Source organism: Carica papaya, chromosome 3 (genome assembly GCF_054855325.1).
Source record: "Carica papaya isolate Zhongbai chromosome 3, ASM5485532v1, whole genome shotgun sequence".
NCBI classification, from domain to species: Eukaryota; Viridiplantae; Streptophyta; class Magnoliopsida; order Brassicales; family Caricaceae; genus Carica; species Carica papaya.
In genome coordinates this window covers 8189910-8254568 of record NC_142311.1, presented here as the reverse complement: position 1 = coordinate 8254568, position 64659 = coordinate 8189910, and the positions used below count along the sequence as shown (strand labels likewise).

At 35.5% G+C, this 64659-nt stretch overlaps 6 protein-coding genes across 15 annotated transcripts; 4 read left to right on the top strand and 2 right to left on the bottom strand.

The window, feature by feature from the left end:
- The first annotated feature begins 7752 nt into the window (after window positions 1-7752).
- LOC110811930 (protein kinase and Mad3-BUB1-I domain-containing protein) lies at window positions 7753-15058 on the top strand. 3 transcript variants are annotated; one of them, XM_022038558.2, is made up of 14 exons: window positions 7753-7911; window positions 7989-8136; window positions 8661-8818; window positions 8918-9008; window positions 9609-9719; window positions 9822-9909; window positions 10113-10216; window positions 10304-10375; window positions 10469-10558; window positions 10676-10833; window positions 13961-14015; window positions 14091-14225; window positions 14316-14437; window positions 14635-15058. In XM_022038558.2, the coding sequence occupies exons 1-14, from the start codon at window positions 7844-7846 to the stop codon at window positions 14822-14824; spliced, it is 1590 nt and encodes a 529-aa protein (XP_021894250.1). In that variant the 5' UTR covers window positions 7753-7843; the 3' UTR covers window positions 14825-15058. The 3 variants fall into 3 exon arrangements, with proteins under 3 accessions (XP_021894250.1, XP_021894249.1, XP_088071593.1); XM_022038557.2 differs by having other exon boundaries at window positions 9606-9719; XM_088215467.1 differs by lacking the exons at window positions 7753-7911; window positions 7989-8136 and having other exon boundaries at window positions 8667-8795; window positions 9606-9719.
- A 983-nt stretch (window positions 15059-16041) lies between these two features.
- On the top strand, window positions 16042-19428 carry AAC3 (ADP/ATP carrier 3). The gene is made up of 4 exons (XM_022038598.2): window positions 16042-16164; window positions 17512-18004; window positions 18204-18575; window positions 18855-19428. The coding sequence occupies exons 2-4, from the start codon at window positions 17534-17536 to the stop codon at window positions 19149-19151; spliced, it is 1140 nt and encodes a 379-aa protein (XP_021894290.1). The 5' UTR covers window positions 16042-16164; window positions 17512-17533; the 3' UTR covers window positions 19152-19428.
- Window positions 19429-19583: 155 nt separating this feature from the next.
- On the top strand, window positions 19584-22310 carry LOC110811967 (Leucine-rich repeat (LRR) family protein). The gene is made up of 2 exons (XM_022038600.2): window positions 19584-20225; window positions 20993-22310. The coding sequence occupies exons 1-2, from the start codon at window positions 20216-20218 to the stop codon at window positions 22186-22188; spliced, it is 1206 nt and encodes a 401-aa protein (XP_021894292.1). The 5' UTR covers window positions 19584-20215; the 3' UTR covers window positions 22189-22310.
- A 1207-nt stretch (window positions 22311-23517) lies between these two features.
- Window positions 23518-39032, bottom strand: LOC110811966 (RING/U-box superfamily protein). Its single transcript, XM_022038599.2, has 15 exons — window positions 38388-39032; window positions 37152-37224; window positions 34431-34558; window positions 33576-33691; window positions 32199-32259; window positions 31450-31516; window positions 31294-31371; window positions 29410-29567; window positions 29244-29303; window positions 29057-29150; window positions 26092-26259; window positions 25414-25742; window positions 24274-24390; window positions 24040-24201; window positions 23518-23711 (listed from the first exon to the last, which is right to left on the bottom strand). The coding sequence occupies exons 1-14, from the start codon at window positions 38565-38567 to the stop codon at window positions 24100-24102; spliced, it is 1731 nt and encodes a 576-aa protein (XP_021894291.2). The 5' UTR covers window positions 38568-39032; the 3' UTR covers window positions 23518-23711; window positions 24040-24099.
- An 834-nt stretch (window positions 39033-39866) lies between these two features.
- On the top strand, window positions 39867-47819 carry LOC110811982 (Prefoldin chaperone subunit family protein). 3 transcript variants are annotated; one of them, XM_088215465.1, is made up of 10 exons: window positions 39867-40174; window positions 40275-40334; window positions 40958-41125; window positions 42632-42698; window positions 43681-43961; window positions 45048-45081; window positions 46456-46631; window positions 46974-47015; window positions 47112-47192; window positions 47283-47819. In XM_088215465.1, the coding sequence occupies exons 1-10, from the start codon at window positions 39962-39964 to the stop codon at window positions 47337-47339; spliced, it is 1179 nt and encodes a 392-aa protein (XP_088071591.1). In that variant the 5' UTR covers window positions 39867-39961; the 3' UTR covers window positions 47340-47819. The 3 variants fall into 3 exon arrangements, with proteins under 3 accessions (XP_088071591.1, XP_088071592.1, XP_088071590.1); XM_088215464.1 differs by having other exon boundaries at window positions 39868-40174; window positions 46390-46631; XM_088215466.1 differs by lacking the exon at window positions 40958-41125 and having other exon boundaries at window positions 46390-46631.
- A 341-nt stretch (window positions 47820-48160) lies between these two features.
- On the bottom strand, window positions 48161-59438 carry SWI2 (switch 2). Of its 6 annotated transcripts, none has more exons than XM_088215463.1 (9): window positions 58754-58892; window positions 58637-58683; window positions 57779-57885; window positions 56256-57183; window positions 54311-54558; window positions 53386-53512; window positions 49674-49949; window positions 49307-49562; window positions 48161-48747 (listed from the first exon to the last, which is right to left on the bottom strand). In XM_088215463.1, coding segments are annotated over exons 3-9 (2163 nt in total). In that variant the 5' UTR covers window positions 57781-57885; window positions 58637-58683; window positions 58754-58892; the 3' UTR covers window positions 48161-48421. The 6 variants fall into 6 exon arrangements, 2 of the variants coding, with proteins under 2 accessions (XP_088071589.1, XP_088071588.1); XR_015817692.1 differs by lacking the exon at window positions 58637-58683 and adding an exon at window positions 48998-49123 and having other exon boundaries at window positions 48564-48747; window positions 58754-59436; XR_015817693.1 differs by lacking the exons at window positions 48161-48747; window positions 58637-58683 and adding exons at window positions 48767-48907; window positions 48998-49123 and having other exon boundaries at window positions 58754-59436.
- Between the last annotated feature and the right edge of the window lie 5221 nt (window positions 59439-64659).

Here is a 64659-nt window from a genome sequence, read left to right as displayed (position 1 = left end):
TCACCCAGAGCAAACACTCTATCCTGGAATCTGAGCAACCCATTGGTAGAGACTCAGAATTCTGAGTTAACTCCCTGTTCTGCATCTTTCTTGAGGGCTGCTAGGGTGAGATCGACGGGTTGAGCTTCCTTTATTCCCTGGATTAACTTAGGCTTAACAATTAGGTGGCCCAAACATGTGACTCTCTTCAGGTCCTGAAGCCGTACCTGTTGTGCGGCCCCTATCTGCCTCCATTCTGAAACCATCAAATGGGCTAATATACCTGCATTTTTCCTACGGAACGCATCGGCTGCCACGTTATCCTTACCTGAGTAATACAAGATATCGTAATCATAGTCCTTGAGAAGTTCTATCCACATTTTCTGACACATATTGAGATTTGAGTGAATATGTGTTTCAAACTCTTGTGATCGGTATAGATCTGAAAGGTCTCCCCATAGAAATAATGACACAAAGTCTTCAAGGCATGGATGATTATGACAAGCTCTAAATTATAGGTGGGATAATTTTCTCATGAATCTTTAACTGTCTGAACCCATCGGGTATGACCTTCCCATCCTGCATCAAAACACAATCTAAACTAAGTAGGAGGCATCACTGTAAACTGTATATCAACTCGATCCGCTCGGTAAGGCCAACACAGGTACAGTAGTCAGTCGCTTCTTTAGTTCTGAAAAAATTCTTTCACAGTCTTCGTCCCACTTAAACTTGACATTCTTCTTTGTAAGCCGAGTTAAATGAGCAGGTAGACTCGAAAATCATTCCACAAATCTGCGGTAATACCCTGTCATTCCTAGAAAGCTACGGATCTCCTTAACCGATGTCAAGTTTTTCTATTCAAGCACTGCTTCATCTTTTTCGGGATTCACTGACACTCCATTTTTTAATATGATGTGTCCTACAAAGGCAGTCTGCTTAAGTCAGAACTCACACTTACTCATCTTTACATACAATTTCTTTTCCCTGAGAACCTACAAAACTTGAGTCAGATGGTGAACGTGTTTCTCTCTACTCTTTGAATAGACCAAGATATTATCGATGAACATAATGACAAATTGATTTAGGAATTGTCTGAAAACTCTGTTCATCAAGTCCATAAAGATTACTTGAGCGTTAGTTTATCCAAATGGCATGACTAAGAACTCATAGTGTTCGTACATGGTTCGAAATACTGTTTTGAAAATGTTTTCTGCCCTAATTTTTACCTGATAGTAACTTGAACGCAGATCTATCTTGGAGAAGATCTGGGCACCCTGCAACTGATCAAAGAGGTCATCGATCCTGGGGAGGGGATATTTGTTCTTGATCGTGACCCTGTTCAGACCTCTATAATCAATACATAACCTCAACGTCTCATCTCGCCTTCTTATAAATATGACTCCGGCACCCCAAGGGGACACGCTATGTCAGATGAATCCATTATCCTGTAAGTCTGTGATCTGTTTCCTCAGTTCCTCCATCTCAACGTGGCTTATGCGGTATAGGCTAGGTGTCTGGCTGAAGGTTTATGGTGAATTCGACTTCCCTGTCCACTGGCAGTCTGGGTAGTTCATCCGGAAATACACCTAGAAAGTCTCAGACTACCAGAATCTCTTGGATACAAATTTTTTTCTTGGGTCTACCTAGTTAGAGAAAACAGCTAGGTTAAAGTACTTGATAATAAGAAAATTTATCATGAGGAAAACAGATGTTAAAAAGTTTTATTAATTTGTAAATGACTCCTGCCCATTAAGAATATTACACTATATTACCGACACAGAAATGAAGGTTAGTAGAAAAAAAAACAACTAATAAAATACTAAATTAAGCAAATTCATTTATAAATAATAAAATCATTTACTGTTCACTTACCGCAATAAGATTTATAGAAAAAAATCTATAGAAAACAATAACATTATATATATATATATCATGATTATGATATAATTAACAACAAGTATAGCAACAAGCAATTCACCTTTAGCTTTAATCAGATAGGATAGGGGTTCCACTTCTTTATGGTTTGGGAAGTTTTCTTTCAGGAAAAAGAAAGCCCACTTCTTAGGATAGGAAGGGCTTCTTACTTTCGAGTTGTTTTCGGGGGAGGCAACTCTTGTTCTTCTTTCCTAGGGTACGTCCAAAGGGAGACATAACACATATTATACTTTCACATTCAAATCATTAAACAATAATTGCCCATTTTTCCACCAGCCTACTAGTATCCATGGGGGTTCATAGGGATGCCCCCGCTACGCGTGAACTTGTTTCTTTAACATTCTCAATTACGGGCTGTCTCCATATCTCATCCGGTATGAGTGCCAAATTACCAAACCTCAATACTCCGTCCGATATGAGGGTGAAGCGGGCCGTTCCCATACCTTGTCTGGTATGAGCACCAAGTTACCAAGTTTTCATACCACATCCAGTACGAGACACGTTCACAGTAGGGTTCCTTGTGTACCTGGTCCGTCCACTATCTATCAATATGTCTAGTAAGACTGCCATTTCATTCAGTCACTTAATCACACAAGTTTTTCGTTACCTTTAACATCCATTTTTCTAATTCAACCGTAAACACGTAAAATAACAATGCATGCATTCAAAGCTATAAAATAAATCAATAAGGCACTATCATGCATTTAAACTGTAAAAACAATCAATAAAAATCAATAAAGAATAGTTTCCGGTTCTGGCTCCATTAACAATCCATAATTAATCATGAATATTTTTTAATTATATAAAATATCGTATTTATTGTTAATTAGACTTCAATTTTATAACAGAGAATAGGGAGAAAGATTCTTACTCAATTTGATGCCTGAACGAATAAACTGTTGACTGCGCCCCACTGGCAATCCCCGGGTTCCCTGAATTTTTTTTTGGGAATCAAAACGTGCTATAAGTACTACAAATGTCCCCAAAAAAAATCCTAAATCAGTCTCCAGGCCCATTTTGGAAAATTTCAGAATTTTGGCACGGCGGCTCCACCGTGCTCCGGTAGTCCGCCTCGGATCGACTGTTTTCGACCGGATTGGACCGATTTCACATCAATCTCTATAAGAAAATATGTTAAGGGGCCTCGGTTGATGGAAAAAATATAAAAAATCAAAACTCACTGACGATGGGGCTCTCCGGTGCGGCAGATCCTCCGGCTCACGTTGTGGTTGGTTGTTCTGCTTCGGTCAACCTGTAGAAGGAAACAGTGATCACAACGGTGGAAAAATTATACAGAACAAGAATCAGGAAGGGCCTCATCGGAGTTGTTTTGTGGAATTTTCTGCAGCAACGGCACTGGGTTTTGCCCACATTTTACAGCAAATCGACTGGTCCTTTTGCTCCGATTTGGCCATGAGTGTGTTTAAAATTTAATTTTGAGTGAAGGAGAAAATTTTTACCTCTTTTGGCAGTTGAAAAGGGCTCCGGCGCGGTGGCGGGAGGCGACGGTCTCCTTCCTGACAGCTGGGTCTTCTTCTCCTGTGAGGGGGTCTGGTGGCTAGGGCTAGCATTTGGTGTGGATGGGGGTTATTTATATCTGTTCGCTTTTGATCTGGATCGTCCACCGCGTTTGATTTGGACCGTCTGATTGCGATTAAATAGGGAGTGAAGATGGACCGTTCATCGCGATCCGATCTAAACTATTCATCACGATCTAATTTGGACTGTCCAATTACGTTCAAATCTGACTGTCCGTTCGTGTTTAGGAAGGGAACGCATCTGGGTCATTTGCGCATGCAAGAACGGATCTGAGCCGTTCGATCGCAGGCGTGCTTATCGCCCGTGTGGCACCGCGTTAGCGTTCGCTGCCACGCGGCACGTCTTGATTCATCGGGGTTGCTGACCAGACATCCTACGTGGTGAAACTTCTCTAAATTACATTTTGGCCTCCGATTTCTGATTTTTCTTTCAAAAATACCCATAAAACCCAAATTTTCACCTATTTTCTTCAAAATTATTTTCAATTTAATCCTCCATCAATTTTACTTTATTTTTACTCTAAATTAAAATTTAAAAAATTAAGAAATTATATTTATAATTAATTCCTTAATTACATTAAAAATTAATTTAAGATATTACATAAATGATCATTCTTTTAATAATTTTCAAATATAGATTAAACATTGATCAAAGATTATAACTTGAAGTTTTAAAATTAATCAATTTTAATAAAATGGTGACTTCAGAAAAATATTATGGTTTGTTTTATTATTTACTTTTAATAAACTTAGAAATTGTAAAAAAATTATTTAATTGTAAATAATATAAAAATCACGACTACGGAGTAAAAATATAAAGATCTTGCATCAGAAGTGCGATTTATATATGTATATGTATATGTATATGTATACGTATATTATTAATTAATAATGGTGAGAGGAGACTGGAAATAACATATAATGTAATACCTGAGTCTAGAAATTAGTATGTGATCAATTTTAATATTTTAAAATATATAAAAATTTATTTTTATATTAGTTTATTTTAATTTTTATTGAAATTATTGGAAAAAAATATGTTATGGATGAAATCGAAACTAATTTTGAAAAAAAAAATGAAAATTTGAGTTCGGATGGTGTTTTTAAAAGAAAAATTAGAAATAGAGGGTTAAAGTGGAAATAGAAAAAATTGTACCACGTATAACCACCTAGTCAGCAGTTCCGACGATCCAGAGCACACCGCGTGATGAGGCACGCTGACGTCGGTGCCACACCGGCGATCCGCGTACCCGTGATTGGACGGTCCAAGATCGATCTCGCGTACGTGGATGACCCAGCTTTATTCCCCCTTTAAGTGCGATCGAACGGCCGAGATCAAATTACGATGGATAGTACAGATTTATTTTTTCCTTAAACGCAATCGGACGGTCGAGATCAAATCGCAATGGACGGTCCAAATTTATTTTTTCTTTATACATGATCGGATGAACGAGATTGATCGCTATGGATGGCCCAAATCAACGTGAGATTGATATAAATACCTTGCACCACACGGGAACCCAAACCCTAGTCGTTAGCTCTCGCTGGATAAGAAAACCCAAACGCTGGAGAAAGAGGGTGACTACCGATCATCGCCGCACTAGAGCCACCATCGACAGCCAAAAAAGGTAAAAAATTTTCTTACCCACTCGAAATTTGATTCCGAGTACCCCTGTGGCCAAATCAAAGTAAAAAGGTCAGCGGGTGAGCTGAAAACCGTGGATGAAGCCTGACGGAGCTGCCACGGCCAAAATTCCAAAACTCCTCCGATGAGCCTCTTCCTGATTCTCGTTTCACGTGATTTTTTAATTATTGTGTTCACCGTCCTTTTATGTGTAGGTTATCCAAAGAAAGAACCTCAGCCGCAAAGGAGAACTAGCGGAGTCGTCGCACCCGGAGGTTTTCTTATCAGTAGGTTCGTTTTTTGTGATTTTCTGGCCAACTGAGGCCCTAACATGTTTTTTTGTAGAGATACGGCCAAAACTGGCCAAAGTCGGTCAAAACCGACTAAGCCGAGGTGAACTGCTGCCGTGGACAGCAGAGTCGGCGTTGGAACACAGCGACGGCCCCGTGTCAGTACTCCAAAATTGGCTGGAATGAGTTTTGAACATCGATTTTGAATTTTTAGGTACGTGACAAGTATTTTGGATTCCACATAAAAAATTTAAAAAATCCAGTATCCGTTAAGAAGCGTAGTAAACAGCGCGATATCCCGAAATACTGATTCGGGTAAGGATTCCTCAACCTATTTTCCGTTACGGTAAATTAAGGCTTAATAATCGATAATTGTGTATTTTTATGAAAATTTAAGAACCCTAAAAATACTAGTGGAGCTGCAACCGGTTAGTTCACGGTTATTTTAATTTCTTATTTATTTTCTTGTACTGCTCTATTGACTCATTATTATATGGTGCATGTTCTAAATTTATATTTTCTATAGCCTTGTCGATTGATTTGGTTTATTTGGCTATATACTATCAGTATAAATGTAGTTTAATTGATATGTGAATATAAAATGAGCTATTGGTTTTGTTGTTATGTTGATGAAAATCTATATGTAAAAGATTTACTGAATACCCGGGAAAGGGTGGACGAGTCCGATACATAGGGAACCTTATTGTGAACGTTACCTCAGTCGGATGGGGTTGGGAAGTCTTTTACCAATAAAGTTTATGAGATATGATTCACCCTAATACCGGATGGGATATCGAGGTGGTGGAATGTTTGACGCTCATTACTGGACGGGGTATGAAGACGACCGATTAATTATTTAATTTGATATTGGGTTCATAAGTAGGGAGATATCCTTATGGACCTCCGGGGATATCGGCAAGCGAGTAAAAATAGAAAATGATCGTATATTGTTATCTTATAAATGAAAATAAAAAGTGTATGAATATGAGTGTTTATAGGTTGTTTTTGAAAAACTCGTTACGTAAGTGTGAAATAAATAACTTTCTTTATATTTAATATATGTATATCAATTTAATGGCTCTCATAGTTATTTTTCTGATTTTTACTAATATTCAGTTTTTCGTATATGTGATTAATGTGATATTTTTACTGGGTTAGTTTAGTTTATCTTTTCATTAACTATTTCAAATCAAGATGATCAATATTTAGATATTGATTAACAAAAGGGTTGTGAGTAGTACACCATCTAGACTTCTAAGATATTTATTTATTCATTTTGCTTTAATTACTATTTGTCTTTTAAAATGAATATTCTCATAACCCTATTGGGTATTACAGACTATTATGTAAGTAATATAATACTCAACTCTATTATTCGCTTTCGTATTTAATTTATGACTTTATTTTCACTTAAGTTTTGAATTTCTACATATAATATTAAATTAGTAGATAAATAGTAATTTATCACATTTTGAAGACTTTCATTAAAAATAACACACCACAATGCAGAGTCATGTTTGAATTGGCAAACTTCTATAAAAATATAAACTAAATGACTTAGGAATTATTTATGCAAAGAATTCACTTTTTTAAATTGAATTATTACATATTGTAAAATTTATTTACATTTTAAGTTTATCATTATCTTATGTTTTATATATGAAATTATACACATATAGTTGACATTTAGTTTCTAAGATAATAAATTGTGCATATTTAAATATTTAGTTTACAAATTTATTAAATAAGTCAAACAAATAATTTAAAATATAAAATTTAAGACATCAGGTTCACCAAATAAATTTGAAATTTGCAATTTGTACTACTAATAATATGTGAAAATTAGACATTTAATTAAACAATTAGTTTTGAGATACTACCTCTATATTTAATTTTACAATAAACATCATATATTATTTTACAAAATTTGCATGAAAATAATAAGACTAATAGCGTTATGCATACCTAAAATAACTAATATTTATATACAATAAAGATAAAAATAATAGATTTATTAATTAATTATGAAATGTGTGTTTTCATTATATTTAATTAAAATTTAGATTTCAATAAGCCTTTTAAATTATTAATTAATATTAAAATAATGTAGTTTATATATAATTATTTTTAAATATTATATATAAATGAATTAATATAATATAAAAATAAAAATGTGATGAATTATATATAATTAAAATTATAATTTTTATTTCTAAATAATTAGTCCTACTTCAGACTACTGTAGATTCATTTTCTTTTTTGGTCTTCTCAAATTTCTTTTGTAATTTTTGAATAAAAAATTGAATTAAAAATTCGGGATAATTCCATCATCTTACGATATTTTTGGCCCATTTAGAGGGAAGAAGAAGGCCCATGGCTGCCCTTTGTAACAATTCGGGAATTTGATTTTGAATAACTCCGCGCTTATTCTGCACTTTTTTCTCTCTTTCTGTCTCTCTCTCCTTTGCACGGAGGAAATGGCCGTGATTTATCCTGAAGCAGAAGAGTCTGTGTCTCCTCACGACGCCCTCTTGCCATGGCTCCTGTACTCCCTCTCTCTCGACATACATACGTGTGCTTATGTGGGAATGAATTTACCAGTGAATTTATTTTGAAATGCAGGAAGATTAAGGAGGCACTCGATGATTGGTACTCAGGAAATGGCTCTGGTGCAGATCTGGATAAGCTTCTGGGGGACTGCATATCGACATTCAAGCACAAAGCTCAGTACCAAAACGACATCAGATTCCTCAAGATTTGGTTTCTCTACGTAAAACACATGCCCTTTATTCTTTATCGCGTTGACAAATTCTCTCCGTACAATTACTTTTGGGTTTCGTTGGAGTGATTATATGGTGGAAAGTGAGATGAGAGTTAACTAATTATGTCGATCAAATGCTTTATACTTTGGTTTCTTGAACTATCCAGCTGGTTGATTTGGCATTTTTTTGTGGGGTATTTTCTTTTCCTCGGTTCAGATGTTTCTATAAGTTAATTTGCTTGTGGCTTTTAGTATCAGGAGTTGCTGAAGACATAAACATACGTGTTTATAGATATTTAGATTTCATGTTCAATTTTGCTATTGAAGGTTTTCTTTTTCATTTTTTCTTTTTGCTTTTTCTTACGGGTTAGGAGAAGGGTATTTGGGTTCAATCTGTTTAATGGTTGCCAACTTGGCCATTAATTTTGATTGGAGATTGAGAGTGTTTCCAGTATAATTGGCCGGTTTCCTCCATGAGTTTTGGATATTTTCGGTGTAATTTTTTTACGAGTTTGAACTGTTTGATTCTTCAGCTGGAGGGTAGTAAAGATTTTGAGAAGGTTTTTAGAGAAATGGAGGAGAGCAAAATATGTGTTGGCCATTCTTTGCTATATGAATGGTATGCAGTGTTTCTTGAAGCAAAAGGGAAGTGGCAAGAGGCACATATGGTATACCAAATTGGCATTTCAAGGTCTCTTATGTGTATACTTGTTTTATAATTAACCCCAAATTTCAGTGTTTTTTTCGTGGCTTTGATGATGTTATTAACGTTACATTATTGGAAATATAGGAAAGCCAAACCACTTGAGAGATTAAAAGGAGCGGAGTCCTTATTTCTAAATAGGATGTCTGAAAGGGTCAATGCTTCCTCTCTCCAGAAGGTATGTATGTAAACCAGGTACAGAAACTAGTAAGTTTCACACGTTTGCTTTGATTTTGCTCCAGTGAAGGATGATCAATAAGTCACCTTGAAGGGTGGAACCCAATTGTTCTCTTCAAAAGTTCACCAAGTTTTAAGAAAATATCAAAAATTTGTAGTGGAATCCAACATTGTGGTACGCTAAGCTGTGGCAAAGTTGTGCTGGTGAAAGGGGATTTCTCAGTTATCTTTCAGTTAGTTTTCTAATAAGAACTTTATTAGTCGCCACTATAAGTTTAAATTTCTGATGCTTGATGGTCCGCTCCTAATTTATTAGTTTTTCTGCATGACATTATAGGATCACTATCATGCACTTATTTTAAGTTTTAATATCCTCATGTAGAGTGTCATTCTCTTATGGATATGTCTAACGAGTGTTACAGTGGAATTCTTTAATGAATAATCTAACACCTAAATGTCTGGCCGATTATGTTTTATGCTTTACTTTTTTTCTTTAACCTTGAGGCATTTTTTTATCTTGTTTCCTTAATGCTTGGGTTTGCTGAAGTTTTGTATGCACTAGTAAAGAGAAGAATGATCTCTCTGTATTCCTCAATAGCAGATGGATGGCAGAGGATCTCTTGAGTATGTAGAAAATCATATTAATCCATGGTCCTCCTCCACCATAACCAACTTAATGAAGAAGATAAATCCTGAAATTATGAAATATAAGGTATGGCAATTCATTCATTTGATTTGCATTTTTTTCATTGACATAGTCTGATAATTTTTTATAGATTTATTTTTTCTTCAATTTATTTGAAATTCTTCTCAGGGATACCAATCAAGTAATAAAGCTTATCCTGGGAAGGTGTGCTTATCTTCATTGCAGAAGTCCTCCAGAAATAAGATAATTGAAATCGGTATCTTGCTTAAGTAGTTTCACTCTAGTTATATGAATCTGCATAGAATTGCTGTTTTTTTGAGTTTTATATTATTAGACATGCGTCTTTCTTAAATTTGTTTGGAGAAACAAACATGCATTTGTAGAGATCAGGGGAAAGATGGGGCAAATACAGGAAATTGACTTTTTATCACTTCTACTTTCCTTGTTGCGATACTTGAGGGGGAAAGAAATACCAGATCAAGGGTTGTGCTGGTCAGGGTGGTTTTGCTCAAGTATTTAAGGCACATGAGAATAGTAATCCTGATGACGTCGTAGCATTGAAGGTAAAACTGCCCTTGCTATTCCCACTGTGCATACAAGATTGAATCTGCATCTTGTTAGGTATCATAAATCCTCGAATTGCGTGACAGATACAAAAGCCTCCTTTCCCATGGGAATTCTACTTATATCGTCAACTTGATCAGCGCATTTCAGATAAACAAGTATTCTTTCTGTCTGCTTTTTTTTAGTCACTATCATGCATTTCCTGGTCTGTAAACACTACTTATTTTATTTCCAATATCTTATCTTATCAGAGGTCAATCTTCGGTTTTGCTCACCGAATGCATCTATATACCGATTATAGTATACTGGTTTGTGGCTATCTATCTCATGGAACTCTCCAGGTAGATTCATCATATTTCCTGTCTGCTTTTATTCAAGAAAATCTTCTGCTGAAGATTGCAGAAGGGTGAACCACCTAAGCCTTCTCTAATGCTTATGGTTGCTCTCAAAAATTGCAGGATGTTATAAATTCATACGTGGTGATCGGCAAATCAATGGAAGAAGTACTATGTATTTACTACACCATAGAGATGCTCTACATGTTGGAAACTTTGCATAGTGTTGGCATCATTCATGGTGATTTCAAGCCTGATAATCTTCTTGTTCAGTATTCTAGGTAACCTTCTTTTCCATCTTGAATTATGATTATCATGTCATATTTTGTTGATCTTTCTCAAACTAGAAATTTTAACTAACCTGGTAGTGTTGTGATAGTTGCCATTAATATTTTGGTCATCAAGTTCATTCGTGGTTCTTACTGGTGAAATGAGATCCTTTTTAAAGGAGGCATTGGTTTGTCATTCCTTTTTATCCGTATGTTGTTAAATACTTGGTAATAGTAGACACTTATCGATATTGGATAAAGAGTTATTTAAAAAAAAAAAGAAATTGATATTGGACAAAGGAGGTTAAAACAAAAACTTAGAGAAAATTTATTAAGAATCAATATTGGAGGGCTCCAATTTCAATATGCAAAGGAACATATCAATATTGGAATAATAATCATCGACAATCTACTTAATAACCCATTAGGTACCTTACTTATACGCATCAAATATATCAAAAATAGGGAATATAGAAAACTTAACAAATAAGAAAATAATTTTACTAGAAAGAACTAGAGAAATAGGAAATCTAAGGAATATGAAAATAAATATTTTTATTTTCCTCTATTGTAAAAATAAACTTAGAAAAGGAAATCAAACCTTCCTACTCCTTTTAGTTAATTTCCTAAAATAATTTCCTTTATTGGTTCTGTCACATATACCCTTTACAAAAAATGCATTCTCTAGGAGTTTCATGTTCTGTATCATTCTCTCTTATTTGGTGAAAACTCAACCTCGAGTTTTGAAATGTTGAATAAAAAAGAATATCAAATTTGAAACTTGTCTTCTTAATAATTGAAGCTTGCAACACTTGAAATTGTAACAAGAAAACATGAATGCTTCTGAAATCAAGGATTCTAAAGACATAAGAAACCAAATAGGAATGACAAAATTCATAAAAAGAAAAACAACCTAACTTCCTTGTTGTTGTTAAAAGCAAAAGACTGTGGAGTGGTAGCTTCAGGTGGAACTTATTTCTTCTTAAAGAGAATACTGTTTGTTTTTAGCCTTAAAAATATTATTATTTACAACTAAATCAAATGATATGTTGTTACAAAACTCAACTTGATCAGCAGGAATAACCACTTTATTCACAATTTTTTCTACTATCTCAATACCTCACTTGAATGCATATGTTAATATCATTAGTTCATTTTTTATCATTAAGTTGCAACACTTCCATAAGATTTTACTTAATCACTAATTCGCACCTTCTTATCATTTTCTTGTTCTTCATATTCTATTAAAGTTTCAAATATGTTAGTCTCTTGTATTTTAAAGATTCAAGATTTTTCCTATGTCGTTTCATCTTCATTTCATGCATATCAATCTCAGTACTTTAATCTTGGATAGCTACTTGAACGTAATAAAAAAGTATCACATCACTCTTGTGACTTCTTTGTCTCTTGCAGAGGAAATACTTACTTTCACTATTTTAGCTATAGGAAAATGATAATGAATTTTCATTTTCAATAGCTGTCTATAAAGAATATCCTTAAAGAGCTCTTGAGTCCAAAGAGCATCTTCATAAAATTTATGAGTTATACATGCTTGTTACTTTGAATTTCAACAAATTTTAATTTTCTCCACTATCCATATTTATTAGGAAGTTCATAGATATCATTTTGTTGATGATTTTTGTACCTATACCATCTACTTGATAGAATGTAACTAAAAAAACTCTACTCATGTTTTAAGTCTATCAATATTCCTCTACCACTAAATACACTTTGTCTAATATTAACTTGTAAACGTGAATAAAGAACAAAAATCTAAGCCAATTAACCTCGAAAAATAAAAAAGAACATCTAACAACCTGAAAAATCGTTTTGAAAATATCAGAAAAAGGTTTGGAAGTGGTTGAACCAGAGAAGGTGAACTGACTTGGATCAAACCGGTTTAAACTGGTCAATAGAATGCCTCAGATTTTAATAACCAAAGCAATATATCAATATCTAGATGATAAGAATAATCAATAATCTACTTAATAATTAAGTTAGGTATTTTGCTTATAGGCACCAAATACATAAAAAAGTAGACAATCTATAAAACCTAACAAATAAAAAATAAGTTAAATAGAAAGAACCAGAGAAACAAAAAATCTATGGAATAGTAAAATAAATCTTCCTATTTTCCTATATTGTAAGACTTTCCAAAATTTAGAAAGAAAATTAATTTTCCTATTCCTTTTAGTTAATTTTCCAAAACATTTGTGTTCCTTTATTGCTTATGTCTCATATACCTTATTATTAAAAGATAGGCACTTTGGGAGCTTCCTGTTTTGCATCACCTCTACTTGAAAAATACATAAAAAACATTGGCCCTTACTAAAGATGTATCATTAACAAAAGCTGCTCTTACTTTCTATTTTTAAGTTTCTCTTACTCTCATCCTAACTGCAATTTGGTTTTGTTTAAACTGTTAATAACATGCAATGGTACTCTGGGCCAAAAAAATCAAAAATTTAGGAAGCATCCTATCAACATAGCACCAGCCTACTAAAATTTGCCATTCAACATGATCATGACCCTAAGTCAACTTCAGTATTAGTTGTAACATAGATCAATCACCAAAACGTGTTGGTTATGATACTTCTGATATTATTAAGCTACTAATATATTCCACTATCTTCTCTATTGCAGTAGCAATTAGGGACATGAGATATTATGTAGGGGCTGGAGTTTTGCGAAACTAAAACCCTGATAATAGTAAATCTGCTGTTAAAACAGCATTTTGTTGAATCTTTTAGTGGCTTTTTGTGCGTGAAACGGGCTTGCTGTAGAATTCATTTTGTTACTGAACTGTTTATCTTCTATTTTTATCAAAATCCTTCAAAATTTTATAAACTTGCTACAGTGTGTAACTAGACATTCAAGGGAACAATAAATATCTGCTTTGGGATCTAACTGCTTTCATGACAGTTAATCTTTGTCATTTAAAGATCTTTTTTGAATTCATAATTGCAAATCGAGAGCATAATTTGTGCCTCAGTGAAGCTAGCTGCATTTTCTGTGTATAGCCTCCATCCTGATTGCAACAGACACTAACAATGAGTGTTTTTTTAGTTCTCCTTCATGTCATGCTGCAAATGATGCAGATAACTTGAAGCTGATGCTTATAAACCTGAAACTTTTCCAGGGAGGACCTTACAGAGGATGACTTCTATGATCGAAGTGGACCTTGGCGTGACCAGGTTAACTTTGCTAGCACCAGAGACTAACTTTAATTGAATTTTAGATTGCGCCTATTGTTAGATTCTCTTCTACAGGGTCTTTGCCTTGTTGACTTTGGGAGAGGAATAGATCTGCGTCTTTTTCCTGACAATGTGGAATTTAAGGGCGACTGTCGGACATCTAGCTTTCGGTGTGTTGAAATGCAGGAGAATAGACTGTGGAAATTTCAGGCAAGCTTTATTTAGATTATAACACGCAGCTAGAAGCTCACTGCTACAATTGAGACTGGACTGGTTAATCCTTCTGGTACTTTATGACAGGTGGATGCATATTGCCTCTGTGGTGTTGTCCATATGATGCTTCACAACTCCTATATGGAGGTTGTAAAGAAAGCATCATCCAGTGGCGACTACATTTATAAACCTAGATCATCTCTTAGACGGTATTTCTTTTTTCTTTGTTCTATATGTTAAACTCCAAATAGTATAATGATTTCTATGATACTGCTACTTCAGAAACATTAGAAAAAGAAGATCATACACATTAGAGGAGAATTTGTTTCTCTTTTTTGACAGTTTATATTTTCGGTTTGTTCTTTTGTTTTTTTTTACTTCATTTTGCTCTCACAATTACTATCAGATACTGGAATGTCGACTTGTGGGAAAATCTCTTCACAAAGCTGCTTAACAGTAGCCATGGAAATGATGACACAAAATTGCTGCGGAGTTTGAGGGAGTCCTTTCAGTGGTACATCCATGATAACCCTGAGCTCTTAAAGAAACTAAAGCAATTATTGGCAAAGCAAAGGGCGTCTTTGTGTTCTTCTTAGTGTATATTATATCATTTCTTCAGAATCCACCCTAAAAGTGAATATAAATAATTTTAGGAAGTAAATATTTTTTTTTTGAAATCAGTCTGTTGTCCAAAAGGAACTTTGTGCGCACTAGTCATTCTGGCAATGTATTTACTTAATGTCTCCTTAGATAAAGAAAGATGTCTCCTTGTAAAGATTAGTATTGTAACCACTTAGGTAAAATTAATTTGAGTGCAGAAGTTACTCACATGAGAGCAAAGAATCAATCAAATATATTGATTCAAAAACTGATACATCATATACATAATTAGGTTTAAGATGTTACGGTAAAATATATCATATATAATTAATAGTCTGTTGTTTTAAAAAATTTAGTGATATTTAATAAAATATATACTTAATCATTTTTAATACTTTTTATTAGGTTTTTTCCCTTTTATTTCTTTAATTATGCTTGGTGGCATTCAGATGAATGCCATGTCGGGAACACGCAAACACATTAATAAATCTGCTTGTTTTTTCTCTCTTTTATTTTTCTTTAAAATCTAGAGTTTTATTTTGCTATTCCCGATTTAATTAGAATCGAACAAAAAATTATTCTTCGAACAAGGTTTGATTAAAAAATATTATATTATTTTATTTAATAGAGAATTTATATATATTCTTTTATCAGACTATCTATTAAATTTAAACTCACATATTCGTATAAAATGATCAAAATATTAACAGTAGAAAGTAATAGTTTGTAATTCATGTATACTTTTAAACATTTACTTACACTGCCACAGATACTGACAAGCATTATTTAACCAGTTCAATGCAAATTAGATAATATTCGCCCTGCTTGAATTGGCCAGAAAATGTGCAGTTCAACTTTTATGGACTGAAATTTTTTGAGTCAAAATTCAGTCATGCCAGGTCTGAATCAATCAATATATTTTTTAATCTTAAAAATTAAAATATTAAATACATAAATAATATACATGTATCTTATATACATTATATGAGTAAAAAATTAAGAAATTAAATTTATAGATAATCAATTTAAAAATTTTAGAATTTTCTGAATAAATTTCAATCTGGACCAGTTGGGTTCTGGGCCGAACTTATATGAGTTAGGTCTTCGGTTCAAACAATTTTTTCCCTTCTATTTGACTCCGGTCTGAACCGGGCTTGTTCGATATCGAGCCCAGTGGGCGGCAAGTAGTTATGAAGTGAAGTCAAGGCTAAATCAGTCATTTAACAAAAAGAACCCTAGTAATCTCCCGGTCTCTTCCCCCCGGATATATATTTCGTCCCTTTCATTTCTCCCTAAAGTCAGGAGGTACTGTGAGCTGTCCCGGCGACTCACTAAGGTTAGTCTTCACTTCTCAAACTCTCTTCTCGCACCATTTATTCCTTCTTATCCTACTTTCACTGCATTTTTTTTTGATGTTTCTCTAATTTATGTTTGTTTACCGAGAAAGTATGGGATTACTTTTCTGTTATTTTTTTTTATTTTCCGTAAGTATGGACAAAACAGACGCTTGGAAATGCTCGATTTAGGATCTATGCTAGCTTCTTTTTTTTTCCTGGGAGAAAATCTTTGTAGAAAAGTTTTTTTCTATTTTCTTTGTTTTTGCAACAATTTCATGCGATCGTATAGAGTGATGGCTGCTAACCAGAAGAAAAACTTAGGTTTCTATTTTATTGGTAAATTTCGTTTTTCTTTGTAATGGTTGCGTGTATGAGAATGTGACAAACAAAGGAGGCGCGGGAATGGGGATTTGATTTATACGGGGAAGGAATTTAAAGTAATTTTATTGAGCTTACCTGATGATAAATAAGAATTTCCGTTTCGTATTACAATGAGTTGTTTTGAGAAGAGTACTTCCATGAGTTGTTGAATGAGACGTTATAATGAATCAAGCTTTGGTATTGATGCATTTCGTATGATGCATTTAGTTTCTCCAGCAGGTTTTGTTTCTTAGAAATCTGGAGGATGAACTTAAATTTTGTATGTTTTTTGGAAAAGAAAACTTGAGGATCTTTAGGTGTGGCACTGACTTAATTGATTGTCTGATGTTAGCTCTATAATATTGGATTTTGATGTGTTCCTAGTAAGTATTTCAAAGCCCTGTAGTTTTACGATTTAAAGTTGGTATTTTCATTATTTTTTAATTAATGGGTTTCAGTGATATGTTTTCTACTTAACATGGAGAAGAAAATATATGTTGATGTATGGAGTATTAGATTTCAGAAATTCCTAACCATTAACATTTCTACAGAGAATCAACATCGTACGGCAAACTAGTGCAAAATGATGTACACAATTTTTTCCATTCATTTCAAAGCAAAAGGATTATCCCCATCCCTTCAATTTTTGTAATTGACTTTGATGAATGTGATTTAATTTGTTTGAAACTGAAAGCCTTTCTTATGAAAATTATTTTTTTTTGTTGGAAAATCCCATGCATGTGGTTCTATCTTGTATGTACCAGTACTCAGGGCATAATCTCTTGCTGATGCCTTTTGATATTGATATTGGTATCCTAGTGCTATGATGAATATTCATGCCAGTTCAAGGATAATAAGTTATTCTGGACAAAATTGATACGATACAATCAGGGAGTTAATTTTACTACCTGGATAAAAATGGCAATATGAAGATATATTCTAGAACTAACCAATGCAGTTCCCTTTTTGATCTAATTTTCTTCTAGGTTACCATCTTGAGTTTCAAAAATGGCAGATGGATTGCAGCATCCATCACTATTGGGGAAGATACATGGGCAATCTTACTTCATTTCTAGACTTTCCCCTAACCTGCAAACGTGCAATTATAGCTTGGGTAGTGCGTATTTAAATGGTGGTTTGCAGAATTCTTTGCAGCCAACTCAACATGGTATTGGCCTTCCGCTCGTGTCTCCTGTTTCTCCCATATTTGTACAAGCACCATCAGAGAAAGGTGTCTCTGGATTTTTGGTGGATTTCCTCATGGGAGGAGTTTCTGCGGCTGTTTCCAAGACAGCAGCTGCTCCAATTGAGCGGGTTAAACTCTTGATTCAAAATCAAGATGAAATGATCAAGGCTGGTCGTCTATCTGAGCCATACAAAGGTATCACGGACTGCTTTGCAAGAACAATTAAGGATGAAGGTGTCCTTTCTCTTTGGAGAGGAAACACTGCTAATGTCATTAGATATTTCCCTACACAGGTTACTTTTCTATCATATGATTTATTTTAGGTTTGCCCCTTTGTATCCTGTGCTACTTTCCTCCCAGTGTGTTCTAGGTTGCCTTTTAGTATATTCCCCTCAAGTGATTATAAGTGTTATGAAGCTTTACTATCAGTGTTAATTTTTTCTGTAACTTCTAAATTAGAGTTAATGTTCAACATCTTAAATCATGTGCCAGGCATTGAACTTTGCATTCAAGGATTACTTCAAGAGATTGTTCAATTTCAAGAAAGACAGAGATGGCTACTGGAAATGGTTTGCTGGGAACTTGGCATCTGGTGGTGCTGCTGGTGCTTCATCCCTTCTATTTGTTTACTCCCTGGATTATGCTCGAACACGTTTAGCTAATGATGCTAAGGCAGCCAAAAAGGGTGGTGAGAGGCAGTTCAATGGGTTGGTTGATGTTTACAGGAAGACCATAAAATCTGATGGCCTGGTAGGGTTGTATCGTGGTTTCAACATTTCATGTGTTGGAATTATTGTATACCGTGGGCTTTACTTTGGAATGTATGATTCCCTGAAGCCTGTGGTTCTTGTAGGGAATTTGCAGGTATGTTGTACTTAAATCTATGATCTCTGATGTAAAATTTCATTCATACCACTGTCACTTTATTTTTTCCCCTAGTTATCATGTTAATGTTATAAGATCGATTTGAGGACTCTGATCTGTTCGAGGGTTGGGTCAACGCTTTAATCTAATGTGTCTTTGCCTATTATCTATTTTGTTGATGTTGCATACTATAGCTGTTTTGCTTCTAAATTACTCTTTTGTTAGATCTATAGACTTCAGAGGCAAGCTATTGACTTCCTGTTTGTCTGGTGTTCACAGGATAGCTTCCTGGCTAGTTTCTTGTTGGGATGGGGTATCACAATAGGTGCTGGATTGGCTTCTTACCCAATTGATACAGTGCGTAGAAGGATGATGATGACCTCTGGCGAAGCAGTCAAATACAAGAGTTCAGTGGATGCTTTTCAACAGATCATTAAGAAAGAAGGTACTAAATCACTCTTCAAGGGTGCTGGGGCTAACATCCTCCGTGCTGTTGCTGGTGCTGGTGTGCTTGCTGGTTATGACAAGCTGCAGGTCATTGTTTTGGGCAAGAAATATGGATCTGGTGGTGGTTAATTGGCACAGTGGGATGTGGGATGATGATGAAGAATATTCTAGTTATCTTGAGTTTGAATAATTTTGTATGGACATTAGTGGGCTTGGTGTTTACTTGCATATGTGGATTTGGTGTAAGAAATTATAGTGAAAACAGGACCATTTGGAATTTGAGTGTTTCCAGTGCCTTGTCCTGTAGAAGTAGTGGCTTTCAGTTGTCCTTCTTGTTGAGAATAATTGAACAGCTTTTCACCAGCAACCTAATAGATATGGCAATGTTGTGTTTTAAGTATTGCAATTCGCCTGTACTATATTCTGCCTGACACTCATTGTTTTGCTAAATTTGTAGAGAAACGGCTAAAAAGTGAGTGTAAATGGAGAAAAAGGATGATTAGCTGTTAATCTGATTCTCATTGGTCAGTTGTGTTGGGTTCATTTTGAAAGTTAGAAAGCTTCTGGTGCCTGGTCATGTCTGTCTGTTGGCAGAGGCAGCAAGTGAAGCTTTTTCTTTCTACCATTCTGATAGAAAGATTGTATTTGAAAAGTTTGAGGTGACTGGCCTTTCCAGTCAAAAAGGCAGCAGTAGCAGCAATGAAACAACTTCATGCTTTTGGAGACTTAGGGTAATGGTTCGGTCTTACTTTTGAGGGTACTCTGCAACGCACAAGATAATTTGTAACCTGATCCATTGTAAATAATAATTTTTCCATAGATTTTTAGTTTGTGGGACATGTATACAAGTTCATTTTTAGTGAGCTTATGCCTTTAAATGCTGAAAATAGTGAGTCTTTACTAAAATTTTGAGACCAAACGTCTTCAATGCTGGTTTTTCCTGTGCTGGTTCGTCCTTATTCAGTTGGATGTAGTTGTCATGGAAAGTATGATCTACATAGGTGGCGACATCCATTCTATTGACAGGGAAGCTGCAAGCCATTGACAAGCGAGCCTGCTGAAATTTGATCACCATTTCATTTTTGTGGCCCACAAGAGTCCATGCCTTCAGTTCTACGAAACTTTTTTTTTTCTACCATGGCAGCTGAATCTGTCTCTCTCCCACACCACTTCAAACAACTGCAGAAAACTACATGGCAGGAGGTAAGTCCTTTTTATGCATATTTTCCAAATTCTGTCTTCTGTCTGCCTATAATAATCACTGTAACCTTGTCCAAGAAAACATTCTAGTGCATACCATATCAATCATCACCAGTTTCCAGTCTACCCCCAAAATCTAATTTTGGCCTGCAACAGTGGACATGTCCTGCAAACGTCAGTGTTATAAAATGAACATTTCATTTTGATACGCTTTTCTTAATATTTTTTGAAAACTTAAGCTTGGTATCAGAATTCCAATGTTTAGTTCACGACTTAAAATGAACTCTCTTTACAACCTGCAAGCGAAATGCTAATTAGTTTACCATGCGAACACGAACACTAGGTAATAGACTTGTGAATTACAATAAGAACAACACAGTTCATCATGATAAGTGCTTAACTTCATTGTTTTATTTTGTAGTAGTGTCCTTAAATTATTTAGGAGTTTATCATATGGAAGCATCTAAATATAGAATGTACCATTGCTAGTTTAGGGCCATCTGTGAATGGTTAACTGTCACTATATCAGGTCGTTGTAATAGTTTGTGGGTTTATGATTCATCTTGAAATATTATAATTGCTTTTGTTGGAAATGAAGATCATAATTACGTATAAGACTGAGCATCTCTATCAAATGGTACAAGTTGTCTATATAAACAAGTAAGATTACTAGCATTGCAGTACCCATCAAAGAATGGCTTCATCTTTCCTGTCTTTCCTCATGGTCTGCGCTTTCATCCTCTCACTTGTTCATCTATCTTCTCTTTTAGAAGTTGTAGCAGCAAAACACAGCAACTCTGACTCAGTTTCTCACCATCATTATCACCACCACCATAACCACTCTTCCTCTTCAAACCAAAAGCTCCACCAAGCTTATCTTGCACTCCAGGCATGGAAGCGGGTAATCTATTCTGATCCAAACAACTTCACCTCGGACTGGGTTGGTCCCTCTGTGTGCAAGTACAATGGTGTATACTGTGCACCTTCTCCTTATGACCCCAATATTCATGTTGTTGCTGGCATTGACCTTAACCATGCAGATATAGCTGGGTTCCTCCCTGATGAATTAGGCCTCCTCTGTGACCTTGCACTTTTCCATATAAACAGCAACCGTTTTTGTGGCATTCTCCCACAATCCTGGGCCAATCTCACACTCCTCTATGAGCTTGATCTTAGTAACAACAGATTCGTAGGCCCTTTTCCTTCGGTTGTGCTCTCTCTCCCTACTCTAAAGTATCTTGACATTCGCTATAATGAATTTGAAGGGCCATTGCCTTCTGAACTTTTCAGCAAAGATCTTGATGCCATTTTTGTTAACAACAATCGATTCACTAGTGTTATTCCATCAAATTTCAATGGAAGCTCAGCTTCGGTTGTGGTCTTTGCCAACAACAAATTTGGGGGCTGCTTGCCACCTACTATAGCCAAGTTTGCCAACACATTAGAGGAGCTGCTCTTGACCAACACTAGTTTATCAGGCTGTTTACCTCCAGAAGTGGGTTTTCTCTACAAGCTAAAGGTATTAGATGTGAGCTTTAACAAGCTGGTCGGTCCTATACCTTACAGTATTACAGGGTTAACCTGGTTAGAGCAACTAAACTTGGCACATAACATGATGACAGGTGTTGTACCAATTGGGGTGTGTGTTTTGCCAAATTTAGCCAATTTTACCTTCTCTTACAATTTCTTTTGCGAGGAGGAGGGAATCTGCCAGAACTTGACATCAAAGGGCATAGCTTTTGATGACCGTCGAAACTGTTTGCCTGACAAACCTCTTCAAAGGAGCAAGAAAGAATGTGAGGCAGTGCATCCTGTAGACTGCTTTGAGTACCACTGTATGGGTGGTGGAGGAAGTAACAGCAATGGCAGCTTTGGAGGTGCAACTGCATTAGCTCCTGCTATGGTGCCTGCATTAGCTCCTCCCATGGTAGCACCTTCTATTGCTCCTGGTCCTGGCCTCACATAAGCACCATTGTAATATGATTTGGAAATAATCTTTGTTTGGACTTGTAAATAAAACATCTGAAATTTGTACACTGAGTTATATAATCCTATAGATGTGTGGTTATGAACAACTGCAGTTGTAAACTTCTTTCTTTGTTTAACTTTAAACTCACCAATTTCAGAAAACTATTGCCAAGGTTAAAGACAAAAGTGCCAGAAAATCTGTCAAGGGATAATGTCTTAACCATTTAAGGTCTTGCTTGTTCAAATAGGTTAACCTGCAATATTCTAGCCTTATGCATCTAAGGTGAAGAATATATCTGCAAGAGTATTGATCAGTATTTAGCTTTACTGAATCTCAGCACTGGAGCTTTTCTTCTGAGCAAACTCAATCTCGTCCTCAAAACTATACCATGACATGCTGTGATATACGTTATGTGCTAAAAGGTGTGAAAGTACTATCTTAATGCATTATGTAACTACACGTCTTTTTTTATCTGGTCAATGACTCAGTGAAGATTAAAGGTTATCATCGGATTGGAGATTGTTGGTGACTGAAAGTTCCCATAACTACCGGCTTCGGACAAGAAAATGCTGCCGGTATGGTATCTTGTCTACCTTACTAACAATATGCCATGATCTTAGACAAAATGAATCAAACAACAGCAGCAGCATAATTTGAAAATAATGAAGAAACAAGAAACAAGTAGGTCAGGTACAATAATTTGGACAACAGCGAAGGATTTTGCTCTGACCAACTTCTAGCTGCTTGGTTCCTACATCTTATCACCAAAATCTCTCGGACCTCTCTCAGCTCCATACTTATATTTAGTGCAATAGAGTTCTACGGTTGAATTCGAATCCACATCAGATAAAATCAACCCAGTGCCCTTTGATTTATCGTCCATCTTACAGACACCCCTTTTCGCAATTCACCTATGTTATTTTGGGTTGAAAAAGAAGTCACAGATCATCTATGTTACATGGCATTCTGAAGACATGCCTCACGCCTCACAGCAGTAATATTGTCTTTGCCCATTAGACGTGTTTAGCTGATTTCAGTTTCCATTAACCATGTTTCTCGAACAAGGATGGAATAAAGGAGTTATTTGCTACATTAAAGATTCTCATGAATGAAACAGTGACACTTCCACGACTTTCGCTAGCCAGCCAACCACTTAACATAGATAGGGCACAGAGTAAATCTCACACAAACAATACATGACATATCAACCGAAGCTTATGCACTGAACAACTAGTTATTTACTTGTTTTCTCTTTAATGTCCTGTAGATAAATACGTATAAAGAAGCAAAAAGATCAAAAAGAAAATTGCTATGGGAGTCAAAAGGTTGAAGGCAGATATAATTTGCATTTGATAAGAATTTCTCTTTGGCACTAAAATTAGATATGATACAGTTGATAAAATGTGTGTTGATTACAGACTATTGCAGCATCAGTAGGAGATACAAATTGCCTAGGCTCTCTCTGGCCATACTCTGTAGGTGTACCCAAAAGCCGAATATGGATGGGTTCTTTCACCAACCTGAAACAAAATCCAGATGTGTGATTATAGAGATGGGATAACACCAGCTGAATTCATAACCATGTCAATTATGCTACAGACAATCATTTAAATGCAACAAATTGATGGTGAATCAGAGTGAAATACAGGGCATAGAAATGGAAGCACAAGAGATTGTGAAATTCACAGCCTAATTTATTTGATGGGAAATTTATAAAAATTTACAGATTTAAATGATAGACTGATAAATGCTGCACAAGGAAAAGACCCTCGTGCTTTCAATTAACAATTTTCTTCCCAACTCCACCTAAAAATTGTCAGAATTTAGAATTTGGAGCAAGTCAATTACCAAAATTGACTTGGACAAGGTCATGGATATGTGACATGAACACGAAATACAAAATTTCCTCTATGCTGGGGGAAGTGGCCGCCGGCAAGTTGGGCATTCCATCTTTATATCCATCCACCTTTGTAAACAACCAGAATGGAAGAAATGATCGCAAGGTGTAACCTGTTATGAAGCGACAAATTAGATTGAATTTAGGTTTTAAGAAAAAAGCAACATTACAGGATACAAATGTACCATGCAATCATTAGATCGCTGTGTGATATCGATGGCTGTCATGCAAATGACACAATCTGTAGCATGATCTGTATCCTGATCAAACCTTCTATAGTAGCTGTATTTCTCAGGCAAGATCTGCATACCATAAAACCAGAATAAGGTGCCAACCAAAAGTAACATCATGGAGCTTGGGGCATAGTAAGAAGACTAACTGAAATAATGCAATTCACATCCATATGAAAGAGTAAATAAATTGGCACTTTATTGATGTAAATTGCACAGTTGAATAAGAGAATCAACTAAAGTAGGCGTGATACACAACATAACTTAAAATCATGGAAAATGAAGCAAGTCCAAGAAATTGAAAGGTCAAGGTTTGGTAGACATGAGAATTTGCTTTTGTCATATGCTTTTAATACCTGTTCCAGGAACCAAATTACAATCTGATTCTGAATTAAAAATGTGAGAACTTCGAAAGTATCTATGGAGCCAAATTACAATCTGATTCTGAACTAAAATAGTGAGAACTATGAAAATATCTATATTTTCTGTATGAGAAGTCATTCCCTTGTCTGCATGATGTGTAACATTGCACAAAAGGCTGAAATAAAATTTTCCCTCCTTGTCTTCAACGAGATGCAGCTATACTCATGAATTTCTGAATCTACTATGTAAGTTTGTCCAAGGAACAGATAAACAAGATCATGGTAGTACATGGTTATGAAAAACTGAGCATTTTCCTCATATTAAGAAATATTTCAAGATTACCAAAAAAGCCAATTAGAAAAACTATGACAAGAATTTTAAAAAATTTATCCAATGAGATCTAAACTGCTCCTTACTCTAGACTACGTAAGTCTGTACAAGGGACAGGTAAAAAAGATCATGGAAGTACATTGTTATGAAAGATTGAACATTTTTATCATATTAACAAGTATAACACGATGAGCAAAAAAGCCAATAGGAAAACTATGATAAGAGTTGAAAAAATTTATTCAATGAGATGTAAACTGCTCCTTACACTAGATTAAAGGCTCTTGAACGTAAAGAAGTTAACAAAGCTTGTCATGCAATCTTTAGTATGTGCATGTGTTTTATCACTGCTTACTAAAAACAGTTAAAAAAAAGATGAAGAAAATAATAGGATATTTACTATACCTGACGAGGAATGAACCACCGAGACCCAAGATAATGCTGAAGAAGAAGAATAGACGCCTGAAGTCCGATAAATACACCCAGACAGACACACCAACCATTGTCAGGTTCAATGCGCATGAAGTTATTAGGGCATCCAAATATATACAATGGGATTGCAAGTCGTGTAACAGACATCCCTAAGATGTAATAAGGATGCAAAGGTTTTCTTGAGTCACGAATGACGTTGGTGATTATTTGAGGTATCCAGAATGAGTACATAAGAAGAAGAATAGGTCGCAGATAGTTATGAAACTCGTACATGAACAGAATGCCTCCCAAAAGGATTCCATCTGCAAACCATGATCATGCTGATGTTAACCTTAAAATTTCAAATACAGTAACAATAATCAAGACCCACATGAAAGTACACATGGTTTTCCTCTTTTCTCAATGGCAAGAAAAAGTAGAAGTTAATAAACATAAGTTAAATAACCTTTAAGTTGTAACTGCAAACATATATATAGTTAATTTTTCAGTTAGACAGCCTTATAATCATCAAATTATGCCATGGATGTGCGTGCATGGGAGGAAGAGGGGGGGGGGGGGGGGGGGGGAGCTTCCGTGCATGCTAGCATCACTCATAATTTTCATCCATGTCAACTGAGGAACACCCAAATATTAAAGAAAAATACTACTCACAGAAACGGCTATATAGAAATGACAGCTCGCGTCTCATTGTTTCCCAACCCTCGCCATTATTCATCGGTCTACTCGCCTTCCATATAGCTAGAAGATATCTCATCTCAAAAATTGAGAAGACTACAAACTTGAAAAATGCAGCCGTTGCAAAAGCATTAAATAAGGATTCTGCATCAGAAAACATCACCACTTATTATACCAAGATATACTAACGGATTTCATGAGAACAATGTTTACTATACCAAGTACAGGCATGCAATGGTATGAACATAATACTGCTCCACAAAAACAGAGGACAGAAGCTACAACTGTTTCTATGTTCTGCAAATAATGGGGAGGAAGAAAATAATTTTTTTTGTTGAAATAAAAAGTGTATAATTGAATCACTATGAGCACCAAAAGGTGCAAAACATGTACAGTTATTTACAGCTCAGTCCTCCATACAAAACATAACTATGAGAGTTTCAAAAAATACTCGAGGATGACCCGAAAGCAAAAATTTAAGGGTCCTAAGCCATCTGTTTTTCAGTATATCAAAACCCTTTGTATCATCCAGACCTTCAAAAGCTCTTCTATTCCTATCTTTCCATACAGTCCATATGAGAGTGAGAGGAATAATATCAGCAAAGATGCAACTGTCCCTACGACACTCCCACACCCATAACTCTTCCTTAACAGTGCCTGACATTACCCAGCTAATCCCCAAACATTTGTAGACCATGCTCCACAATGGATAAACAACTGGAAACTGCAATAAGAGGTGTCTGCAGCTCTCCTCGGTTCTGTTTACAAAGGTAGCAAGCATTAACCAAAACTAAACCCCTTCTCCTGAGTTTATCAATTGTCAAAATGCACTCCCTGCTAGATTCACATTATAATGCATTCACGTATCAGTGCCATTCACATTATAATGCATAAATATCCATTTTGAGATCCTATGTTTCCAGGTTTAAGAAAAGCTTGGCTGGGTGGAAGTACATTTCATTGTCCAAATATGCGCGGTTAACTCTCATCAAAACCACATTACTAAATCTGCCAATAAATTACCTCTCTCTTTTTTGTATCCCAGCTACCATTGCCAGCATGTTGAATTCCATCAGATATCAGTTCTTGTGGGATATTACTGATGACCAGTGTCAATTACATTTGGTAGTTGAGGACTCAATTAAGAAAACACCCAGGGATGGGGAGTCTTTGCTCTTGGGTGAGGTTCTTGGTTAACAAGGCACTTCTCAAAAAAAAAACTGCTTTGGAAATAATGGGTAGTAGCAGACATCTATAAGAGAAGGTGATAAAACAGGCTTGTTGAGAGCGGGAGGACTTCTAGGGCAGAAAGGTGGCTGGCCTTATAGCTGCATTCAGTTTAAGGTGGCATCAACTCAACGGTAAGGAGTGGAAGGTTAATATGGTCTTCTCTTCACAACCATTCGGGAACATAGAGAATCCTGTGAGTCAAAGGATGCTCATGTCAGACAGTGGTTTCCTATTGTATCCAACAAGGTAATATGGTATTAGAAGTTTACCAGAATCCTAATGTCTGGAAGGTGGATAACTGGCTAATATTCACCATTATCCAGTTTCATCTATTTTGCACCTGAGGCTGCTGATCAGCTGGTTTGGTAGCTGTCTACCAACTTTTTCTGTAAAGTCATATTTCCTTCACTTTGAACCAGAAGCTGCTCATGGTGATTTCCTTTGAAACAAATTTGGAAAATGAGTGTGCCTTATCCATATTGTGTCCTTTGCCTAGGAGGCAGCTTGGAAAAGGATTCTCTCTCATCTTTTTTTTTTTCTTGGACTTGCTTAATGGCTACTGCCCTTGCTGGATACCTGGGGAAGTTGGGGAAGGATCCTACAATCTCAGGAAAGGAAGAAGAGCTGGCCCTTATACAAAGAGACAGCCGGGTCTCCTGGCTACGTGTTATTGCAGTGCTCCCTGTTCCATAAGATGGGATGTATTTCTTCGAGTTCCTCAAGTTGAAATGGGTTATTGGAAGCTCTATGGCTAGTGAACTCTTAGTGTTAAGGGCAGGACATACGAGGGCTTTTTTTGGGTTTCGTTTGCCTTTTGGTAGGATTAGGGATCTTTGGCACCAGATAGTCAGTCTTTATGTTTAAGGATCATTCCCTTCTAAGGAGGACCTTAGGGACTGGCTAATACGTTGACTAATATGTAACCCATTCTTTTGTATATGGGTGACACCATCTTAGTGCTCTGTTAACATACTTTTTTGTAAGATATTATGCATGCAGATCAACATATACTTCAAATAAATTTTTCTAGTTTTGCTAGCAGACAAATTTTTTATTAAAGTAAAACACAAATTTAAGTAATGAATTATATCACTATGGGTGGGATGATTTTGGGCAAGTTATTGATGTACTAACTGATTTGTAAATAGTTTTGTACATGGGTTGCACCCCCTTGGTGCCATATATATAATATACACGCTATTTTTATCTCAAAAAGAAAAAAATCACTAGAATGAACCCTTCTTAGCAATGAGATGTTATGTTAATAGTTCATCAAGGAGTCAATATTTGGAAAAACTTTTTTTTTTGAGATATAAGTGTAAAGTGTATTAAAAGAGGCACCAAGGGATGCCGCCCATGTACAAAAGAAACCAGTAATATTTGGAAAAACTTATCCACTTTGAAGGGAATGAAATATAAAAGGTTAGCAGGGGAAAGGAAATTGAGCCTCAGTTAAGTCATCACGGATATAGGGCATTCTAGTTGCTAAGATCTTAATCTCATATCAGTTATATTGTTTTTATGTAAAATTATAGAGGGAGCTCTTATACCTGCATAAATAAAATACCCCTTACTCATGCAATTATTTGAATAATCAATTTTTAGATGGCTGCCCCTTGTTAATCACATGATAACCATTACAAAGATACAACATCAACTATAAAATTCTCAAGGGATGTGAACTGGCACATTGGCGTTTAGTTATACTTACCAACTAATATCCCTGCCGTCAAATGTAAGAGGCAAAGATAAGCATCCATGATAGCCTGTTGCCCAACCATTATGATTGAAACTTTCGCAGCACCCTGATACAAGTAAAATTGAGAGGTAATTTAGTTAAATGATACCATAAACAATTAAGAATTTTCACCTAAATATAAGTATGGAAAGAATATTACAGATTGGGTATTGCTATGCTCCATTTGGCGAATTAACAAAAGAACTTGAAGGAAAGAGACCTGATTCACGCTTGTTAAAGAATCCAGATCCAGATAAACTAACAATTTGATTAAGTAGCAGAGTGATGATTCCACAAAAAGCAGAGGGATGATATACAAAGGATACAAAGGTGACCATTAACGTATAGTTCACTGCTTTGTTATAGTAGACTTCAATGTTGACAGACGTTGTGTTTAGTAGTAAAGGAGAGAAGCAATCCCCATCATCATCCACTGCAGGACTCTCCATCAGTCCTTCAATGTGATAACGATCATGATCTCCATCTACAGGAAGATAATGATTAGGTGATATCCCAAATATATTCATGCTTGATCTTCATACCAATGTATCATATAAAAAATATAGTGTTTGCTATTCACATAGATCAGATATTTTAATTCACCAGCCCTAAAAGGATAAAGCCATGAAATGATTCACACTAGAGAAAACATGTCCATCGTAAACAGATAAACAGAACAAGAAGGTAGAAAAAAATTATTAGGTGATTCATCGTAAGTTTGTTCTACAAAAACAAAGTAGAAAAATAATCTGTTGCATTAGATGATCTAAGCTAACTCATCAGACTAATTTTGTTCCTTACCTTCAAACACAGAAGTGCTGTGTGCCACATAAAACTACATTCTTAATTCCATTAAATATGGAACCTTCTTGTTTGTTAGGCAGCTATGAGGATATTCAGACGCTTGTAAGCCTTGAAAGAAACATCCAGTTCTTCAGCTTATGAAAGCATTAGAGAATTGGCAGTTAGTATTAGCCTAACAGCTGTATGCTCACATCCTAAGAGTGTCAATTATGAAATCTCAGTTCCCATTTCCTGAAAATGATAGTAAGGCAGATCTAAAAGTGGAAATGGCTCTGTACCACACACCAAATGGAAGTTTGCAAGGCAGACATGTAGTTACTTGGAATCTCTGCAATTTATCTCAAAAACCTTTAAAATGCATGCTTATGCATTGTTGCTGTGACACCAGTTGAGTTTTAATTGGCTGCCTTCCCTTTTTCTTTTTTAAAAAAACTCTGATCAAACAGCAGCTCTTTGACTGTTTTCCTCCAAAGCCTTATTGCATCAAAACAACACTTTTTCGAAAAGGCTCCTCTCTTTCTCTATTGTTTTCTTTGATTATTCATTGTCTTCTTCAATTTTCCTTGGTTTGTTTTACTTAACTGTTGTTTATTGCTGCAGATCTCAAGTGGGTTCCTTCATCAGTTAAATTCCCATTTGCAAGATCGGATGTTCACCACGGGCAGCCATAGAGCTTCTCTTGGTGAAGTTAATTTTGATTTTCGTATTCTTTTTATATGCTCTTTAGGATCTTAAAATCTTAGGATCATACAGGCGAACTCCTTATACTTTACCTGTCTTCCCTGACCTATGCTCATTGCTATTTATTTGTTTCTTTTTCTAGTAGTCTATGACAATGGGTAGATCAACATCTTCTACAATGACCAGCTTCCAAAATGAATTAACAAGATAACGCAGATGCCTACAACTGAAATGAAGATTTTCATTTCTACTTCTCTGTGTGATTTTGGGAGGATTAAAAAGCATTCTACATTTTGAAGGGGACCACTTTTGCAGGTGTTGGTCCTTCAGTGGGAGAAATATTAGAATTTTTCAGCAATGCTCCTATTTTGTTAACAAGTTGTGGGACAGGATTTTGTGCTTAGCTTCTCTTTGGACCAAAGGTGCATGATTTCTTTAGGGGGATTCCTTTTTCCATGATTCAGAGGGATTGTGGTATTCCTTGGCTTTGTTTTTTTTTCTCTCATTTGTTTGTTCTCTGTTTGCTTGTCTGGGGAATAGCTTTAATCTCCAAAAATTGAAGATATCAGGCTTTTAGTAATTACATCAATTTTTACATATGGAGAAGAATCTGAGATTTATTTAAAGACCCGGGAATGTTTTAGAAATGAAAGTACAACATGAGAAGGCCTTTTGAAAGAATAAAGGTAGCATCAAGAAAACAACAACAATAAAAAAACCAATACCATTTTGAGTAGACGCAGCTCGTGAAATTTGAGCTGCGATTTCGATATTGCAATGCTTTTCCATCTCATAAATTGGCGCTGCAGTACAATAAAAGAAGAATTAATATGATATGACAGCAACTAAAAGTAATACCCAAGGGAAGTAGAGGAAATTACAATTTTTTCTTCTCCATAGTTTATCTCGTGGAGAATCTTGGAACACCTGAGAGGAAAACACTCCAAGCTGTTTCATGACATAACAACTGTAAGTCAGCGCTTGTATTCCCAATCAGTAGATACTCCATATGATGATAACCAATTATTATTTTTTTGGCATATACCTCAAGCATCCTCAAATATAAATCTTTGTTGTGAGAAGGAGAATTCAGAAAAACAATCAGAAGCATAATGAAAAACTCAAAATTCCAGGTAGGAGAAAAGAAGCAGGCAAGAAAATGTATTAAGATTGTTTCCACATTAAACTTGTCAACAGCTTTAAACTTACATCCATAATTCAACCCCAACCCAAGAGAGTAGGAAATATCAGTTTGTCCCTATGAAGTTAGCTTTTATGTTATATCTATGTAAAATCAATCAAAACAAAAAGAAAATATTTTGTTAAAACTAATTAAAATATATTCCGGAGAAATATCTGATGAAACATCAGACAAAAGGCTTAAATTAATTATCTGAAGTCTAAATAAAACCAACCAATCACCGTCTCTCTGCTCTGGATGGAAAACGCATGCAAAGATATATATTGGTACTTTTTAACCGAACAACATTGAGAAACATAAGACAATTAAAACATGCGTAGAATATCATCCTTGAAGAATATATATGCTACTGTGATAACATCACTTGCAAGTAGATCATAGACCAATAGGATCTTTATTTTTTATAAGAAGATCAATAGAAAATATTACCAAATGATATGGATTTGATAAGATATAATCATCTTCCTGGCTCAACTCTCCATCTTTTCCACTGCAATAATAAATGAAAGTAGGACATTAGAGTTGAAAGGAAACTAGAAAACCAGCTCTACAAGAGATATTTGAATGAAACAGCTCAAAAAAGGAGATCATGAATACATTAAATTAGAATGCAAAAATGGTCAAGCATCTTTAGAGTTTGCAAATTCGCCCTCCAGAAAAGCACCCCCCATCACTTAGGAATGCAGAAATTGAAATTTTAAGGTAATAATGGAGCTTGAAACTAGGGAGTACACTGAAGTTAACATGGGGACGTGAAATTACGATGTGTCATATTGGCTTAACTTAGGGATCACACTCAACGATGAAAAATGAAATAAAAAATTACTATCAATTGAAAAGTGCCCCCTTCCATCACTTAGGAATGCAGAAATTGAAATTTTAAGGTAATAATGAAACTTGAACTAGGAAATAGACTGACATTAACATGGGGACATAAAATTACAATGTATCATATTGGCATAACTTAGGGATTGCACTCAATGGTGAAAAACAAAACCAAAAATGACTATCAATTGGATTCCATCTCATTCACAAAGATGCAAACTGTTCATGTAGTCCTCTAAACTAATGAAGTTTCTTGAGTAACAAAGCCTCTTGCTGAGCAAAAACTTAACAGAAATGGAGCTATCTTGGTGACACAATACTAAAAACAATATGTGGCCAATCATAACATGCGTAAATGCACACACATAAAAAGATGTATTATATATTTTACTTCCTACAGTCATGTTCCCACTCTATAACGACTGGAAGAATCAATGTGATAATTCCAAAGCTAAAGGTTATGGAAGCCAAGTGAAGTATCCAAAAAGCAATCCAGTTAACTGAAGAAATTTCTAGTGGATGCAATTGGTGTTCATGATCTAGAACTATGTACATACCAGTTTGGATGAGTAAGTCATCCTTCGAGAAGCAATAAAGCACTCGTAGCAGTTAGGTGACTGAAAAACAGTGCTAATTACGGAACTCCCAATCAAGTATGTGCAGCAAACAAATCCAGGCCTACTCTAAACCAAGTATTTTTTCTTATTTTAGAGAACATCCACCGGAAATTTTTAATATATATCAAAGTAACTTCGCCTATGTGATAATCAAACTTGATAAGATCTGTTTACAGAACAGTAAGAGTTGCCAACATGGTAATTGACTGAGTACTGCAATCCCAAAAAAAAAAAAATTCAGGCATGGTTGGGAGACCACAGAAGAAAGAAGCAAAAGAAAAACTTCACATTCAACACATATCCATTTTAATCCAACCACAGCATACCATCAATGTTGATTAACAAATGGACTGGAACAGTATACCTGTTAGCCACAAGTCGAAGTTGTCTAAAGGGCCATATATACACGCCTTCTACCCTGATTTGTGCACCTCCAACATTGTGCTCATTGTCAAACACATCATGGAAAATAATTACACCCTGTTTTCAGGAAAATGATAGCACAATCAGAATTTTTTTCTTTAATTATCCAGTATTTTTTTCCTTAATAATATTGAGTCCCATTTATATTGATATGAAAGAAACCATGAAGAAGCCCTGGGCTCCGTCTCAAATTTGAGCAAGCAAGATCACAAGGAAGCCAGCAGCTCAAATCCCTCTTGCTATGCATTTTTGCTATATGGAAAGGAAGAAATAGAACAATTTTTTATGGGCTGTTCTCCTTTTTATAGGGTAAGGAACCTCTTCACCATTTGTATTTTGTTTAAGGGGCCACTCAACAATGGGAAAGACTTGGAAGCTTTAATAGGCATCTTGACTAATTGTACTTTGTAAATCTTTTGTAAGGGGGGTAGGACCCTTTTGTTGCCTTGTAAGTGAATTGTCTTTTCCTTTTTTTCTTCAGAAAAAGGAAAACTATGAAGAAGCCCAATTTACTGATGCAAATGCAATGTTCGTAAAGCTCTATTTCTTCAAGCAATAAATATATAAAATAAAGGAAGGAAGAAGCTGTGAGAATAGCTAAGTACTCTGCATAATATAGTGAAACAGAAGTTACATATGAACTTTCTGTAACCTGGAATCTTCAGTCCAATACACGTTTCCATCAACAAGATTGATTTTCTTGATTTACTCATTGATTAGAAGATATCTTTACCATATTAACTAAAAAGTATGTGCTAGTAATGGATAATGTTTCCTGAAAGTTCAACCAACTTACCTGAACATAATGTACACCGGTTATTTTTGTTGGCGTGCTAACTAGTTCGATGATGGAGTTACCATTTGACTTCCTGAAATCTGGAAACCTGGAGGAGCTGTTTGTTGAATCTAGAAATTTCCAAATCCCTGCATATTATATGTCCAGATGGTCATATAATCATGTCACAACAAGAAATAAACTTGTTAAGGCTATGTTTGATGCAATGAACTCATGGTACCAGTCACTATTCTAAGGTTTTCACGATAATGCCAATCGCTCCAGCAACTTTTACCTATCTTTTTATTTTGATTAAAAGTGTCATTTTGATTGCTAATATACATTTTTTTACAGGAAAAAAAGATAATACTAAGAGGGAGAGAGATAAAACACGGATAAGGTAACCACTCTAAAGAGGAGAAACAAAAACAGACATCACAGAAAATAGGGAAAAGTTGCTGATCTTAGCATAGAACAGTCTCCAACTCTTTTGCAGGATAGATGAAGGCAATCTCTGAAAACAACTATGTGCCTTCACCAATTTGTTTTTGAGATAAAAAGAACGTGTATTAAGTGTAAGGCACTAAGGGAGTGTCACCTTAGAACATCAATAACCTTCCCACCCATCAAACGCTCATTGTTTTTCTCTTTTCGCACCACCCAAAAAATAGTTAAAGGTATAAGCTCTACAATTTTTGATTTCTTACAAATCTCATTCCACCGCCTAAAGTTCATCCCTAACCGTACCTGCAATCACCCAATTGATACCTAGAAGTCTATAAACCAAAGTCCAAATATGATAAGCCACCGGGCACCACAAAAGGATATGATTACAAGATTCTACGTGGCTCCGCCAATAACATTCTGCACCAAATATGGTGAGAACGATAACACAATCATTAAAAATTCTGACATTATGTTCCAGATGCAAAACCCATCATCCAGCAAAGAGCGACCCTCTCCATGACATTCTGTGCTCTTTATTCTTCATACAACCCAGATAGGCAGAAAAAAAAAATTTCAATATTGGGAGCCGTACCAAACAGTCCCCAAAGAATGCAAACAACTTATTCCAAAGCATAGAAGCCACCTTACAGTGCAAGAACAAGTGGCTATTATTCTTTGAAGCCCCTATAGCACTTTACTCAAATCTCTAGAAAAATAGCTCTACTTGGATGCCATTTTTTAAGAACGTAATTAGTGTTAGTCCTATTAAGCACCACAATCCAGATAAAGACCTTAACTTTTGAGCAAAACTTCACCTTCTAAAGAGAATTATTAGGAACCAAATAACAACCATTCAGGTGAAAAGTCAAGAAGGTGAATTACAAGAGAAAGAATCTAAGGATCCTAGGGACCAAGTTCTCATATCAGAAGTAGGTGAAGGATGAATAACCAGCAAATTTTAAGGTCATTGAGTTAGGAGTCTCTTTGTCATTTAAGTTTTTAAAAAATGAAGGTTCCAAGTAAAATGAGAACCTTGTTAAATACTAAGGAGGCAAGAGAATGGTTATGACATGAGGAGAGTCTATAAATGCAAGGAATGGCAAGAGAGGACCCTCACAACCAAGTCTCCTCCTAAAGTAAGAACCTGTGAGCATGTCAGTAAAAAATCTTCAGCCTTATTATTTTGTATTGGTTGCAGTCTAGTCCAATGAGCAAAGGAATATCACCTTTTTCAACAGAAATGCCAACGTGTCATCATAAGGAGCACATACAAAATGAAAACCGAAAATTGACCTTGTTAGTTGTGCATGTGCTTCTCATATGATCTTTATAAAGAAGAAAGAAAAAAAAAAGCTGAGGAGCAAGATGAACATGAAACAAGAGAAGGGAATTTTAAAGTGCTGAGAGTTTGTTATTATAAAGGAAAATTCAAAATAAGAATATTACCAAGAGCAGAATCATCACAAAATTCCTCACTTTAATTTTCGTCTTCCTGTTTCTGCAAGATTCTCACTCCACCCTCATTCCTCATTTGTATGTCTTGCCTCTCCTTCTAATTCTTAATTTTACTAGATGCTTATCGAAAGCATAGAGAATATATGAGATATCAGGAATTTTTTTGAAAAAGAAAAAGAATGAAAGAAAGAAAAAGGAAAATAAATTTCCAACCAAATACAGTGTTTTTGCAAATAAAAAGATAAGAAAAGATTGAAAGTGAATAAGAAAATAGGTAGAGGAACGGGAAGGAGCTACTTTCTGGCTTAATTTTTGATGCACCTAAAGCAAGGAGATTATAACTTTATATCAAGCAAGTCCACTTATAACTGGAAATGTGATTCAATTCTTCCATTTGACCATCCTCCATGTTCCTTATGGAAAGAATTAAATTTCTTGCAATCGATGATGCAGAGGATGAATTTATTATTAAATTCTTTTTGACAAAAAAATTAAATTTAGTAAGGAATAGATAACATTTACAATATTTTCCTCTGGTAGAGGTGAAAGTTAATTTGTGTGGTGTAATTGTCTGGTGTAACGATTACCAATTGGTGAATTTAAAGAACTTTAACAATGTTCATTTCCTATCCTATGTGTGAAAGAAAAAACTCATGTATTACAATCTTGACGAACATTGTGAATAGAAAAGTTGTCTTCCTTTTATGATGAGAAAGAAAGAACTGACCTCATGTATTAAAAATTAATGTTACAAGCACATGAAAAAAGAATGTGCAGCAAACTAATGTAAGAAGCATTGAACAATAACTGGATCATTCAAAATCATAATATCTCACACACCTCGGTAAGTTCCTGTTATGTTCCACGGAGAAAATGGTCCCAATTCATTTTCATCCTTTCTAACAAATAGCCACTGCAAACATGAAAACAAATAACAAGAAACAGAAAAAGGTTACAATAGATCTGATTTTTCTCATTAAACCAAACTCTTTAATTATGATACAACAAAGGTACCAATTTTCCATTAGATGATTTGAAGAACAACAGAAACATATAGATTGACAGACTCCAGTATTAAGGAAATATAGACTAAATAAGTGGATTCAATTCATTTTTTTTTTCCACAATATGGATAAAAATAAAGAGAATGAGATAACATAAAGCAATTTTCCAAAAAAAGGTTGCCAATGATATCGTCTTGTTGCTAAGGACTTGAATACTAGAATTTTATACAACATGATGCTTCAGTTTAACAATTACCCATCATAATTTTTAAGAATGCAGGATATATGTTTCTCAAATGATAAATAAAGTCATCTACAAAGAGAGTTACATGTGAAATAAAAAAAAGATGGCCAGGGCAGCCGTCCCTTCTTTCTGTTCTTAACAAGGTACATAAAAGGTAAAAGCACTGTCAAGATGACTTGTTACCAAAGACATTAGTTCCTTCTGTTTTTTGTCTATAAATAAAGTTTCGGTAGAATCTAGGAGATTTCTGCTTACAACACTAAGTAAACACCTTTTTTTTAAATGAACAAGTATGTATATTAATATGAGCACCAAGGGGGTGCAACCCATATACATTATTTACAACTAAGTAAACACCTTTTGTCTGTCTGTCTCATTTGAGAATTGACCCTCATCACCTGACTTACTAATTGTATCTAACATTCATTTACATATTTCCTTCTAGTTTTGAACAATATCTCCACAGAATTCTCATTATTTTCAGGGAAGATCAATGAGTAACTGTTCCTTTCGACAAGTATACCAGAATTAAAGGTTCCACCTCTAATTATACAAGCAATTTTTATTTTCAAAACTAGAAAATGGAAATGGGAAAAACAGTTCTACGAGTCAGTTCGCCCAGAAACATCATTCAACAAACCATTTCAGTGCTCAAAAACCCCAAAATAAACCCAATTTTACAATGTAATCAAGCCATGCTCAATCTATCAAATGACAACCTATAGTCAAAATTTACAGTATCTACCTGAACATTTCCCCAAGCAATGCCCTACCGGAAAACAAAAAGAAAAATGAAATTATAATGTTGAAGTGAATGTAAATACCAACCTCATCGCCCCATGACCGAGCTCTCTCCCTTATCGGTCTCACACCCGTCACCGGCCAGGAAAGCACGAACCAAACCCATAATCCGAAAACAACCCGGAAGACAAACCCTAATCTCCATCTTTCAAAACACAAAAAACCCAAATTTTGCCTGGTGATCATCTGAAAACCCAATAAACCCATTTGAATTTTTTCCTTTTTCCCTAAAAAATTCAGTTCCAGTTCCCCTCCTCCGGTAAAACACCTTGCTGAAGAAGCTGACGATCTTGAAGAGCACAAGACAGCGACAAACAACCCATTAGAAATAGAGGAGGTTGCTTCAAGCGGAGTCAAACATTAGAACTAACAGACCACTAAAGGATCAGAAACCGGAAAGTGAGAGCTTAACAACTGACTTTGGTGGGCGATTTAAGATTGTCGAGAATTAAAAAAACAAAATCAAACAAACCAACAAGCCGTCACCAGACGACAGTATACCAGAAACCACACATACACAATTCTATATATATATAATCATTACTACAATCTAGATGTATGAATGCGAGTTAGATGTGGAGCAGATTTGGGCTTTCTTCTTTCTGTTGTTGTAAGTTGTGTAGCAGAGGTTGAATTTGATGTTGATTGACTTGTCCATTGGCGTAGGTAAAATGGAGGTCAGACCCATATAGCGTAGTCACTGTACGCTGTTATGGGAGACTTCCTGCGACGCGCTTGCTTGATGGTGGCCTTCACGCTCCAGAGAAATGTATTTACACGTACGACGCAGTAATGATGATATGTTTTCCAACTAATAAAAAAAATCGCGTCATTAATTAAATTATTACTATACGCATCATCACCTATTTTATAATAATATCATTTTAATTATGTTAATTATTTTTTAATTAATAAAAAGATTTTTAATGACACTTATATTATATGTATTACATATTATATATAAATTAAAATTTAAAATTTTTACTATAAGAGTCTGTTGTGTTCTTCACGTTTTTAATATTTTTGGACTTTACTATAAATGTTATTGTAAATTTAAGGTACTTTCAGAAAATTGAATATTTAATTTTAAAATTTAAAAGCTAAAGACAATAGACCAAATATATAATTAAACCCAATGAGTTCTATTATTATTTAATATTTCTTTCTCTTAAAAAAAAAAGTGAAAGATTCAAATTTGACCATGTGAGAAATGTATTATAATTGATGTGTATTTATTATTTAATTAATAAAATTAATTAATTTTAACTAAAAAGATTAACCATAAATACGTTCATTAAAAACAATATAATAACTAAAATAAAGAATTGACAGAAAAGTAAACCAATTATAACGTTAAGTGAAAAAGCCCATTCCCAACGTCAATAAAAGTGCATAAATGTAAATAATGGAAAAGTAAAGGGCTTTTTAGTCAATTCATAAATTTGATCGAGAACAGTCTCTAAAACGGCTTCGTATTCGTGCGTTTTCTTCCTTTTTTCCCTCTTTAAAACTTCGCCGCCCAGTTCTGTCTGGTAATCACTTGTTACTGATCACTAAAAGCAATTTCCTTTTTTTTTTTTTTTGTTTTCTTTGGTTAATCAATGAAGCAAATGGAGGCGGCGGCGAAGGGGATGGTGACGTCTCTGTCGTCTCTGTTCCCGGCAGAGGACGCGCAAAAGGCTGCAAAGCGCGTGGAGGAGAAAATCGAAGAGCAGCGGCATGAGATGGATCGTTTGAAGCAGTTTATCACTGATAACACCAACCTCGTCAACCTCGTGCAAAAGCTCCCGGAGAAGCTCCACCACGATATCATGGTGACTATATACGAGCAGATGTGCATGTAGTCGTACTTATTATTTATTGGATTCTCTTTTTTTTATTATTTGTTTTTTTTTTTTGTTCTTGTTTCCGTAGGTTCCATTTGGGAAAGCAGCGTTTTTCCCTGGTCGTTTGATACATACCAATGAATTTCTGGTATTACTTCCATTATCACTTTTATATGAGTTATCACTTTTATATGAGTCCTACTTTTGTTTTCTTTTTGTGGGAGCTAATTGTTAATCCAGTTTTAATCCGTTCTGTAAAATATGAGATTAGTGGGAAAAGTATGGGCTTTCGGCTTGCTTTTGCTTAATTTGAGCTACATAACGGTAACGGAAGGCTTAAATTTTTTTCAGTTTGAACTATAGACGACGTACCAGTGAGTTGGCGGTGATCATTCTCATTCATTTCAAAAAATTGAGAAAGAAAATTCATTTTCTTTGTGCATATTGATTTTAAAATATTGGTATATTGGTTGACTGTTTTAGTTAATTTGATTGGAATCTGCCTGCTAATAATTGAAAAAGGTGCTATGTGAATGGTGTATTTGACAAGCGTATAGAGGTTCACTACATAGTGTGATATTTAGTATTTGCTTAAGCATCACCATGGTTTTATTTACATGTTTCTTTTCACACTAGAATAATAATACATCTTTCATTTCTGTTCAGATAAAGAGGTTCTTATCAAAATGTTAGGAATTAGAAGCTGTTATTGAATGACCTACCACCCAAGAAATTCATCCGCATCAATGTTCTGATGAATGTTGCTTGTAGGTTCTATTGGGCGAGAGTTACTATGTTGAGAGAACATCTAAACAAACTGTTGAGATTTTGAAAAGAAGAGGAAAGTCGATGGAGTCTCAAGTTGATGATATTAAGGCCATGATTCAAGATCTTAAGGCTGAGGCTTCATTTTTTGATGCTACTGCTTCTGAAGTGACGGTGAGCTTGTCACATTTGTTTTTTGGTGCATCAATAAGATAATATGGTAAGAAATTTGTTAAGGATTTGGCTTGCCCTTGGGAGGCTAAACTAAACTAATATGGTTTGGTCAAGTAAGAGTTAGTTAATCTGATTGTCTAGTTGCTACCAAGAACGATCATGCTAAATTTGTTTTGTACAGAATGACTTGGTTCTTGCTTGGGGATTTTGGTGCAATGAAAACTACCTATGCAGTAAACTTCCCAATATGTCGTGGCAAGTGTGATCTTACTACTGAGAGCTAAATATTCCACTATGAAGTTTGGCTAGTTTTCTGTCAGAAAGAGAGAAGAAACGAACTGATAAATTTACCAAAGAGCAGGCTTTAGCTCATTTAAATTGGAGATGTATGCCCTCGAGGCAATTGCTAAACTAGGATCAGACAATATTTTGAAGTGTATGCATGGTATATCATTTCTTCATCATCATTAATTTAGGATCTTTGAAGTGACTGGTTGATATACCCAACTTTGGAGTTCCACCTAGTATTTAATGTCCATGATTTTGCAGTCCTCAATTTTAGATGGTGTTTCTGATCCACGTTGTAATTGGGTAAAATTCCGACCATTGAGATTTCTCTTTATTAAAAACTTGATTGTTATTTTCTAGGTAGAAAGGTTGATTGTTTGCTCTGCTTAGAATTAGCTTATAAGGTCTTCAATTTATGTTTTGGTAATCTAATAGGGTGGTTGCTTTTATGTGCTTGTAAGTGATTTAATGAAGGAAAGAATAAACACCTAGACTTTCACCTTTCCCATATTGGCTAAGGTACTTATTTTCTTAATATGATAATTTGCTATTTTACCTTTTCAAACCAAAATATAAGAAATGCTTATTTTACAATAAGAATATTCCTAACACATGGCTATTTATTTTCTAAATTGGCACTTGGGTTCTTTAAGCTGATTTCTCTCTGCAACATCTGGACAGAAGTGAAAGAAAACCTAGCATGGCTAAAACAGATTTATGATTTTAGGAAATGCATTTGGCATATCAGTTGGACAAATATTGGATCGAAAATTGAAAGAGTACATGTTAAAATCTTGACAATGGAATTAATAGGATGAACCTGCTCTTACATAGCTCATGTTTGCAAACCAATCTTGAAAATAGACATGCTTTCTCTTTTATTTCTGAAAAAGAAATTGAATTATAATATTGTACGTATATGTTGATTTCCGAAAGTATGGGTCTATCTCTCATCTCTTATTTCGCCCCTTTCTCTTTTGTTATGCTGACAAAGGGATTCAGCAAGGTGATGGATTTTTGGTGTTATTTTGATCTATAAATGAGAGGAATCTCAGTTAGCCCAGATATGGGCCATTATCAAATATGGCTATGGGGCTGCTTTAAAAAAATTTCATCAGGATATGAAAAATTATTTCTGTCCTTTAGATATTTAATTTAATTTTTTATCTAAAAAAATATTTAATTTAATTTAATTGTTTCATCTAATATGGACAACAGGAAGGTCTTGTGGAGATAAGAGAAGATTATGTGGAGGAAAATTCTACTGAAAGAGTATCTGAATCAGGCACGTGCTTGCCTCTTGTTTCTTATCAGTAGCTTGGTATTGAAATTATAGAATTCTTTGGAGTTAGTGAAGAGCGTGGGGGGTATATAATAAAGTTATTTAGTTCTTTTAGTTTTTATCTTTTGTTTCTCTTGATTTAATTGCTACAGTGATTCATAAGTTGGGGGTGTTATAATTTAGAATTGGCATGTTTTAGAAGCACAGCTTTGTAATTTTAGATACGAATACTAAGGTCTTCATTCATTATGTGTTTCCATACTGAAGGAGAGTAATGATTATCTGTAAAGGGCCACAAAAAGAAAAAAGAAGTCACGGCTTTCTTTTGTCAACCTTGTGCTAATTTTTTATAAGAGTTAACCTTGTGTTACTACTGGTCAAACAGAATAACAGTGCATGTAATTTTCTTTTACAGGTTTGCAAAACCATGTTTGCTTGTTCTTCATATTAGAGAGGTTCCCCATAAAATGTGACAAGAATAAGATTATTAGCATTTGTAGTGAAAGAAAAAGTTTTTTCCCGTCTAATTACAGATCTCTTATGATTGACAAAAACAGATTGCAGAGATGATGTTTATTTAAAAAAAAAAAAGAATATTGCAGAGATGGTAGTTTTATGGACATCACTAGGATTTCATTTAGTGTTTTGAGGTGGTAGTTTTAGACAAGCCAAAATTACTGAGCTGCATATAGTTTAGTCAGGCTGTATAGTTGATTTTAGACAAGGTAACTCAATTTTCACAGAAGCAGCTGTAACCTACAAAGGTTATAGGCTGTGATTACTTTAAAAAAAAAAAAAGGCTGTGATTAGTTGCATATCTGCATTATAGAGCATGATCCTTAATTTTCTCTCCATCTTGGAGAGGATATCTTGTTTTTATGTTTTGGTCTGTTCCCTGCTAATGGCGTATTAAGATACTAGCAACAGATTCATTTTTTTTTTATTGACCTGAAATTTTAGTGGCTGACATGTCAATGTTTTCCAGGTGCACTTGTGAAACATGATTCTCGTAATCTTCCTAGGGGTGACAATAACGAAGCCAAAGTTGAAGATGAAGAATTTGCTCGCATGATGTCCAGGCTGGATGAACTCGAGGAAGAAGAACTTGCTGCGGAAAAGGACAACAACGAGATGGCCAGAGATCAAGAAAGTAATGCAATTGAAAGTGAAAGTGGAAGTGAAAATGACGAGAATGAGGAAACTGAAGCTAATTCCAACAAGCTTTTGGATGACAACTCTCCAGACCATAATCCTAGATACTCTGAGGTAATTTTAGGATTATCCTGGTGAATAGTTTATTAGCACAGGTTGTCAATAATTACTGTTGTCAAAGGAACAAACATAAAAGATACTAAAATGAAGATTGATTGGTTATAGTTTTTAACAAGTAAATAATTCTAGTAGCTCATTTCTATACAAACAACTTGGTCAATGACTCCTAGAAATCCAGGTAAGTTTTGATTTATCTTATAACTTGGTTGTTTGAGAACTTATAATATGTTTTGATGTATGCTAGACATGCTTTGAGCATTTGGGTTAAACTAAAAGTAAAGGAAACTTGACCATCATGGTAGTATTTAAGTATGACCTTGCCCTCATAATACAATAAATCTTAATTTTACTTTCCTTGTTAGCTAACATTTATTTTTTATTTTTACTTAACTATATTGCACATCACTTCAATTAAATACTCTTTGAGAATTAGAGATAAGATGTTAGAGAAGATTTTTATTTTATTCAATGTATGCAACTTATTTTTAGTTCAAAATTAAAGAGAAAAAATGAGAGCTTTAGAGAAAAGAAAAGAATGATTGGACCTAAAAATGAAGGTTATTTAGTAATTTTTTACGGAATAGGGAGGCTTTTTTTATTTAAAAAAAAAAAAGGAATAGGGAGGCTTTTTGTTCATAAGGAGGCTATTACATAAATCCTGTATATTATATACACGAAGCTTACAAAAGTGTTGGTTTGGGGGAGGGGAGGAGGGGAAGGGCAATGTCACCCCTTGCTTGCTCTCCATCCCTCTGCCAGTACTTTTAATCAAGAAGTTTACCGTCATTTTCGTTTAATTGGTTTTAGATTGCTTGTTCCATTAATTACAATATTGAAAATCTTAATATTTTGATCATTGCTATTTTACTTTGCCCAAGTGTGTCAATTATTAGAAGGTTCAGCTTACCAGATGAATAACAACAACAAAAGTTTTGTAATCAGTTTAAACATGATAGTAGCATTTTATGTTTCTTCTTTATTATTATTGTTTTTATGACTATTTATCAGCTAGCAGTAAGGAATATGCATTTATTTATTTTCTCCAACAAACTGTTAATTTCCTGCAATTCTAAATTGCAGTGTACAGGACTGATGGTGCTACCTGTTCCAAAAGGTTAGTGCTCTTTGTTATCTATACTGTTCCAGACTCTCTGTCGAAAATTTAGGTTGCTTAGTAAACACTTCAAAATGTCTAGCCTTTAGAGATATCAAATGGTTCTGGACAAGGAAACAGTTCAAGCAACTAATAAATAACAAATCATTGGCATATGAATGCTTTTACTAATCTGAAGCTTTTCCCAAGGGATCTAGTTCTTTAACCAGTTGCATTATTAATATTTTAACAACTTTTGTCTTCTATTATTTGGTGTGTTCAGGATTGTGCATTGGCTGTTGAATCTTTTTGTCATGCATCTAGATTAAATGCTAAAGATTTCAAGGCTATAGATTAATCTTTAAAGAGTCTGATCATTAACTCTATAGAGCTTGCTAAGGTTTGGGAGAGGGTACTTATGTGCAATGGTTTGTCAAAAGGAAATGTATGTGCAATATTCTTTAATTGTTAAAGTTGAGCTTCGAACAAAGTTATGGTTTGTCTGGTTATCATTCAATTCCTAAATCTAATTATCATATTTGTCTTCATATGCATAGAACCAAATTTCTGATGTTTGTGTTATCACCATCCCCACCTTGAATTCGTTTTTGGTAGGATTTCAAGTATTACCTAATTGATTCTTAATTCAAATTTTAATATTAGTGTTATTATGCATTATGAAAAAATATTTTGTCATTTATAATACAAGCACTTCACTTGAATTCTTTGATGGTGAGAATTCAACTTCTACATTCTGATGTTGCAGTTGAATTAACACGATAAGCAATTCAAAGCGGAGATGGCGGTACCTCAAACAGCACAAGTGATGTTCTTCTTATGCATATTAAAAACTAACATGGAAACTGCAACTAGGAATTGAATATGAATTGAGCAATGTATGATTTTCAGAAATTTAAGATTGTTTACATAAAGGCCGGGCTTAATCTATAAATGGCAAAATGCAGTAACTTAAATCCATGGTATCAATATGTCCTTTTAGCTTCAGTGTGGCACAACTTCATGCTTCCCTCGCATGATATGTTTTAAATGAATCACTCTAGAATTGTGTATATTTTTCATAGAGCAAGTCTTCTAATTAATTTATTTTTTGGGTAACATACAAGAAACATGGCTTCTATTTTACTGATCATGTCACTGTATTATAGAAGAACATCATTTACTTGTGAAAAGACAATCAGTCAGATTTTTTTAATATGCTGTTGGAATGGTCATATGACCTGAAAGCTGATTTATTGCAACCCAATTTAATTTCATCTCAATGTTATGTCAATGCTAATTGAAATTGAATTCACTTCTTATCCTACTTAGATGAGGCTTCTCATAGTCAAATTTTGCCACAAAATGTGGAACTGTCGGATCCTCATGCATCTGCAGTTCCTGGACAGAGAGTAAAATTTGAAGCAGAGAGGACATCTGCAATTCCTGAACGGAGAGTAAGATTTGAAGCAGAGAGGGCATCAGCAGTTCCTGAACCTAGAGTAAAATTTGAACTAGAGAGGGCATCAGCAGTTCCTGAGAGGTTAAAAGCAGTGCCTGCATCTAGAGAGGAGGTATTTATGCCTACATGGAACATTTGCAAAAAGCAAGCACACATTTGATACTCTTTCTGTTGTCTGTGTTGATTAGAACATGCTTTTTGTTCTCTCTAGCAACATGATATGCCTTAGAAGCAACCACCAGGGGCATTTGCTGGAATTTTTTTTCCAGCAGGATGTCTCTCTTATTCTTCTATGTGTGCATTTGAGACAAGGCATAAGTATCCTCTTTTTGGCAAAGCAAAGATGCTTATACCCTAAAACATCATTTTGGCAAAGCAAAGATGCTTATACCCTATTGACACCATGACTTGTTTTATAACCCTCTTTGATCTTTCATTTTAATCTTTTTGGCAGGAACCTGTCCCAAAATCAAAATCTGGATTTGACAGTTCTAAGGTACATCTCCAACAGTTGTTGTTATCTTGTCAGTCAAGTGAATTGAGTGTTTTTCTAACAGGCACTTATCCTCTTTTTGTTATACACTGCATACAGGCTTTCACAGGTTCCATCATTGAGCGCAGTCAGAATTTAGAAACAAACGCACAGGGGAAAAATGCAACTTCCTCTCAGCTGGTATGCCTAACATGTGCATCTGTTCAATAACCTATAGCATGGCTGTTTATATCAGTTGCTGATTTCAAATTCAATGATTTTGTCTGTTAGTCATCCGGTGCTCAACCTTCCAAGCCAGTTTCTAGATTCAAGATGCAAAGAAGGTAGTTTTCGATACCTGAATATAGATGACTGTGAAAATCGTGCCTCTTTTATATCCCAAGCGGCGTAGACATAGTGGATCAATGTCAATGAAGCGGTGTTACAAGAGAAGGTTGTCAGCTACCGTCCTCATCTTATAATCATTTTTGGTTTGTAATTTATTGGTAAAATGTAAAAAGATTTAAAAATAGAAGATTGCATCAACCTTTTAAACATCTAATGTGCATTAACATCCGGATGCAGGAAAATATTTTCTCGGTTATTACGGATCTTATGAGAAAATTTCTTTTTGATGCATAAGAACTTCTCAATTGTTTGTATTTAAACTTACATCATTTAAGTTTGTAAGCTCGTACGTGTTCAATTAGGAGATGATGTACATTGTATTAGGATAACTACGATGATAAAATAATTTATTCATAAGAAATCTATGTAAAAATGGAATAAGTCTATATGAAATTTGAAATGTCATCAATTTGTATTTAAGCTTTTTTGGTATGAATTAAAATTTTGTGAAATTTATTTATACATTTATAGACAGTTCAATTAGAAGATATATGCTAGGACAACTAAGAATCTTAATCTTATATCTTTTAGGAAGACACAGTGTATTTTAATTTTTATTCATATGTAAAATTAGAATAATACATTGTAATTATATTGAAGTCAAGTTATTCATATTATTTTGTGGGACCTCTCCTCTTTAAAACTGCCGTCATTGGTCATGTAAGTGCTCTTCAATTCAAGAGTAACAGAAAACAATTTTATATGTCTGTCCTCATTATAAAATTAGTTGTTGTTATTATTCATCTATAAATATTAACTAATTATCAAAATGTATTAACTTTTCACTAAAATAATTCTTAATCCGTACAAACCTTCCTTGTCTCCACTAACATTTTGAACATGAGAATCAAAACGCCATCATCATGCTGACTGACCACAATCATATCCAACCTAAACCGTTATGACTGTCATTCTAGGCAACTATACTATAATCAAAATATTCATGTATACAATTTTTTTTTCTTTGGTAATATAATACAATGTGAATGAAGGACCGAAGGAGCCAATCAGTCCATTCTTCTTCATCCATTCGGTCTCTTCTCTTTTCTCTTCTTATAGTCACGTAGGACTTTCTCCCTCTCTGATGGGGTAGCAGCCAGTACCCACTTGCTAAACTCTATCACTTCCATACCCACGAACTGAGAAATGAGATTATATTGGATCTTTTTCTGGTCTTTAGATGACGAAATATTCTCTTTCCCATTTACATCAGACTGTTTTCTTTTCTTTACAACAGGGATAATTGTCTGCCCCGAGTTATCATCCTGAGGAACGCTAGCTTTTATCATTCCTTGGAGCCCAGGTCCATAATTCACAACATCTTCATTACGATGTGCATACAAGATACCTGTAAATCGAGAGCACCAGTCAATGGTAAGAAGTTGCCCCAGTCAAATCCAAATGTAACAACAAATTATACTACAAAGAGAATTCCTGATGAGCAAAAAAATGCCTATTTTCACACAACTGGTATCATCCTCTTCCCACCTCTCTCCTTCTCTCTCTACCTATATATACACATATCTATATATTATTATCTTGAGGTTATTCCAAATCCTCATGACATTAAAAATGGTAAGAGTCATCAGCCAACTTACACAGGGCAACAACACCGCATTAAGAAGTCCAAATGGAGGCAAGTTTCCACCTTTTCTTTTGCAAGCAATTATAAATTATCTATAGAAATCCCTGCTGGAGAGAGGATACCCCAGCCATATGCCACCCTGGAGGAGAATAAGCACAAACAATTTGAAACCAAAAACTTGCATGCTTGTGCTACCTATGGTCCATATAAAAGTTTATGAGCATTTGCCAGGACGATTTTCTAGCCACCAGCACCCAGTAATCATTTCAATAAGAGAACACGAGGAAGACAACAATGAAAACAAGAGGAAAAAGAACTATACCGAATTCTTCAAGTGCCAGCTTCTGGGAAGTAGTTTCTTCTAGATCACTAGGTTGTTTGGTCTTGGATCCTGTTACACCGTCTTTAGATGAAGTATAAGCCCCAAGTTCAGTTGTTTCATGCTTTACATTTTGATCATGAACAAAACGCCCTTGTTTGTCATGTAATTCAATGATATTGCTGGTAAATAGCTTATCAGAAATATCTCGGAATAGATTACAGATTCCAAAAAGCTCTCCTTGGAACTCCTTGCAATCCTAATGAAGGTAAAGGCATATGCAAATGAGAAAACAAATTCAAATGATAGGAAAACCAGATGACCCAACACAAACCCACCTAACATAGAGTGGGAAGGTTGATATATGCACCTGAACACCTTCAAAGTATCGTTTTTCCATTTTCCCAGACACAGCAATATTTGATAGCTGCTGCTTATAAACTTGACGGGAATAAACAAGCTCTTCAAGTGAACCAGCTGCAAGAAGGCGGAAAACCACAACATGCCGCTTCTGACCAAATCGAAATGACCTATCTTGAGCCTGCAAATCATGTGCTGGATTCCAGTTCGGGTCAAATATGACAACACGATTTGCACTTACAAGATTCAATCCAAGCCCACCAGCTCGAGTAGATATAAGGAAAACCTGAAACAGCACAGTAGAGTTAGAAAATGTATCGTTGGAAAATGTAAATATGTATAATTAGGCAAAAATTATTTAGTAAATTACCTTCATATATGATTGATTGTATGTTTCCTTTTTATTCATAAGAATGTGTATATATATGGTCCTAATATTCATAATACATATGATATTCTATTCTTCCACATAATGTCAGAGCTTTAGGAAAAAACTTCAGCTCTCCTCTGCATAACCTAATCGACTTTCATTGTCGAAATAAGAAAAACACAACCCTAAAAGGATCCAGCTTTCATAGCCTGCCACCACAAACACCACCACTGCCTGCCTTCATAACCAATCGCCAGGGAAAAAAATTAGTTGCCTCCAGCTGCTGCTTTCTGTAACAGGCACCCACCCAGCAGCGCATCTCATCCAGCCACACATCCAACTTTGCGTGTGCCCAAAAACCGTGCATCCAACAACGTCCAGCCAACCGCTTGCCACCCAACCGCACGCTCAACACCCAGTTGCCCATCTGCACATCTGCTGCACCAGCTTCAGCCACTCCTGCAACAGCAACCACCTAGCCAATGCTGTTGTCCTGCTGTTTTTTTCTTTTATCAACTGACCTTAATTGCCAGAAAACTTCAGATAATGTTGGAAATTTTGTCTCATGTCACAAACCTCAACATGATGAATTCACAATAATTCAATGGAGAATTTCAACCAATTAAGGCTGTCCATTGCCTGAATTGAAAAAATTAACTGAATTGGTCACAACTGATTCAGACCATCATTAAAGGAAAGATAAACTCAGCTATATTCTAGGCCGGACCTAAACCAAGCGATCCACAATTTGATATCTAGGATGAGAAAAATTATATGACAATGGCTTGACTCTTGAATTTAATATCACCAGGGATAAGTAACACTTTTATGTTTCTACCCACTGCTTAGAAAGTTTGGAAGTGGTCAGAGAACTATATTCCCAAGTGAAGGATGCAGTCTATATCTATGATCTAAACACAAAGACTTGGTCAGCGAGACAAGGAAGCAGATCAGTTATAGAGTATGCCAACATACGGAAAAACTAGTGGCAAGAACTTGATCAATATTGTTATCTCACTATAGATTGTAGCAAAGATGCGACAATCCTAAAAAGGATAGGAAATATCAATTCATGGCAGGACTCAATGTAAGAATATGATCATATGAGAGTTCAGATCATGAGGAAAGAAAAAATGTCATCACTGAAAGAGGTAATATCTCTTGTTGCATAAGAAAGCAGGAGAAGGTGATACTGGAACCTCACTCCACTAACAACTCAGCAATGACAACTAAAGACTCCAAACCACGCCAACAAGCGAAGGAGCTGAGTCAAAATGATCCAACAACCATTGGCAGAGAGAGCATGGATAACTTTTAGTCTACCTTCTGCAGAAAACCGAAGCATACAAAGGACAAATGTTGGAATCTCCACAAGAAGCCAACCACCTCCAGCAAAGAGTGGGAATACAATAATAACTCCTTGACATCTCAGTGACAGGCACACATGGCCAACCAACAAGGGCAAGAGCTGACTGCTAACTTTAATGACTTCAAAGCAAAGATCGAGTGCCCAAGGACTCTAGAAGAGAGTCAGAAACAGGCGTCTTCTTGGCCATGCACCAAGAATTATACACAAGGGACACCATAATAAAATATGATCACAAGTCTCTTCTGCCCTTCTACAAAGACAGCACCTTTTCACCAAAATCTTTCTCCTCCTTACCAGCTTGTCGATGGTCAAAGTACATCCATGTCCCGCTTCCTAAGCAAAGAAAGCAATTCTTGATCCTACCGAAAAAGTCCCACTTAGGTTAAGGATCCAAATAGGTTGATCAAGACTCTCATTCAATGGCATGGAAAATAAAGAGCTCAAACATAATCATTTATTTCCCAATTGTTAAGATTTCGGAGAACCTCCACGTGACATTCCCTCCCACCTCCAAATTCTCTCAAAGACTCTAAAAGATTCGAAGGGACATACATCAAGGAGAACATATCATGTTTATTAAGTATTCAAACTCGGGGGGATTACACTCTCCTGGTGTACTTGGATGATATACTTGTGATAGATAATAACAAGTCAGTTCATGCATAAATCCAAAGGAACACACTTGTAAGCAGCATACACGTACTCCACTACTTGAAAGAGAGACCAAATAAAGGTATTATGTTCAAAAGAAAAAACAGGGTACTTCTTGAAATATATACAGATGCAGATTATGCAGGATCTTTGGTAGCAAGAAGGTCCACAACTAGTTATTATACCTTTTTTGGAGGGAATCGGGTCACATGGTGGAGTAACAAGCAAAATGTGGTACCATGGTTAATGTAGAGTCAGAGTTCTACCAGTGGTTCAAGGAGTATGCGGAATACTGTGGTTAAAGATGATACAGAAGATCCTAAAATCAAATGGAATAGGAACATGAGACTTTATTGCGACAACAAATTGACAATTAATATTTGTCCATAATTCAGTACAAAATGACATAATCAAGCACATTGAGGTTGACAAACATTTATAAAAAAAAAAATAACTAGATAGTGGTTTGATGTGTACACCGTACATGTCCACAACCTTGCAACTTGTCAATGTATTAACTAAAAGGTTAAACATCCCAGATTTCAAACATAACTTTTTTCTTTGAAATATAAAGTATAAAGTATCATTAGTAACCGACATCAAGGAAGTGTTAACCCGTATATAAAGTATTTACATATTTACCAAAATATCAATAAGGTCCCCTAAATCCTCTATAAAATAAAGAGGATGATCCAACAACAAAAAATCCAAGAGTTTAGAACCATCTATTCCTAATTATGTCAAAATCACTACCATCATCTACCCCCTAAAAGTTCTTTTATTCATCTCCTTCCAAATTGCCCGAAAGATGGTGAGCAAGATGATATCCGCATGTTTCCTTTGTCCACTGATACTTTTCCAAACCCAAACTTCATCTCTAACCGAACCAGCCATCACCCAGTTAATTCCCAAAAGCCCATAAACCATAGTCCACACACCAACACCAAAGAAAAACATGATTTCAAGTCCCTGCAACACTTTTACGTAGATAGCACTCATTCACCATAATCTTGTCCCATATTATCAATTTGTCAATTATCAGTATTCAGAAAATTATCACTAAACTGAGAGTAGACAATATCTATTCACCAGTTTGAATGGGAGTGTCGAGAAACATATATATGTATAATTAGGGTGAACAATATATTAGTAAAACACTCTCATATTTAATTAATTATATCTCCTTTTCTTTTCATAAGAACGTGTATACATAGGATCTAATTTTCAGTAATACATACACCACCCTACTCTTTTACATATATATTTTTCTCAAATAAATATTCTTCTACATATATTATACCACACTATGCACATAATTTAGTTTCAAAATACCTCTTTGCTTGGACTTGAGTTAAAGTCATCAACAAGGGATTGGCGCAGATTGGTGGGAGTAGACCCATCAAGTCTTGAAAAAGAATAACCTTTCCGTATAAGAAACTTTTCCAATATGTCCAACATCCTATAAAGATTAATCTTATTTCAGGAAAGAAAAAAATTACAGAATAAAAACATCTCGCAAATTAAGGAAAGTTCACCAGTGCCAATATTCAAGGATAATTAATGGAACATGAATAAGTCAATACTAAGATGCATAAGCACGACTAACATTTAAAGATTTCAGAAAAACATAACTGGACTCAAGTTGACTGTTAAAAATTTTTGCACTGTTAAAATTTCTTGTAAATACCTATATACCTTGATTACTTTTTTTCCTTCATTTCAACGGAAAAAAAATGTATATCTCCATGGCTTGCTCGCCACTGACACCAAAATCAGAAACATGAAATTTAGGGGGCTACATTGACGAGCTATGAAAGTGTATGCATCTCCTCGGTTTATCTAGAAGAACAGCAGGTTCGAGAAGAGAATTAGGTGTAAGGTATATAGCAATATGGCGCCAGAGTTGGTTCAGATAGGCAGTTTGAAAAGTTTCTACGGAATATTGGAAGATAAAACCTTGTGGGGTTTTCTTTTACATATAAAGGAGAACGTTCAAAATATTTTAAAATTTTTGAAATATTAATTATTCAACAAAGATATGCCAAGGCTGTCAGAGTAGGTTTGGACAATAGGCACATGTGGCCTATTCAGCTATTTTAATTCCATGACAAAGGCATATAACCAAAGAGAATAAACAAGCTATAGAGATTAATCTATAAAATTAACTGCATTCTAATTCTTTGAGTAACAAGCACAATATGTTTTCTGGAAAGATAGAGGGAGGGGAGAAGAGAAGCAGTGGAGGATGGATTATCACCTGACAGAGTAACTGAAGAGAAGAATCTTGTCACCTTTTGAAGACCAAGAAACCATTAACTTTTCAAGGGCCCGCATCTTGCCACAATGCTTAACATCACTGAGACCCATGAAATTCTCACTTTGGGCATTCCCTCCCACTAGATCAATATCAGGGCCAAAAACAGCAGAGGTAAATTCTGCATCCTTCCTTTGTTTATCTGGTTCATCTTTAGGGTTAGGCTTAATTAGCTCCAGATGATTGCTTATCTGTGACAAAATTTAACATGGATTAATAACAAAACACTGTTGCTTTCCACCAAAAAGGGTGAAACCTGTTTCATGGACATAGTGTAATGTAGTGCACGCATCTTTCATCTACCTAGAGATTGGTCCATTTTTAAGGAGAGGACAATAGCCTACCAGTTGATACCGTTCTGAAATGATGCCCACAGACATGGTTTTTGAAGGGCCTAATTAGTAATAAAGTTGTAGGAGTATAACTGCTTTTAACAAGTGTGAGTCCCCCTCCTTTAGATAAAAGGTTCCTCTTCCGTCTAACTAAACCTCTTTCCAAACCTTGCCAACATCAGGTTCCAAATCGCCCACATCTTTATATTTATCACCTAATGGGAGCCCCAGATATTTAATCGGTAGGTCCACACTCCTGATCTCAGAATCCTAGTCAATCTCTTGGTCACAATGATTGATACTTTTAGTGCAAAATGGAACTCTCCCCATCCCTTTGATTGTTTTACTTCTCCCTCTCTCTATGGTCTTACAAAGAATAAGAAGAGTTAGATGGAGATAAGCTCTTTTTGGAGGATTATGGGTTTTCTAGTTGGAGAGGAACGAAAGGCTCTTTAAGAGCCTCCAAGGACCATCTTCTACCTCTACTACAATGGTCAGATGTAGCTTGAAGAATTTGGACCGCAAGGATTGATACTAGTCTTTTTTCCAAATATGTTCTAAGTATTTTCTTGTAATTAGGTCCACAATATCATAAAGATTTTAATTAAGCTCCCTTTTTGACCTTTTTCATACTAATTTAGGGTAAAATTTATTAGTATTTCTTTGATAAAAAAGTAAATATTATTAAAGAGAAAAAAATAAGAAGATAAATTGACAGGGGATAAAAGATCCTTCTAAAAAAAAGAAAGAAAGAAGAGACTAAAACAAAAATCATTACCCAATCTCTTCACAACACTGCCAAAAGAATATCCTTATAATGCCATGTACCTTAGCCCAAAACAAAAAGATATATAGCACATGGTTTGACATTCTATATTTTTTTGGGGAAAATGCATTTTGCAGTAAGTCAAGAAATTTTGTAACTTCCAAGAACTTTTATCTGGTAACTAGTTCTCTCATGTAAGGGCGTCACCAAAAGTCTCGATTCGGCAATATCTAGTCTCAATTATATTTTCTAGGAAATGTAAATCTAATGGGCATTAAACCCGACATTCCTCTAAAAATTGCACCATGGTGCGTTCCTCAAACTTCTGACTGCTCTATAGTAACCAAGAACATGCACATAAACAATAGTCATTTCTTTTGGTTGAGCACAAAAACAATAGTTAACTTCATACGCGATAACAAAAAAGCTTAGAACTGTTGGTTACATCCTTCCCTCTCCTTCAGGAAGATAGGAGTTCAATACTTGCTGATAGTCCAAGTACTTACTGTACTGGAAAAGAAAATTCATACTTAATCAGTTTAAAATATTTCATGAAACTTCCACTGAGCAGACAAAAAGTTTCATGAAGCTATTGTCAGTGATTGTATCTTAAAAGTTAAAAGTTACCATCCTAGGTACAAAAGTTTACAGCTAAATTCTCTTCGAGATGCTATAGTAGAAATTCAACAAGGATGTACTGGAAAAGCATTAATGCACCGCTTTAGATTACTAACTAGGGTAAATTATCCATTGAAAATAATTATTGAACATGATCATAAAGCTCAGTCACCTGTTGGAGCTTGGCAAGGCAAGGAAGAACCAGGCAAAAGGGGCACGAATCACAGCCATCAGGGTTATCCTTGTGAAGGTAACGCCAGATAATTCCATCTGGCACAATCCTTTTGCAACATTCCACCTGCTTAAGAGGGCTACCACAGCTGCATGGAAGATCTTTGTTTATAAGGCACTGGATATCTGGTAGTTGCAACATTCTCCTATACACTCGTTTTTGTAGTTCGCTCATCGCACAAAATACAACGTTATCTTCCTTTCCCATCATAAGATGTCCAATAGTCTCCTCCTTTGTCCTCCTTAACATGTGTTTACGAAGAACTGCCGCAAGGTGTTGTTTCCGCTCGTCAGCAACCCTGACAAACCGTTCAGGGGCAGTTGATCTCTGACCATGCTTCAAGGGTTCATCGTAGAACTCACGAAAATGCTCCCGGGTTCCCAAGGATCCAGGTGAGACCCAGTCAAAAAGATTGAATAGCTCCATAATTTTGTTCTGCATAATGGTTCCCGTCAGACCAATGCGCTTTGAGGTCTTAAGATCTAAACACGCTCCATAAAGTTTTGACTTTTCGTTCTTAAGCCGATGCACCTCATCAACAATTACAATCTCCCAATTAATCTCTGACAAAATGCTGCCATGAATTCTAAATGAGTCAAAACTGGTAATAAGCACTTCAACTGCTGATCCTTCCAATTTCTCAAGAATCAAGTCACGATTTGCACCATGATAAACAGAAACACTAAAGTTTGCCCATGTAGAGAATTCACTCTCCCAGTTGTGGATAACTGAAGTGGGGCAAACTATTAGCACAGGACTCTTCTTTCCAACCTGATTTCCTTTCAATATTTTGGAGTCGCTGGTTTCACCATCTTTTCCATACACCGCAGAAAGAAATGCAATTGATTGAATTGTCTTGCCTAGTCCCCTGCTTAGATTACAAAGAAAGGAAAGAAAGAAAAAATGTAAGATGCCTAAAAAGAAATCTCAACAGGAATATTAAAAGAAAAAAGCATACAGAAGTAAGATCCACATGAATTCTGAGTAAGTGCCACATGGAAAACATTTAACAAAAAGTCGTACCATAATATCAGTGTATTCAATTGAATCGAAAAGACAGTTATTCTTCTTGATGTCAGAAGAAATTATATTACTAAAGCATAATAAAGTGCTATTTGATGACAAAATGGTTAAAGAAACATGAAGTCAAAATCAAAACAAACATAAAACAACAAAATTATTATAATATCCCACCGCAAGATCATATCAGGAGGACTAAAAGAATAATAGTGGCTATTCCTCACAAATAATAAACCTATAAAGAAGTCTCAGGACACATTTTTTGAGAAAAAAACAAAGAAGAAGCAGAAGATGAGCATGTGCAATTGTGTAAGAGCAGAAAAACACAAAATGGAAAGAGTTAAGTGCATAACCGACATCATAGTTAGAAAATGTAAAGATATCATCTACATTATATATACATATGTATATACAAATTATATACATACCAAATATGTACTCACATGTCATCGCCAAGAATGCCGCCTTGGTTGTTTTTATACAAGTTATATAAAAACTTTACACCTTCTCGTTGATGTTCAAGCAACCTACAGTTAATAGATGCTGGAACCTGAAACAAAAGAACTGCAGTTGATCAGAAAATACTTCAAAATTTGACTCCATTTATTGTTACAGGAACAAGCTATTAGCTTCAAGTTTCTGGGCTTATAATGCATGCGAACCTCTGGTATACCAGTACTGTAAGCAGCTGAAAAGATTTTTTTTGTCAGACATCAATCATCTGATTCACCAAAATCATTTTGAATAAAAGTTCGTCCTCATAAAAATTACCCACGATAAGCTAAATCTTTCACCATCCAATAACAAGATGAAAGTTTGTATTATGATCTTAAAAGAGAAACTGTTTCATTAAGATATTGAGAACAAACTATTAATGAGACGAACCAATGAAGAGACCAAGGATCTCATAACATAAGTTAGCATGTCAAAACAGCGAATAAAGTATATGTGACTGCAATTTTTAAATTGTGCAAGGGTGAATGTCAGACAGATCAGCTTTCAACTCCCAATTTCCACAGATACGCCAAGTGAAGCAATTCTAGGTTACAGACAATTTAGTTAGATTCAAAAGGCAAGCAATCTCTATTATTCGAGTGAAGTGTAAGTCAAGCAACTGCAGTCATGTATATTTGCGTTAATATCTTCATATTTCAAATAATTTCTTATTAAAATTCCCTCCTTTATCAGTGCCTCCAATCAATCAAACATTTTCCGAACATAAATATCTCTATTCGTCAACAAGTATACGAACATAAAAAGTAAATGCACTTCCCCTTTTTGAATTCACTCTTGTATCTTACCAAGCCATTATCTCATACATTCAGCTGAGACTGTGAGCATATTAGTCCTAAAATAAAAGAAAAAGAAAATCAAACTTAAAATAGGAAAGAAGAAAACTAAATCACCAGCGTAATCACCTGTACAACTGGAATTTCACCATCCGAAGACAAAACCAATGGCTCAAAGGGACCTGTAGTATCAAACTGAAACTGACTCAATTTGGGTCTTCCAAATTCAAGTACCCCTACTTCTCCTTCGTTGACTTCTTCTTCTTCTTCTTCTTCTTCTTCTTTGTCTTCACCATGTTTAACATAAGCGTTTCCAGCATAAGTACTTCGAATTTGGCGCGTCTGGGGCAGAGGGAAATAAGCATCTTCAAGACGTTGAAGCTGCAAGGAAAGAGATGATTTTGGGGGTTTTCTAGGGCTTACTCTTGAATTCAATTCCTGGGAGTGTGAAGAAGGCTGGGTTGAGGATGATGAGGATAGATTGGTGCAGGGCTTTAGAGTCTCTTTGAAGGTATGGAACAATGACATGGAAGAACATACGCCTGTTTCTGAAAGAGGACTATGTTTGGGGGTCAAGGTGTGTGATTCTTGATCCTGCAAAGGGTTCCATGTGGGGATTCTTGAACGGTGAACCGCTGTCTCTTTGTTGTTCGGTTTGGAATTGGTAAAACCAGTTGGGATTATTATGTCTGCGAATTGAAATGAAAACTGGAATCAATTGGAACATAATCGACTAATCAAACTATATCTTATATCGGCTAAGAAGAAAAGAAATAAGAAAGGGTATTATTATTAAAGCCAAAGTTAGCGACGATGACATTCTAAATTTGGTTTTGCAGGAATTATTATCTAAAATTAAACAAAAAAAAGAGATTACGTACCTAATAAATATATTATGTCATATATATTAAATTAGAAAATACATTGTGTACACATTAAGTCAAATATGTAATATATATTTTAATTGAAAAAATCTGGTCGAATTACGATGAGACTTTTGATTTTAAACTCGATCAAAAATTAATTTGACGCTGGTGCTAGAGGTGAGTTGGTTTGGATCTATGCAACCACAATTTTTTTTAGTCATCTACGCCCAAAATTCAAATGTGCTGAAATTTTGAATTTGTTTTGTTAATTTAATTCAAATTGATCAAGTTTTACAAAACATTTACTCAGCATTGATGCTCCTATTGAATCCCAAAGTAGATGCAGCAACATCAATCATTAACTAGAATTATCAAACTAAAAGCATATGTGGCATCAATGGTGGTCAACCTTAGCTATTAAACTTTTGTGTTAAGGACTTGTGCTAGGTTGAAGATCTTTTATTTTTTGCGGCTACACGCCTTGAATGAGGGTAAACATTGAAGAAACTACACAATTTGGGTCTTAAGTTATAGAGATTTTAGAGTAAAAATGAATACACTAAGTAAAAATAAGAGTGAGATTGAACGGGATAGTTAAAAATACCATGTGTCACCAATGAGTTTGGATGAATATGTAGTATTCATAGTTGATTTTTATTTTACTTTCTAAACTTTTGTGGTGATATTTTATTATTTATCTTAATAAAGTTTTTGACTTTTTTTTTTAAAAAAAAATAAAATAAAATAGTTAACCGATAACTTAACTTGATAAAAAAGAGACTTTGGAGGAAGAGACGAGATAGGCAATAATGAGGCTTGTAATTAAAGGGAGACAAGACAGATAAATAGTTCAATAGTTAATGGCGAGAGTGAAAAATTAGGATACAAGGAGTTTGTAAGTTAAGAGCTTTAATTTTAATATATATATATATATATATATATATTATTAAAGTTTAAATATATAGAGTATGTATTATTAATACAATATCGATTCAGGTTTTTTTTTTCCCGCCTAAACTTGACTTGATTTAACAATTTGAATTTTTCAATTCAACTTAATTATACTCGAAAATACATATTTTATTAAGAGAAAAAACTACACAACAACATGATAGAGCAATTCAAAAGAAAATTATAAAGAGGCAAGGTGAGACACACCATATACACTAGTCAATACTTTGAATTTCTAGATTAAATGGAATTTCTAACTAAAGTAGAAAACTTTAAAACAAACATTCATGTTCACTAGTCAATCTTTTGAATTATTTTTACTCATCAAAAGTAAAGCAATTAGAAAAAGTAAGAGTCCTAGATGCAACATGATCTTTCTTGATGATATTTCTCTTAATGAAAAGGACGAGGTTCTATCGTGCTCGGATGACAACTGGTCTACCAAAAAAGTAAGAATAAGAAAGAAAATCGTCGAACTGTCTCTGGAATGAGAGGAGAGGACAGAACAAATATCGGATGAGAACATGGACGGAGTAAGTGATATGGACTTAACAACATCTGAGGAGGTTGATCATGAGAACACCGGTTCAAACAGAGTAGGACAATTTCAAACTTGGGGACGAGACATGATATCATTCAAAGACAAGCTCACCAACACAAAAGTCCAGGAACAGAAAAGAGAAGACTTTGAAATTCAGGAGGATGTGGTGGTCGTGTTGAGTGGAGACTTCCCTACTGTCTCTTTCTCAAATAAGGTCCACAACTACCGATCTCAGGCCATGAAGAACTTTGTTATCATAAGGTTACTGGGCAGAGCAATCGGAAACAGGCCCTTGCTTGGCCGCCTTCAAAGCCTCTGGCGGTCAACAGAGACTTTACAATTAGTGGATTTGGAGAATAATTATTACCTCATCAAATTCAGCAACTCGGATGATTTCATGCACACTCTAACCGGTGGTCCGTGGGTCATCTACATACACTATCTGATAGTGCAGCCATGGACGTCATCATTCTTAGTGGGTGAGGATTGAGTGATATTGGTGGTGGCCTAGGTTTGATTTCCTAGACTACCGATCCAATATTACCACAAAAGCATTTTGTGGGTGATTGCTAAGGTAATCAGAATGATTGTGCGCATCAATTACAACATGGAAACCACAGAGAGAGGAAGTTTGACCGATTTACTGCTTCGGTGGACCTCACAAAACTACTTATTTCTAAAATTATGATCGAATGACACTTACAACAGGTTGAGTATGAGGGCTTACCTATTATTTTCTTTGAATGTGGGTGTTATGGCCGCCTTCGAGAACACTGCCCTAGGATGGCCAAGGATGCCCCGATGGAAGGGGAAGGAGGAAAAGAAGCAACCAGCGGACCTATGGCATTGTCGGTGACGCCAGAAGAAAATTTTGGCCCCTAGATGTAGGTGACCCGTTGGGGGAAGGAAAGAAGTCAGGAAAGGAAAATTACTTGGAAACAATGAGACTTCTGGGAATCGTAGAAGAAACAACTCTGGATCGAGATTTGGTCTGATTGTCGAAATAAGTGATGTTAATCTCGACTCCAACAACCTACATACGATCTTAATAAAGCGGCGTACCGCCAGGGATAGAGCTGATAGGATTATTCGTAACTTGGGCTTTAACTCATATCACCGGGTAGACGCTCTTGGGTTTTCTGGTGGTATTTGGCTGCTCTGGAATGACCCATACCAAGTCAATATCTTGATTAATAATAACTAATTCATTCACATTGAGATCCAATATAACGAGAATGGCCATAGGATTTTGTTTATTGCGGTCTACGGGAGCCCCTAAGGCAGAAACGCCGCCACTTATGGGACTTCCTCAACCAACTTAGTATAACTATTGATGGCCTATGGTTACTTGCTGATGATTTTAACTCGATTTTGGATAGTTTAGACTGGAGGGGTGGGGCTAAGAGAAGTTGTAAAGGGTGCTTTTTTGTCTCTCAACTAGGAGAAGTTGGATAGTTCGGACTGGACTATATGGGTCTTACTTTCACCTGGCGTAGAGACACTCTCCTCCAACGTCTCGACAGGGCTCTCGCTAACATGACATGGCTGAGTACCTTCTTCGAGACATTGGTGCAACACCTTCCTAAAATTTAGTCGAATCATCAGCCACTTCTGATTAATACTAAGGTGAGTCACACGCAAAGCCGAAAACCCCAACCTTTCCGTTTCCTTGTGGCATGGCTTACTCATCCCAACTTCCCTATGCTTGTCCATAATAGTTGGCAAAGCGGTAGCTCTTTCCACCATTGGGCACTTATCTAAACAGGCCAAAGATTGGAATACTACCATCTTTGGTTATATCTTCAAAAAGAAGAAATGTTTATTGGCCTGTATCTCTGGCATCCAAAAGATGTTAAAACAAACTTACTCTAAGTATTTCATCAACTTGGAGATTGTCCTTTGCAAAGAACTTGAGGATGTGTTGATAAAGGAAGAATTATATTAGATGCATAAATTGCGGTTTGAGTTTATTTCATTTAGTGATAAGAACACGAAGTATTTTCGTGCGCGCACCATGGCTCACCGTCGACGTAATAAAATTGTTATGCTCTAAGACATTGAGGGGAGCCGGGTCTCCAACGACGTTCATCTCAGACACATGATTGCGAATTTTTTCAAAGAACTTTACTTCAGAGCTATGTTGGGTACTCCGACCTATCGGATCAGAGATAACTTCTCACCACTTACGACGATTATGCTTGACTTGCTTAATGCTCTTGTTACTAAAGATGAAGTTCGTTTGGTCTTATTTGCCATGAAACCTCTCAAGGCCCTAGGACTGAATGGTCTTCACGCGACTTTTTTCTAGCACCACTAGGGGGTTATAGGGGACTCGATTTGTTAGATGGTGATGAAAATTTTCCAAGGGGCTGAGCTGGAAAAGGGCATTAACAAGACCTTAATCACTTTGATCCTCAAGGTGGCAAGGCCCACTACTATCAAGGACTTTCATCCTATTAGTATCTTTAACGTCTCTTATAAAATTATCACCAAGGTTATTGTTAACAAGCTCAAGAGCATCATGCCTAGCCTCATTAGTGGTACACAAGCAAGTTTTGTGGAGGGTTGGAGTATCTCAAACAGCATCATTGTGGCCCAAGAGGTCATTCACTATATAAGACGTAAATTTGACGAGGTTGGTTGGATGACGATCAAAGTAGACCTTAAAAAAACTTACAATAGACTCAACTGAGATTTTATTAAGGATATCCTCTGGGATGTTGGCTTTTCCACAACCCCTTGTTAGAGTTATTATGTAGTGTGTTTGCTTCGGTTCCATGCAGTTTTTTTGAAATGGGAAGACCACTAAAGAATTTGTGCCTTAACGTGGCATTTGTCAGGGTGACCCTCTGTCACCGTACATCTTCATGTTATGCATGGAGTGCTTCTCACAATACATTGACCAGTTAGTTAATTATGAGACATGGCTTCCGGTTTCCCCAAGTAAGAGGGGCCTCAAACTTTCACATCTTTTCTTTTTGTCGACAACTTGATCTTTTTTAGTTGCACTTCGACTAGGCATGTTTAACTCATCAAGACTGTGCTTGCTGATTTCTGCGAAAGCTTCAAGTACAAGATTAGCATGTCCAAAACCCATATCTATTTTTCTCTTAACATTGCGGCCAACGAAGTTATTAGAATCAACAATAATTTTGGTTTTTAGGCCTCGACAGATCTGGATATGTATCTTGGGGTTCCCCTGCTCTATAACAGAGTCACGAAGAACACCTATAGGTATATCCTTGAGAAGGTTCGGGTAAAATTCTCTGAGTGGAAAACCAACTGCCCTTCCCAACTCACTCTGGCCAAATTTGTTCTCATGACTATCCCAGCTTATGTAATGCAGACCATTGCCCTTCCCAACTCACTTTGTGATTAAATTGATCGCCTTGTGTGGGATTTTATTTGGGCCTCATATAGAAATAAGAAGAAGGTTAGCTTGGTTAGTTGGTAAGAGATGTGTCGCCCCACTATTTATGGTGGGGGTGGCCTCCCTAGCCTTAGAACACTTAATAAGACTTTCCTCCTGAAGGTGGACTTTGCTATCTTGATCAAGCCGCACCTTCTTTGGGTCCAAATTCTGTGCCACAAATATAAGTGGGACTAACCCTACAGCTCTCCCCCTAGCTCGACTATGTGCTCCCACCTTTGGAAAAAACTTAGTGGTCTTTGGGATA

Bases quoted from the DNA above. Each gene is read 5' to 3' on its own strand.
- LOC110811930 (XM_022038557.2), top strand. From the start codon at position 7,844: ATGGCCGTGATTTATCCTGAAGCAGAAGAGTCTGTGTCTCCTCACGAC. The intron at 10,376-10,468 runs GTATTCTTTCTG...TTATCTTATCAG, and splicing joins AGCGCATTTCAGATAAACAA to AGGTCAATCTTCGGTTTTGC. The intron at 10,559-10,675 runs GTAGATTCATCA...CAAAAATTGCAG, and splicing joins TATCTCATGGAACTCTCCAG to GATGTTATAAATTCATACGT.
- AAC3 (XM_022038598.2), top strand. From the start codon at position 17,534: ATGGCAGATGGATTGCAGCATCCATCACTATTGGGGAAGATACATGGG. The intron at 18,005-18,203 runs GTTACTTTTCTA...ATCATGTGCCAG, and splicing joins TTAGATATTTCCCTACACAG to GCATTGAACTTTGCATTCAA. The intron at 18,576-18,854 runs GTATGTTGTACT...TGGTGTTCACAG, and splicing joins TTCTTGTAGGGAATTTGCAG to GATAGCTTCCTGGCTAGTTT.
- LOC110811966 (XM_022038599.2), bottom strand. From the start codon at position 38,567: ATGGGTTTATTGGGTTTTCAGATGATCACCAGGCAAAATTTGGGTTTT. The intron at 37,225-38,387 runs GTTGGTATTTAC...TCATGTTTGCAG, and splicing joins CTCGGTCATGGGGCGATGAG to TGGCTATTTGTTAGAAAGGA. The intron at 29,151-29,243 runs GTAATATTCTTT...TACTTGTATCAG, and splicing joins AGCATAGCAATACCCAATCT to GGTGCTGCGAAAGTTTCAAT.
- LOC110811982 (XM_088215464.1), top strand. From the start codon at position 39,962: ATGAAGCAAATGGAGGCGGCGGCGAAGGGGATGGTGACGTCTCTGTCG. The intron at 40,175-40,274 runs GTGACTATATAC...TTGTTTCCGTAG, and splicing joins AGCTCCACCACGATATCATG to GTTCCATTTGGGAAAGCAGC. The intron at 40,335-40,957 runs GTATTACTTCCA...TGTTGCTTGTAG, and splicing joins TACATACCAATGAATTTCTG to GTTCTATTGGGCGAGAGTTA.
- SWI2 (XM_088215462.1), bottom strand. From the start codon at position 59,152: ATGTCATTGTTCCATACCTTCAAAGAGACTCTAAAGCCCTGCACCAAT. The intron at 49,563-49,673 runs GTGCATATATCA...TACCTTCATTAG, and splicing joins GATACTTTGAAGGTGTTCAG to GATTGCAAGGAGTTCCAAGG. The intron at 48,748-49,306 runs GTATAGTTCTTT...CTCGATTTACAG, and splicing joins GCTGGCACTTGAAGAATTCG to GTATCTTGTATGCACATCGT.